The sequence below is a fragment of the Marmota monax genome, unplaced genomic scaffold, assembly GCF_021218885.2.
Source record: "Marmota monax isolate L192 unplaced genomic scaffold, Marmota_monax_Labrador192_F-V1.1 WCK01_AAM20220418_F8-fsc00056, whole genome shotgun sequence".
NCBI classification, from domain to species: Eukaryota; Metazoa; Chordata; class Mammalia; order Rodentia; family Sciuridae; genus Marmota; species Marmota monax.
The window spans coordinates 870,513-942,601 of NW_026695212.1; the positions used below are offsets into that span (position 1 = coordinate 870,513).

The following is a 72,089-nucleotide window of genomic DNA, read 5'->3' on the forward strand; positions in this document are numbered from 1 at the left end:
TTATTTTTTTTGAAGATATTTTGAATGGAGTGGTTGCCCTCATTTCCATTTCAGAGGATTTGTCGCTGATATACAGGAATGCCTTTGATTTATGCGTGTTGATTTTAAATCCTGCCACTTTGCTGAATTCATTTATTAGCTCTAATAGTTTCTTTGTAGAGCCTTTTGGGTCTGCTAGATATAGAATCATATCATCTGCAAATAGTGATAATTTAATTTCTTCTTTTCCTATTTTTATGCCTTTAATTTCTTTCGTCTGTCTAATTGCTCTGGCCAGTGTTTCGAGAACTATGTTGAAGAGAAGTGGAGAGAGAGGGCATCCCTGTCTTGTTCCAGATTTTAGAGGGAATGCCTTCAGTTTTTCTCCATTCAGAATAATGCTAGCCTGAGGCTTAGCATAGATTGCTTTTACAATATTGAGGTATGTTCCTGTTATCCCTAGTTTTTCTAGAGTTTTGAACATAAAGGGATGCTGTACTTTGTCAAATGCTTTTTCCGCATCTATCGAGATGATCATATGGTTCTTATTTTTTAGTCTATTGATGTGGTGAATAACATTTATTGATTTCCGTATATTGAACCAGCCTTGCATCCCAGGGATGAATCCTACTTGATCATGGTGTACAATTTTTTTGATATGTTTTTGTATCCGATTCGCCAGAATTTTATTGAGGATTTTTGCATCTAGGTTCATTAGAGATATTGGTCTGTAGTTTTCTTTCTTTGAAGTGTCTTTGTCTGGTTTAGGTATCAGGGTGATGTTGGCCTCATAGAATGAATTTGGAAGTTCTCCCTCCTTTTCTATTTCCTGAAGTAGCTTGAAAAGTATTGGTATTAGTTCTTCTTTAAAGGTTTTGTAAAATTCTGCTGTATACCCATCGGGACCTGGGCTTTTCTTAGTTGGTAGTCTTTTGATGGTTTCTTCTATCTCCTCAATTGATATTGGTCTGTTTAGGTTTTCTATATCCTCCTGACTCAATCTGGGCAGATCATATGACTTAAGAAATTTATCTATGCCTTCACTATCTTCTAATTTATTGGAGTATAAGGATTCAAAATAGTTTTTGATTATCTTCTGTATTTCTGAAGTGTCTGTTGTGATATTGCCTTTTTCATCCCGTATGCTAGTAATTTGAGTTCTCTCTCTTCTTCTCTTCACTAGCATCGCTAAGGGTCTGTCGATTTTGTTTATTTTTTCAAAGAACCAACTTTTAGTTTTGTCAATTTTTTCAATTGTTTCTTTTGTTTCGATTTCATTAATTTCAGCTCTGATTTTAATTATTTCTTGCCTTCTACTTCTTTTGCTGTTGTTTTGCTCTTCTTTTTCAAGGATTTTGAGATGAAGTATGAGATCATTTATTTGTTGGTTTTTTCTTTTTTTAAGGAATGAACTCCAAGCAATGAATTTTCCTCTTAGAACTGCTTTCAATGTGTCCCATAGATTCCGATATGTTGTGTCTGTGTTTTCATTTATCTCTAAGAATTTTTTAATTTCCTCCTTGATGTCTTCTATAACCCATTGATCATTCAGTAACCTATTGTTCATTCTCCAATTGATGTATGCTTTTTCCTTCCTTCTTTTATCGTTGATTTTCAGTTTCATTCCATTATGATCAGATAAGATGCATGGTAATATCTCTACTCCTTTATATTGTCTAAGAGTTGCCCTGTGACATAATATATGATCTATTTTTGAGAAGGATCCATGTGCTGCTGAGAAAAAAGTGTAACTGCTTGATGTTGGGTGGTATACTCTATATATGTCAATTAGGTCTAGGTTATTAATAGTGTTATTGAGTTCTATAGTTTCCTTATTCAACTTTTGTTTGGAAGATCTGTCCAGTGGCGAGAGAGGTGTGTTGAAGTCTCCCATGATTATGGTGTGGTGGTCTATTAGACTCTTGAACTTGAGAAGAGTTTGTTTGACGAACATAGCTGCACCATTGTTTGGGGCATAAATATTTATGATTGTTATGTCTTGTTGGTGTATGGTTCCCTTAAGCAGTATGTAGTGTCCCTCTTTATCTCTTTTGATTAACTTTGGCTTGAAATCTATTTTATTTGATATGAGTATGGACACGCCTGCTTGTTTCCGAAGTCCATATGAGTGATATGATTTTTCCCAACCTTTCACCTTCAGCCTATGTATGTCTTTTCCTATCAAATGCGTCTCCTGTAGGCAGCATATTGTTGGGTCTTGTTTTGTGATCCATTCTACTAGCCTGTGTCTCTTAATTGGTGAGTTTAAGCCATTAACATTTAGGGTTATTATTGAGATATGGGTTGTTCTTCCAGCCATATTTGTTTATTTCTGTTACTAAACATTGTTTGTTTTCCTCTTTGATTGTTTCCCCCCCCCTTTACTGTCCTACCTCCCACTGTTGGTTTTCATTGTTATTTTCCATTTCCTCTTCCTGTAATACTTTGGCTAGGATGTTTTGAAGAGATGGTTTTCTAGCTGCGAATTCTTTAAACTTTTGTTTATCGTGGAAGGTTTTAATTTCATTCTCCATCCTGAAGCTTAATTTCGCTGGATACACAATTCTTGGTTGGAACCCATTATCTTTCAGTGTTTGAAATATGTTATTCCAGGATCTTCTAGCTTTCAGAGTCTGTGTTGAAAGATCAGCTGTTATCCTGATTGGCTTGCCCCTAAATGTAATCTGCTTCCTTTCTCTTGTAGCTTTTAAAATTCTCTCCTTATTCTGTATGTTGGGCATCTTCATTATAATGTGTCTAGGTGTGGATCTCTTATGATTTTGCACATTCGGCGTCCTGTAGGCTTCTAGGATTTGGGATTCTGTCTCATTCTTCAAGTCTGGGAAGTTTTCTTGTATTATTTCATGGAATAGACTGCTCATTCCTTTGGTTTGGAGCTCTGTACCTTCCTGTATCCCAATGACTCTTAAGTTTGGTCTCTTAATGTTATCCCATATTTCTTGGATGTTCTGCTCATGGTTTCTTAACAGTCTTGCTGAGCTGTCTATGTTCTTTTCCAGTTGAAATACTTTGTCTTCATTGTCTGATGTTCTATCTTCTAAGTGTTCTACTCTGTTGGTAGTATTCTCCACGCCCGGATCAGGCCCTGCCGGTGTGGTGGTCACGTGACCCCAATTGGAGTGGGGGTGGAGCGGAACCGCCACCCGTGCCCGCAGGGTGAGCAGACCAGTGATCAACCTGCAGATCAGGCCCAGGGGTCCGCAGGCGTGGTAGGAGGGGCAGGGCAGATCCGCCGCCCGCGCCTTCAAGGTAGGCAGACCTACAACAGACCTGCGGATCAGGCCCAGGAGCCTGCCGGCGGGGTACAAATACCACCCTAATTGGAGTAGTGACAGAGCAGAGTCGCCTCCCTTGCCAGGAACAGACCCAGCATCCTGCAGGCGGGGTAGTCACGACACCCCAATTGGAGTAGGGGCAAAGCAGAGCCTCCACTCGTGCCCGAAAGGTGGGCAGATCTGCGACCGACCAGCAGGACAGGCCCAGTGGCCTGCTGGTACGACAGACACGTCACCCCAATTGGAGTAGGGGCAGAACAGAGCCGCCACCAGCTCCCAGAACAGGCCCAGTGACCTGCCGGCGTGGTAGCCACGACACCCCAATTGGAATAAGGAGAGAGCAGAGCCGCCGCCCGCACCTGCAGGAAAGATACGCAAGCAGTATGAAAAGACAAGGAAAGAAAGGACCACAAGCAATGCAGGTCAACGCAACTTTAGAAGAGGTAACAGCTGCAGCAGATGGAATGTCAGATAAAGAATTCAGGATATACATGCTTCAGATGATCTGGAGTATCAAGGAAGACATTAAACAGCAAAATCAGACAATGAAAGATCACTTCGACAACGAATTACGCAAACAAATCCAGGAAGCAAAGGATCAACTATACAGGGAGATAGAGGTTATAAAAAACAAGCAATCAGAAATCCTAGAAATGCAGGAAGCAATAAACCAACTTAAAAACTCATTTCAATTTCTTAAATGCACAAGACTTCATGCTGCACATATGCCAGGTTACATATATGGCTCCTAGAGTAATAGCACCAAACTTGTTTCTTTGCTTATAGGTTTATTTAATTCAGATATTAATTAATCAATAAGTGGATCATCTGAAATGAACATTAATTTTGTTCCTAAGCCTATATACTTTTATCATCTGTTGGTGCTCAATGTCCAACGATTAGGACATGGCATGTGATTGTTGAACAATTTCTATGCTAAGTACTGTTGTACTTGTTTTTCTAACATAAAGCTAAATGAGTCATGTAGTAGGTGTTCTGATGTGAAAACTGTATTGTCTCTTTGCACATAACTCACCATAGGGAAGGTGTCTGCATTATTATACTTCCCTTGGTACATCTACAATTATTAAGATATCTAAATCTTCACATGGTTGATATGGACCTACAAAATAAGACTTTACATATAAATGGAATTTTTGCAATAAAAAATTTAAAATACCACCAGTGAAAGATAATAGGAGTGTTTGAAAATGAAACACAAAGCTGGATTGCATAAAGAAACCAGTTAAGTCTAGCCTTCAGGGAAGCAAGGTTGTTCACTGAACTGTTTCCCTTCAGTGAGTTTCAAGATGCCACACTACACCTAATCAGAGTATAAATTAAGACAAATACTTCACCTCGATGTGCCATTTTGCAAAGTCATAGAAATGACTACTTCAATTGTGAAGATTCAAGAAGTCACCATGGGCTGGGGATGTGGCTCAAGCGGTAGCGTGCTGGCCTGGCATGCATGCGGCCCGGGTTCGATCCTCAGCACCACATACAAACAAATGTTGTGTCTGCCAAAAACTAAAAGATAAATATTAAAATTCTCTCTCTCTCTCTCTTAAAAAAAAAAGAAGTCACCATGTGTGTGGCCTTAATGACAGCCATCTCTATACATTCTTCTTCCTTTGCTTTGCTAAGTGAGTATTGGGCATCCAATCTATTAACTCTTGTGTAAAGAAGTACCCCAGACAATGACAGCTTTAGGTTTGAAATTTTTCCTCACTGATTTTGGATGCAATCTACTTTTTATCTATACAGGTTGGAAAGGGGTGTCCATTGGTAGCACCTGCCACCTGAATGTCTTCTGGGCCATCATGATCAGCCTCATGGATTCTAGGTAAGCAGAGCTTAAAGTGAGAGTTCCCAGGTCTACTGGCTTATTCATGGTACATACTTGTAAAATGTTGTTTTTCTATATACATGACTGGACAATGGAGCAACAAAAACATCACATACCAAAATGACTTTGGATACTGTTCTGTTTGTGATGACATAACCACGCAATCACCATACGCACCCTTGTAGTCATTCCCTGATGCTGTGTGGTGAGTTCTTGGCTCGAGGACAGCAGCTCCATGATTTTCATCAGTTTCAGAAGCCTCATTGCATGGTCAGCTGGCTCCAAGGCAAAATCATTGTGGCAAAAGGGTGTGGAGGTAGAAAATTTCTCAGCACACAGCAGCTGGGAAGCAGACAGGGGTTGGAGGTTAGGGGGTTGGAAGAATTAGGGTCTTGCCCACATCTGGCACAGGCAGTGGAATTTGGGTATATTCTGCATGTAACGGGCTGGCTGTGAAGCAAAGTTAGGAAAGAGAAAACAGAGAAGAAACCACAGGACACAGGAAGTAATTTTAGAAAGCAGGGCAGGACAGCTCTCAGATCTTAGGAATCAAGCTTCCACACTGGAAAGAGAGAGAACTCACATTTTCTTTATTTATATGGGGGAAATATCAAAGGTTGACCATAAAATGGTCTTAGCCAATTAAGGTAGGAGGTGGACTGTCCAGTTTCCAACAGGTTACGCCCAACTCCAGAGCTAGGAAAGCGGTCTCCCTAGCCCAGCAAAGACAGAGGTCATGTGCATTGCACAATCCTTTGTGTAGAAGAAGCCACAAAATAGTTTGCAATGCCAAACCTAAATTTCCCTGGCTCAAGGCCAAGTGAAGATGCTCGGCTAAGCTCAAATAATTCACTGGTGCTTTCCCACATGAGTGGGTGGGTAGAGAGTAACATCTTGACTACTGATCTTATCAATATATGAAGCATGGATTTTTTGAGTCTGATAGAATGGCGATGCAGATTTTACACAGTTCCTGTTTTTTCTTAGCTAAGTAATCTTAGATTACTCACTCTCTCTGCTTCCTGATCTGTAAAATGGGAACAATTAAATTGTCTTCATAGGTTTCTTATGAGAGTTTCAAAAACAATATAGGGTTCATCCCAGTGTCTAACAAATAGTAACCCTTTACAGTCAGTCATTATTAAATCTATTAGTGTAAATGGCATCAGTATGAATGCCAAGAACACCCAAAACCATATTAACAGATAAGAGGTTTCCCAGGATGGGAATAACTGTGGAACAGAACCCAGGAAATACACTGTATCTATGGGCCTAGAGATCTTCAGAATGACCCTGTACACATACAAAGCTGGGTTTGTTTTATCTCATGGGATTCAGCACAGCCAGAGAGGTTGCTATGGAAACATATTCACTTTATGATTCTTTCTAATTTGAAGCAGTTTCCATAATGCTTGGATGCATCTTTGTCAGATGTGGTTGTTATTGCATACCTCTGCCTGCCTTCCAGGCCTCCCAGTTCTGTACAGTTCCCTTTGGGTGAAGGGAGACCTGTGGGGCTGATTGAGCTTCCTTTTATAGGAGTCAGGCAGTTCTTCCTCCAGTCCGCCTGGTTGGTAGTGATTGGCATTTGTTGGCAGCTGTTCAGCAAGGTAGGCAGAGGAATGTGAGCAAAGAGAATCATGAGAAGGAAATTTGGGTCCTGACAGGGCCAGACCTGCTTTCTTTTTTTCTAGGGGAACCAGAAGTATCATCAGATGACAAAGAGGAGAATTCTGAAACATCAAAGATTTGAGTGCATGTTTACATGTGAACTTTGGAAGCAATTAAAATGCATGACGTACCAATATGTAATTGAAATGAAATTTCCATTACTTGGTGCCTGGACAATGTCTGTAGTTTCCACTGAGCATTTATTGTAGAGGTTTGGGTCTAATAAAACTCAGCAGAAAACATTCACAAGATATAGACTAAAAACCATAAAGGTATATTTTTTAAAAAAATGTGTCTAGGGCCCAAGAATTAAGGATAAAGAAAGATGGCCAGAATGAATGAATCATTTATCACCTTTATCCTAGTATTTCTCTGTGTGTGTTTTCTCCACTTCTTTCATTATAAACTGATTATATGATATAAGTCATCATGTTTGGGTACATATTTTCTTCCCATGATTTATTTTGAGAAGTGGGAGAAAAAAATAAGCCTATCACATGTGAAAGATGCTTTAATGTTGACCCAATGAATGGAAAGAAGGTAATGATGTAAAGTAGATCCTCATCGGTTTGGGATACTCAAGCACTGAAAGAGGAAAAGCTGCTGTTGCTATTGTTGTGTTTTGTTTTGGCTTGGAGAAGACAAGTCTTCATTTCCCAACGTGATAAGCAGTAGTATCTCTTAGCATTGTCAGATGCAAAAAATGGATCTTGTTTGTTCATGCTTAATTGTAAGCCAACTGGCAGGGGATGGATGTTCCTCGCAAATCTAGTGAAATAATTATAACCAGAAGAAACACAGCTGGCAAACTGTGAGGGCATATCAAATATGTTTAAGAACTAAAGGACTAGAAATAAATTTACAGGGAAGTTCGAACACTGATACATTCCAAGAGAAATTTTAGTGTATGAAAGATTCTAATTTTGGACACAGTTATACTGAGGACTAAGGATTTCCAGATGATAGTATTTAAGATCAATCTCTCGGAAATCATTAAGAAATCAGTTAGTCCCAGTGTAGAGACAATTAGGTTTGCATATTTCCACAAAGAGCAGAATGCTGTATGTCACATATTAACCATCCTAGTTATGGGCAAATTTGTTTTAAAAGTTTCATATTGTTCTATAAAAACAAAACAGCAGGCAGGCATAATGCAGCCCAGGGAACATGTGCTGAGAAACACACAGCCAAACCTCCCGATCATGGAAATAGAAGTGAATTTCCCTTCAAGACCAGACCAAGTATTTGTGATACAGTTGAAGTAAAAAAAAAAAAAATACATTATAAATAATAAAGACATGGGATTTGTTATGTGGAAATAGAAAAATTATATAGATTATACAATAAAATATCAACTGAGGGTTTCTCTGGTGAGTGAGCATGTTGAAAATTATTCTTCTTATTTCTTTATATGTCCTGATTATTTGATAATAAACATGAGTTTCCACATAATTTTAAAGAGATGTTTTTCAAGACAAAAATAACCAAGCTGTTCCACAAACCTAGAAGTAGAAATCTGGACCACATTGTGAAACATTGACATAAATTGATGAACGAGCCAACACATCTGTGTTTAAATATCTCACAAACTCACTGTTTGTCACTCCCGTCTGCAAAGAGGCAAAACTGTTCTGTTTCCTTTCTCATTTTACTTAACACTGAAAATCATACTCACACAATAGACATTTTGATTAAAACACTGTCAGTAGATGAAACAAAACAGTAGATTTTAGAACGGTGTTTTTTTCATCAGTGACTCAGCTAAGAATTTCAATAAAATGAATCTTAATATCTCAAGTGTAGTTTGTCAAATACAAAGACATGGCTTTAGGGATTTTTCAATAAGGAAAACAGTACTATGATTCTCTTTATTAATTCAATAAATATTTATTAGGCAATAGTGTTTCCTACTCTAGTGCTGTGTAACAGGCAGGGAACACCAGTTCTATGGAGTAGTCATTCTAATCACATAATTACAGGTGGAAGTTCTCCAAGTACTGGAACTCTTCAGGGAAGCCTGTACTACTCCAAACTTTCAATGGAGCGGTCCCTGAGAAACATTTAGCCTGGGCTTTAATAATGAGTAGGAATCGGTCTTAATTGATGATGGGAATGGGGAGATGAAGGAGGAGCTTCAGGGGACAGAGAATACTAAGTACAGGATATCCTGGGTATTGAAGAGAGTTAAGAAACAGAAAGAAGGAAAAGGAAGGTGGAGTGTGGTAGGGAGGGGTACAGGGAACAAATGGCCTATTAGATTGCTTTAAGAAATTTATATGTGACCCTAACAGCAATGGAAAGTTCTTTAATCAGCAAGTGAAGCCAACTCAAGTTTTGTTCAAATAGTTACTGTGTACATTGCATATATATTAAAATTAAATCTCTTAAATTGATCAGCTTTAGAAATTGATTAGTTTTAGAAAACATGTTTAGAGGCAAGAAGGAAAACAATTAATAGAGGATTAAAATTTATTTGTGACACAAATTTTATTTAACCCATATAACTCCTTACTGCATTGACACATATTAAATACAGACTCATCTCTGTATCTTTCCAATTTACTTTGGGGCCATCACTGTTTCTTGTTGGCTGGAATATCAGGATGTATTTCTGGAGTATTTTCCTACTCCTTCATTCATCTAAGAATACCAGGGACCTAAGTCAGTCCAAACCTATCAGTCCACCTTCCAGAAGCCCCAAAGGATAAGACCTGCAGCCAGGTGGACTGTGGACTCTCAGATGCTCCCTGGTAAACTGTGGGATGACAGTCCTTTGCAGATGAGCAGGACTTGACCACCTGCTGAGGTAAGCTCCTGATGACTCATGTCTCCCACCCCCACTTCACCTGTGCCCAGGCCCTGTACCATGTTGTGGTGATGGTCATTATTTCTTTTCCTGCTTATCATGGAACATTTCAAACATATGCCAAAATAAAATGTGCCTATAACCCAGCTTCAATAATTTTCAGGTCATAGAGATCTTTTTGATTTATACTTTTTCTCTCTATCCTTAATTTCTTTTTATAACAGACTTTATTTTTTTAGAGCAGTTTTAGATTCATAGCAAAAATCGAACAGAAGGAATAGAAATTTCCAACATATCCCTGACCTTACACGTGCACAGCCTCCCTCATTATCGACTCTTATACCAGAGTGGTCCATTGCTACCTTTGATACTGCCACTGACATATTTTTATCACCCAAATTCCACAGTTTGGGGTTCACTCATAGTGTTGTGCATTCTGTGGGTTTGAACAAATGTGTAATGATGTATATTCTCCATCACAATATAGAAGGAGATCCCAGAAATGTATCATTTAATTTTTAATATTTGTAGATTCAAAGATAACAACTATTTAAAAAACAAATTTAAACACAATGCCATGATCACACTTAAAACAATGATAAGCCCTTCAAATAACCTAAGCATCTGAATTTTCCCAGTTGCCTTCAAAACATTTTTAATAATTTCAAGGACTATATTAAATAAAAGAGATAAAAGTGGGTATCCCTGTCTTGTTTCAGTTCTAAGAGGAAATACTTTCAATTCTTCTCCATATAGAATGATGTTGGCCTTGGGTTTATTGTATATAACTTTTACAATGTTGAGGTATTTTGCTACTATCCCTGGTTTTTCTTCTGTTTTGAACATGAATGGATGCTGTATTTTATCAAATGCCTTTTCTGCATCTATTGAGATATTCGTGTGATTCTTGTTTTTAAGTCTAGTGATACAGTGAATTACATTTTTTGATTTCTGTATGTTGAACCAACCTTGCATTTTGAGAATTAAAAACACTCGATCATGGTGCACTATCTTTTTAATGTGTGTGATTTTCCAGAATTTGACTAAGAATTTTTGCAGAACAATTAGGCAAGAGAAAAATAATTAAAAGGATATACACAGGAAAAGAAGAGCTCAAACTATCCCTATTTGCTGACAAAATGATCCTATATTTAGAGGACCCCAAAAACACTACAGAAAACTAGAATTCATAAACAACTTAAGCAAAAAAGCAGGATATAAAATTAACACCCATAAATTATTTGTGTTCTTATACACCAATGATGAATCAGCCAAAAGAGAAATTAGGAAAACTATCCCATTCACAGTAGCCTTAAAAAAAAAAAAAAAGTACCTGGGAATCACTCTAAAAAAGAGGTAAAAGACCTTTAGAATGAAAACTATAGAACACTAAAGAAAGAAATTGAAGAAGATCTTAGACGATGGAAAGATTTCCCATGTTCTTGGATAGGCAAAATTAATATTGTCAAAATGGCCATACTACCAAAAGCACTATACAGATTCTATGCAATTCCTATTAAAATTCCAATAACATTCTTCATAGAAGTAGAAAATTCAGTCATGAAATTCATTTGGAAAAGTAAGAGGCCCAGAATAGCCAAAGCAATACTCAGCAAGGAAACTGAAGCAGGAGGCCTCACAATACCAGAACTTAAATTATACTACAGAGGTATAGTAACAAAAATGGCATGATATTGACACCAAAACAGAATTGAAGACCAATAGAACAGAATAGAAGCCACAGAGACAAACTCACATAAATATAGTTATCTCACACTAGACAAAGGCCCCATAAACATTAGAGAAAAGAGCCTCTTCAACAAATGGTGCTGGGAAAACGAGCATTCATATGCAACAAATGAAATTGAACCACTCTCTTTCACCCTGCACAAAATTCACCTCAAAATGGATCAAAGGCATGCATTTCACCAGAAACTCTGTGCCTACTAGAAGAAAATGTAGGCCCAACATTCCATCACATCAGCTTAGGATTCCTAAAGTACAAGAAGTAAAATCAAGAATCAATAAATAGGAGGGAATCAAACTAAAAAGCTTCTTCACAGCAAAGGAAACAATCAAGAGTGCAATGAGAGAGCCTACAGAAAGGGAGAAAATCTTTGCCTCCTGCACCTCAGATAGAGCATTAATCTCCCGAATATATAAAGAACTCAAAAACTTAATGCCAAAAAAAAAAAAAAAAAAAAAAACTCAATAAATGGGCAAAGGAACTGAACAGACACTTCACAGAATGCAAATTAAAACTAAACTGAGACTTCATCTAACTCCAGTTAGAATAGCAACAATCAAGAATACAAGTAACAATGGGCTGGGGATGTAGCTCAAGCGGTAGCGGGCTTGCTTGGCATGTGTGCGGCGCTGGGTTCGATCCTCAGCACCACATACAAATAAAGATGTTGTGTCCGCCGAAAACTAAAAAATAAATAATAAAAAAATTCTCTCTCTCTCTCTTTTTAAAAAAAAGAATACAAGTAACAATGATTTTGGTGAGGATGTGGGGGAAAAGGAGCACTCATACATTGCTGATACAACCACTTTGGAAAGCAGTATGGAGATTCCTGAGAAAACTTGGAATAGAGCCACCATTTAACCCAGTTATCTCACTCTTCATTATATACCCAACATACTACAGTGACACAAACACATCAGTGTTTATGGCAGCTCAATTCACAATAGCTAAGCAATGGAACCAACTTAAGTGCCCTTCAACAGATGAATGGATAAAGAAAATGTGGTATATATACATAATGAAATATTACTCAGTCATAAAAATGAGTGACTTAATGACATTTGTCAGAAAAATGGATAGATCTGGAGACTATTATGCTAAGCAAATTAAGCCAATCCCCCCAAAAACCAAAGGTCTAATGTTCTCTCTGATATGTAGTTGCTGACACACAACAAGGGGCAGGTGGGGAGGTTGGGGAAGAATAGAAGTTCACTGGACTACACAAAGGGGAATGAAGGAAATGGAGGGGGAAAAGAATAGGAAAGAAAATGGAATAAATATAATTTAACTTTCCTACATACATACATAAATACACCACAGTGAATCTCCACATAATGCACGACCACAGGGCAGGAACTCTAATTAGAACTAGAAGTATTCCATGTTTATATAAATATGTCACAATATACTATCACATATAACTGAAAAGAACAAAAATAAGAACTTCATATTTATTTTCATAAGCAGTAAATAAGTCTCCTGGGAAGAGTTTCAGAGAAAAATAAAAATCCAAGCCCAATGAATGGGCTCACTTTTAAACTGTAACAAAAAAAAAGTTCTTAATATTTCATTTTTTAAAAAAATTTGTTCAAATCAGAATCTAAATAAAGACTGTACATTAAAACAGGTCTCTTCAGTCTATTTTTCTATGTAGGCTTCTACTCTACCTTTTCTTTTTTGTCTATAATACAAAGATATGGTTTTTCCTGTAATATTTTCTGTTGTCTGGATTTTTCTGATTGCATTTTAATACTGTCACTTAAAATCCTCAATACTGTCACTTAACACCATCAATACTGTCACTTAACACGTCCTTCCTTGTACCACCACCACCACATTGTTGGAAAAGTGGTAGAGACTTAATTGGATTCAGACTGGATTTTTTTTTTTTTTTGGTACGATTCTTTATGGATGGCATTGTGTCCTTCCATCAGGGACATTTACTGATTGTCTTCCCTGTAGGATATTCATATTGTGGATATTTATTGCTTAGACTTTTCATATATGAATTATGGCTTGAAAAATAATTATTTTATTTCTTCTCCAGTCCTTGACTGAAATATGCCTATAAATAAAAATATCTCCTCCTGAAATATTTGGCTACCCTGAGGTCATTTGTAGAAAACAGGATAAACATGAAATTCTATATTTTAATTATTTGACTCATCCAAAAGTGTCCAGTATTTTTTAAAAATATGATTGTGTGTTCATGTATTTCAATAATCTGCTGTATTTCAGCCAGTTGAAGCTAATATTATCTGTACTGATGAACAAATTATCTTATCTTTGGCCAAATTGGTTCCTGATTCTTTGACATTACTCTTTAAAAAAAAATACCTTCCTGGTCCCCACTTTAATAAAATGTCTGTACACATCTCATAAACTTCTTGATCCAGACCTGGAATCAATTATTTCTTCAGGAAGCAATGTTTCCTTGTGTTGAAAACCTGTATTTATAGACCTTAGTCTAGGTATCAGGGTTCTCATTGCCGTGGTGGTTCACTGTTTCTTGGCCTTTCAGTGAACAAAGGTAATTGTTTTTTTAAATTTTAAGATAAATTATAAATTCATAATATTTACAATTCTAATTCAGAGCTGCAGGGCTTTTTTTAAAGCTTTAATCTCATTGAACTTACATCTGTGTCTTATTTCCTCTATGCTAAAATTTCCATTTTTCAATGACATCAATATAGTTACTCATTAGCTTTATTTCCTAATGCACACAAAATTGTTCCAGAATAGCTCCACCAACATCACCATAACATATGGATACCAAAAGAAGTTTAGGAATTTTCTTTTTCAGTTGTTTTTTTAACTTATGAAAAACTGTTAACAATTTCATGAAGAGTTAATTCCATTTTTAATTTGTTTTCAATTCTTAGGAGATATTTTCTGGATTAAATTTTGTTTTATTTTTATGTAAAAGATTTATGTAGCCCTAAAATCAAATCTACCAGCAAAGTATATTTCTGAATTCTAGTTTCTGTTTGTCTTTGCCACTCTAGGCAGCATGACCCACCTTTACACGAACTCTACATAGAAAAATGTTGTTTTGTTTTTTTGTTAGTAATTTTATAGATTATCCTCTTATGGCTTTCATATAGGTAAACAATAACATTATACATATTGTCTAAGTGATAAAATTATTTTTGATTTGCATTCCCAGGTTCAAATTTGTTTACTGTTTTGGTTTGACTGTGTGGTGTGTGATCCAAAAGCTCGTGTGTGGACAATGCAAGCAGGTTCAGAGGTGAAATGATTAGATTACAAGAGCTGTAAACTAATCAGTGGATTAATCCACTGCTATGGATTAACTGGGTGGTAACTGTAGGCAAGAAGGCTATAGTTGGAGAAGATGAATCACTGGGGAAAATGCTTTTGGGGTTTTTATTTTGTTCCTGATGAGTAGAACTAGCTCTCTCTGTTTCCTCATGCTGTGTTATAACTTCTTTCTCTGCCACACCCTTCCACCATGATTTTCTACCTCGCCTTGTGCCCAGAGCTTGCAGCTGGCTATCTATGGACTAAGACCTCTTGAAGGATGTGGAAAATGACAACCCCCAAGACAGTGTGACCCAGGAGGAGAGAAGGAGGAAGAATGCAAAACACTGATCCTTCCCAAATAAATCCTTTCCCAGTTACAAGACAATCTCTGGGAAAGAGGCAAACATCAATCCTAAAATGGCAGTCCCTGGGAAGAGGGCAAACATTGATCCTTTCCTGGTAAATTCTTTCCCAGTAACAATGAAGCCATCATTAATCCTGTCCCAGTGATAATGCAATGACCCTAGGAAGTAAAAGATAAACGCTGGGCACTGAACTTAGGATCCTCCATCCTTTCCCAGTAAAAACAAGTTTCAAATTTTTACAACCTTTATCCTAAATGCCCAAACTGACATGTTCTGTTAAAGTCTCCAGTGATTAAGTCACCTCTCAGTGTAATCTATAAAAATACAAACCTCTCCTGTAACAGGTGGCCATTTTCTACCCAACCCCTCGATGCCTGATTGACTCCACAGCTGAAGAAATGGCATTGCTGATCTGTGAGCTCTGCTACCGTCTCCATCATTTGTGCTTACACCTCTGAAACTGTGAGTCCCAAATAAATTTTCCCTCCTGTATGTTTTTCTTTTCAGGTCTTTTGGTCACAATGATGAAAAAAGCTGACTAAAACATTAACCAAGCTCAATCATTGGGATGGAATGACTGGGATCCAATTTAATCACTAAAACTTGATGACCACCCCACAAACATCAGCAACCTCTCCTTTGTCTATGAAATGGCCTTCAGTTGGAACCAACTGGTTTATTCCAATAGGTCTCCTGAACTTTGAATCTTAGGAAGCAGGTTTGGGGTTCCTGAACACTTGGCTCACATAAAGCCTCTAGCCCCTTAACACAAGTGGATTCATTCCACCTACTCCTTGCCCAGACATCTTCATACCTAAAAGAAAGACAGCTTTTGTTTAATCCTACAAAGCAAAACATCTAGCTTTATATCTGTCTCAGGCCCTAAATTTCTTTCTGCCTTCTATAAGTATAACTAAAAAAGACCAAGCTTTTGTCAGATAAAAGTCTATGGGAATAGATCTGTTCTACCACGGCCTTCTATCTGAACCATTGAGAATACTGGTAGCTGTGTCTCTAGAACATAAGAAAAATCATACCAGATAAGGGTGCCAAAAACATAGTCTGGAGAAAAGATAACCTTTTCAACAAATGGTGCTGGGAAAACTGGAAATCCACATGCAGCAAAATGAAATTAAGTCCCTGTCTCTCACCAAAACTCAACTCAAAGTGGATCAAGGACCTAGGTATTAGACCACATCCTGTGCCTATTAAAAGAAAAAGTAGGCCCAAATCTTCATCATGTCAGATTTGGCCCTAACTTCCTTAACAATACTCTTACAGGGCAAAAAATAAAATAAAACAAAAAATAAATAAATGGAATGGATTAAAACTGAAAAGCTTCTTCTCAGCAAAAAAAAAAAATAATAATAATAATAATCAGTGAGGTGAAGAGAGAGCCTACAGAATGGGAACAAATTTTTATTAAACACACATCAGATAGAGCACTAATCTTAAGGATATATAAGGAACTCAAAAAACTTAACACCAAGAAAATAATAACGCAATCAATAAATGGGCCAAGGAAATGAGCAGATGCTACTCAGAAGATAATATACAATCAATCAACAAATATATGAAAAAATGTTCAACATCTCTAAAAAATGAAATCCCTAGAAATGAAAATCAAAACTACTCTAATATTTCATCTCACTCCAGTCAGAATGGCAGCTATTAAGAATACAAACAACAGTAAGGATTGGCAAGGATGTGGGGGAAAAGATGCACTCATACAATCCTGGAGGGACTGCAAGTTGGTACAGCCAATATGGAAAGCAGTATGGTTTCTTGGAAAACTGGGATTGGAACCACCATTTAACCCAGCTATCCCACTCCTTGATCTATACCCAAAGGACTTAAGAACAGCATACTACAGGGACACAGCCACATCAATGTTTATAGCAACATAATTTACAATAGCGAAACTGTGGAACCAACCTAGATGCCCCTCAGTTGATGAATGGATAAAGAAAATGTGGTATATATACACAATGGAATACCATTCAACATTAAAAGAGAATAAAATCATGGCATTTGCAGGTAAATGGATGGAGTTGAAGAATATAATGCTAAGTAAAGTTAGTCAATCCCCAGAAACCAAAGGTCGAATGTTTTCTCTGAGATTAATGCTCATCCATAATGGGCATCAGAGAGAGCATGGGAGGAATGGAGGAACTTGTAGATAAGGCAAAGGGGAGGGAGGGGAAAGAAGGGGATATGGGAGTAGGAAAGAGGGTAGAATGAGATGGACATCATTACCCTAAGTATATGTATAAAGACATGAATGGTGTGACTCTACTTTGTGTACAACCAGAGAAGTGAAAAAAATGTGCTCTATATGTATTCTATGAATTGAAATGCATTCTTCTGTCAGGTATAATAAATTATAATAAATAAATAAATATAAATTTTTAAAAAGAAAATAAGAGAATCCTTTACTAACAGAAGTATCCTAGTAGGTGAGAAGAAGAATTAAGGAATGACCATTTAGTTCATGAAAAAATTGCTTAACAATTTGGAACATGCTTTCACAAGAACAAGTTATATAATGCTTATGGAAAAATCTGTACTGTACAAAGCACTTTAATATATTTTTTAACAGATAAGGAAATAGTGACTTGCCCTAAACACTGTAGCCAAACTAGTAGATAAAGAAAGTAAAACCCACGTGGTTTATCCCTAATGTTTATGCCCTTTTTACTGCACAAAAACAATGAATCAACAGCTGATTATACAAACCTGTGCTCTTAAAAGAATACCAATAGGTAATTGAGTAGAAAACATTCTCTAGGTACCTACTTTTTATAAAAAAGAAGCAAGAAAACTGTTCATACAAACTGAAAAAAAAAAACCAGTTCAAAGAAATTATATTCCTATAACAACAGAAAACTAATACTAAAACCTGCTAGAATGCATACAATTGTTAGAATAAATGTGTTCCTACCAAAAAGAGAAAAGAGTTCCTGCAATTTAATAATGATTCTCCAGAGATACTACTATGGAGGCCAAATTTGTAAAACAAAGAATCTTCAGTCAAGCAAAGAATTTAAAACCATATTCTAATTGATTTGTTTTATGAATTTTAGTTTGTAGACATTAGGTTTTCCTCCAAAGGAAGTAGTGTTCTATCTTATAGTTAAATAGATTTCTAAAATAATCCAAATCATCTGGACTACCTAATGGCAGTCCAAGTTTCTCCTGTCTCTGCTCTACATATCTGGGGTGGATATTGCTTAGATATCCATGAATTAAGAAAGGCAAAGTCTATGGTTGACCCTGTGTGCTACCTAGTTAAATGAACTATGGTTCCTGAAGGTAACTCACTCCAGGGTTGAACGTACAATAAATGGTTGTTTTTCACAACTATTCAATGAGTATAAAACACCAAATGGTATTTTATAAAAATATGCTATCTAATACACACACACACACACACAGGCTTGCTTTTAATTAAAAATGATAACGAAGAAAACTCCTTTTCCCCAAATGGAATATAAAAGATCTTCAAAATTGAGAATTTTATTAAAATAATATTTGTAATTTCACACATTGTTATAGAGAAAAGTTTTTCTAACTTACCTTGATGGTACTTCCTGCACCCCTGTGAATATTTCTTTTTTCCTTATCCAGATGATCCAAATGGTTTAACTTAGAATTTTTTGCTTTATCGGGTTGCAAAAGCCATGCACATTCAGTAGAAACTATACTTCACATTTTGTATTTGGATCTTCTCCCTGATATACAAACAGAGATACCGAGAAAAACACATAATGTACAAGCCAATCCCTGCCTCCCTTTAGGACTGCATCTCTTAATGCTCTCCTCATTGCTAATGATACTCAAGTCATACTGATCTTTTTTTGTTCCTCAAACAGGTCATATTTGTTCAAAGAACAAAAGTCTAAGACTTTTGTACTTATTCCCTCTTTCTGGAACTCTCCACCTTCACATCTCCTTATGGTTGATTATTTTGATTATGATCATCAAAAGAGGCATATTTTATCCTTAACGGGTCTTCTTACTTAAGTCAATTAACATAACACTACCATCCCCCACATCTTATAATGTCACCTTATTTTATTTGTTTTACGACTCATCCCTCTTTGAAATTCATCTTTGATTTATTTACCCTATGCCTCACCCTGGCAATGTAAGGTCTATAAGAATGGGAGTACATCTGCCTCATTCATCACCGGACTTGATACTTAGTAGGTACTCAATATATTTTCACTGAGTAAAAGAAACAATTAAAGGCATGAGTGCATTATTTTTGTTGCTGTTGCTATGACCACCTCTTGTGGTACATGTTATTAAATCTCACTCTGTTAGTTTCGTTAGGTATGCTCAGGGATAAATTCCTCAAGTATTCTCAGGTACAAGTTCAGATTTGTCCAGTCTACTTCTTCAGGGAGAAGAAGCCACTTAATTACTCAAGACTATGGTCATTTGGTATTAGTAATTATGTTGAAATTCAAAGTCCTTTGAACTGCATCCTGATCCCTCATGGTAAGTGTTCAGGTCCTATGAAAATTTAAGAAGAATGGAATCAGTAATAAGAAAGTTTTATTTCTATGAACATAAATTTATCAAACATTCTGTGACCTTAAAAGTGGTCTTGAAAACACTCTGACACTAGGTTCTTAGCTGGGCATGGTGGCGTAAGCCTGTAATCCCAGAGGCTCAGGAGGCTGAAGCAGGAGGATCACAAGTTCAAAGCCAGCTTTAGCAACTTAGCGTGACCCTAAGCAACTCAGCAAGACCCTGTCTCTAAATAAAATATAAAAATGGGCTGAGGATATTGCTCAGAGGTTAAGTGCCCTGGGTTCAATCCCTAGTACCAATTAATAAATAAATAACAAAGAGATTTCTTTACTTGGAACTTTAAATTTCTAAAAACTACTTGGCAAGAGCTCTTCATGAATGTTTATTTGGGACAATAAAACTGTTACTGTGGCATTTATTATGATCCTAGAAAAATAATACAGATTATATAAATTTAAGACTCGATTTAAGAATCTCTTTTTTAAAAAAAATTGATGAATTTACATTGGTCTTGACAAGAAATGAAAGAATATTTTTATACAGAGAAAATTAGCATCAATGTGGCCCATGGGCTGTGACTCAAGAGCGAGTCTGATCGAAAACTGAGAAAAGCATTTGTGAATATGGAAGGGAATTTGTCATGTTGTGATGCATAGCTAATATTGAGAAATGAGTAGGACTAATACCCAAGATTGCAAAAATAAATGCCTCCAAACTTATCAACAATTGTTGAATCTGTTTCCCAGTATGAGGCATTAGAAGATGGGAGAGAGTACAGAATAAGGGATTCAGTGAGGAGACCTCAGCAAGGAGATAGAAACAAGTGAGGAGGGCCTCATAGTGCTGCTCAGGGAATCCATCACTGGAAGAGACTGACATCTGACTCATACACCAGAGAATGAGAAAGGCTGATGACCTGGTTTGGCAGAGCTGAGATGGTGCTGTTGGGCTGAGACAGGCCAATACTGCCAGTTTCCTTAAGGTTAAAGGATGCAAACATGCTTCCAAAGGATGAAAAGAAAGCTGACTAGGAGACACTGGGAACAGACTATCTCAGACGTGCTAGAGTAAGGTCTCATGGAGAAGAAGACGGACTCAACAGCAAGACGCTGGAGGAGGTTGCTTACAGAATTCAGAGAGGATTCTGTAATGACTCAGAATATGATGCCCCAAATGAGGTTCCTTGACATGCTGAGTATTTTTGAGCTTAAGGAAATGAGGACTTAATAATCACTCTGACCTTCACCCAGCTTCCTGTATCCCACTGGTTTCTCCCTGGAAGTGGGCCATAGAAGCTAGAATCTTTTTCTCCCTGAAGCAAGCCATAAAAATCTAGAAAGATCGCTCATACCTATACTCATGTGATAGGTATTCTCCTTACACGTGAAACCAAACAAATGTCTTAGAGAGTCACGAATAAGAACCTGGGTGGATCTTGCTGAAGTTCCCCCAGTTTATTACAATTAGATCATACCCTTTTTTGTCTAATCATGTTTCTCCACGATTATTCATTTCTTTCATCAGACTTAGCATAAGAATACACAGTTTTCCAAGGGCCTTTGAGTCTTTATTTTTGAAGGCTCCCATGTCATATAAAACTTGGGCAACATAATAAATTTGTTAAGCTTTTCTTTTGTTATTTTTTTTTAAATTTTGGATGTTAGCCATGACCTTTGTGTGAGTAAGGAATGTTACTCTGTCTTCCCTTATACAGTTTGAAGTGACCCCTACAACAGACATGCATGCTTCTAGGGAAAGGGACCTGCAGACAAAGAGGGTTACAACAATTATCTACAGGAGAAAAACATCATCTTTAAACTTCAAATGCAGAACAAAAAAGGACTTAGTGTGCTATCAGTTCAATGGAGTCTGAAATTTCCTGCTGCATTGTCTTCCTGTCCCCACAGGCCAGCTCTGGGGGAGGCACAGAAACAGAGAAGACAACCTTGCCACTCACCTCTTCCCAAGGCAAACTTCCTGCCAGTACAAGAGGGAAACAGAACTAAATTTAAATCAAGGTCACATTTTTATATCTCTCTCAAACAGAACAGTATATGTTCATACTGAGTCTGTGTTTACCACATTATCAGTGTGGGGCTATTACCCAGAAGGATAGAAACATCATCAGCTTGCAAAGTTTTCGTCTAGGGTTGGGGAAGATGTCTTCCATTATTAAAATTTAAAGGAACAGTGAAAAATAAAAGCAATAAAAATGCCACTGCATTTTGATTACACCACAAATCATACTCATCAGCATACTGATTACAGCTATCTGTAGTTTCACCTAATGCCAGTTAAAACTCCAGGCCCATGTCCAGGGAGAACAGTTTGTGTGGCAGTGATGCACCTGTCTGTAGAGCAGATGGCCATGGTTTGTGCCTGCTGCCACCACCAACCAGCTACATTACCTCAGGAAATTTGCTTTTCTTCCTCTTCCACAAAATGGGGATGCTAGTAATAGAACCCCCTTCATATTGTGAGAATGAAGTAAATTAACACATGCAAAGCACTGAAAAATTCTTTGTTTATATTAATTTCTCTCTAAATATTTGCTATCATTGTTAATCTCTTTGCCTTCCAAACACTAGTTCACACTATTTCAGACTTTTATTCTGAGACAAATGATTTCTCTCCTAAGAACAGGAAAAATTATTCTCTCATTCTTTGCTCAGGCATAGTTCCTGAAGTTATTTCCTTCCCAGGATAGTCACAAGGTGCCATCATCACCAGACAGGAAAAGCCCTACCTTTACCCTCAAGGGTAAGTTTTCCTTATCCCCTCCCAATATTCTGACTTTTACCTATTCCCAAAGCCAAGGGTACCCCATCATGATTATTTTGTTCTTTTTTTTAATAATTATTTTGTTCTGAATGTATTTAATGGAATGTGAATTTCACTCAGATGTCCTTGCTTATGGTAAAATGCATAAATGAGCTGTTGTATTTGAATACCTCTTGCATAATCCAAATTTCAAAACCTATTTTCCCTTTTAGATTGTTTTACTAAATAAAAATAACATATACTCACAATGATCTTATTGTAATCTTGTTTCAATAAAAATATTATAGTTTAGAGTCTGCATACCCCCATTCCCAGTGCTATCCACGGCCCTGCAGCCACTGCCACGGAAGGACCAGCTGGATGATTAGGTTGCAGTCTTCAATGAGTGAACATATTCTTCTATTCTGTGATGTTCTTGGTCACACATGGGATTTCTGAAGGCAGTGGCATGCCAGTAGAGATTACTGCATGGCACAGCATGACCTCTATGAAGACAAATTAACTATGGAAATTCATCTCTATTCTACCAAGAAGCCCCCATAAGAGTGGTTAAACTGCACGTAGAAGTGAAATCCACAGAGTGTTTTACAAGAGTTCTGACCTGGGTGGGGTAAACTTCGTGTACTCCCTTCTACATAGTTGCCTCTGTGTTGCTGGATTGAAGAAATGCTGCTTCTTGTTAGGAAGTCCATTTCATCTCCCATCACCGCCAAGTTCATACTCAAAGCACTGAGAAATATCAAGTGCAGCATATAGACTTTAGTTTGCATCATTTCTGTATCCATTTTTAAAAATTCTTTCATATCCCCATGGAGTGTTTTTTAACTAAATTAACATGGCTTAAATGAACCCTGCTTCTGTGGAAGTCACACACAAGAACATGAGATTCCTTATCATACTCAATCTACCCAATGTGACCTTAAACAAATTTATAGAGAAACTTAAGAAGTGGGGTATTACAATAGTAAGAGAGCATGAAGCAAGTTATAACACTCCTCTTGTGGAAAAAGAAGGCATCCATGTTCTCAGGTGGCCTTCTGATGATGGTACACCACTGTCCAACCAGATTGTTGATGACTGGTCAATTCTTGTAAAAATTAAGTTTCCTGAAGAGCCTGGTGGTTGTATTGCTGTTCAATGTGCTGCAGTTTGGGGAGAGCTCCAGGGAAGCTGTGCTGGCTTTAGTTGAAGGTGAGATAAAATATAAAGATATAGAACAATTCATAAGATAAAAGCAGCATGGAGCTTTCAACAGCAGACAACTTTTGTATTTGAAGAGTGTCCCGAAATGTGGCTGTGAAAAGGGGAAAGATGGTGGAAAAGAGAAAGGAAGCAGGCCCAGCGGTGCCTCAGCACTTGATAGAAAGGCTTTCCGCTGAGAGGTAACAAAGGAACCTCATTGAAACAGAATGCCAAACCCTATAAAAAAAAAAAAATTTCATAGAGCTACGTAAAGTCAGTGACAGTATCTTAAAGAGATGCACCAGCAGTTCCCACTACCAGCCTAGCAGAGCAGGAAGTAAGGACAAAAAGAGATGCAAGGCTGGCAGATAAAGAAACTTTAAAAATAAAGAAAAACGAAGTTAGAGAAACCTGTGGTTTATAGAGGAAGGCTGATTTTAATGGGCAAAGAATTGACAGGATAAGTGTCTCAGTGAAAACAAATCCAAAGCCTTCCACTGAGGAGAAAGCTTTCTATGGGGGTGGGGATCCCTCCCTAGGCATGCCCAAGAGTCCCCTACTCCAAAGGCAGCCGTCAGCCACCACAGAACATGCTGGTAGGTAAGGAAAATGTTCCCAGGAGCCAAAAGATGAACACGAACATGGATGGGAGGTGTTATAGATATGAGGTGGCCCCCGAAAAGTTCACATGTGGCAATATGTGAGAGGGTTCAGAGGGGAATGATTAGGTTATGAGAACCTTACACTAATCAGTGAATCGATCCCTGATGGAAGTAACTGAGTGGTAACTGGAGGCAAGTGGAGTGGGCTGGAGGAGGTGTGGCTTTGGGGTATACATTTGTATCAGGCCAGTGGAGTGTCTCTCTCTCTCTCTCTCTCTCTCTCTCTCTCTCTCTCTCTCTCTCCTTCCTGATTGTCATGTGAGCTGTTTCCCTCTGCCACACTCTTCCTCCATGATGTTCTTCCTCACCTCCAGGATTGGAGCCCCAAGGAATGGAGCCAGCCTTCTACAGACTAAGACCTCTGAAACCATGAACTTTCAGATAAACTTTTCTTCCCTAAAATTGTTCTGGTCCCATCTTTTAGTCACAGAAGCAAAACAACTGACTAAAACAGGAGGATTGGGAACTTGAAACAAAAAGTTATCGATAGCTAATGAGAAATTCCCAGAGGGTACTTGCACCAAAGATACCAAGGTAGACAGAAGGAAGAATTTACCTGGACCAATCAGCCCACTGGATTCCAAGAGAAAAATTCTACAATTGCTGGCATCCTGTAAGAGTTGTTGCAAAGATGCTCACTGTGGCCACTCAAGTTTCTCACACTCCAGGATGGATTCCTGGATTCCACAATTCATTAGCGGTCCCTCCGTTTGTCCCAATCCTGGGAACATGGAAGCTGAGGATTACTTCACCAGGCTGGTGGATAGGTGGGGAACACAAGGACAGTGGCCAAAAACATAGAACGAAAAATAAATAAAAAGACTGAAAATCCTAACCTGAGAATAGATTTGACCATCACAGTGGAAGTAGGGCCTCTATCTCTCATTAAGATTTTTTTATTTTTCTCTTTTTTTCTCCACATCCTTTTTTTTTTTTACTTTTTAAATTTTAATGTTTTTTTAAACAATTTTATTTTATTGTATTATTCTATTCACTTTTTTCATTATGCATGATTTTCTGTGTTTGTGAATGTGTATGTATGGTTGTGTATGTTCTTACTGTGCATATAGGTTTAAATATATGTGTGTGTAATATATATTAATATAACTTAACTTTATCTACACATTAATACCTCTCTGCTTATGTTCACTATTTAGCCTATATTAGAATTAGGTGGAGTACAATTATATGAGGATTCAAGGTATTTCAATCTTACATTTGCTGGTTCATTTATACCTAGGTTCTATGGGCCCTCCTATAATCCCTTCTTTACTCTCTTCCTTCACCAGACATAGTCAGATAAGAAGCTAACCAACACATACCATAATCAAAATGGCTAACATAGAAATAAGGAAAGAATATTAAAAACTGCAAGAGAAACATTAGGTCACATTTGGAGCCGAACAAATAAGATTTACTTCTGATTTCTCAATTTCTGAATTGAGAAATCAAGGAGGGCCTGGAATGAGATATTCCAAGCCCTACAAGAAAACAACTGTTGGGCTGGGGATGTGGCTCAAGCGGTAGCGTGATCACCTGGCATGCTTGCGGCCCGGGTTCGAGCCTCAGCACCACATACAAATAAAGATGTTATGTCCACCGGAAACTAAAAAATAAATATTAAAAAATTCTCTCTCTCTCTCTCTCTCTCTCTCTCTCTCTCTCTCAAACAAAAAACAACAACAACAAAAAAAAAAAACAACTGTCAGCCAATGTTACTATACACAGAAAAGCTCAGTTTCAAATTTAAGGGAGAAATTAAAAAAAAAAAAAAAAAAACTTTCCATGGCAAGAATAACTAAAAGAACTCATGACCACCAAGTCAGTACTACAAAGAATATTCAAAGATAAATTATACATAGAAGATATATATATATATATATATATATATATATATATATATATATATATATATATTCCCATGTATCCTATCAGATCATATTGGAATGAAACTAGAAATTAACATCAAGAAAAATAATAAGAAACCATAAACACAGGAAGAATGTACAATATTCTCTTTAATAAAGAATGGATCAAATAAGAAATGAGAGTAGAAATCAAGAAATTGTCAGAAACAAATGAGAACAGAGGTACAACATATCAAAATTTCTAGGACAGTATGAAATTGATTCTAAGAGAAAAATTTATAGTGCTGAGTGCCTAAATTTAAAAAAAGTGTAATAAAGCAATCCCAAATAAATAATCTTACACCTCAAGACCTTAGAAAAAGAAGGACAAACTAATTCCATAATCAGCATAAGACAAGAAATAATTAAGATCAGAGCTGGAATTAATAAAATTGATAATAAAAAATGCATAGGATCAATGCAATGGAAAGTTGGTTCTTTCAAAAAATAAATAAGATTGATAAGCACTTAGCAAAGAAACACTTAACCAAGGAAAAGAAGAAAGAAAGAGATCAAAAGCAATAAAATTCAAATGAAAAATGAGATATCATCAAAGACCCTTTTGTAACCCAGAGGATCATCAGAACCTATTTTGAAAATTTATACTCAATGAACTGGAAAATCTAGAAGACATTGACAAATATCTAGACATATGGCCTGCCCAAATTGAACCAGGAAGATATATAAAACATAAATAGACCAATATCAAGTATTGAAATTGAAACAGCAATTAAAAGCCTTCTGAAAAAAGAAAAGTCCAGGACCAGAAGGATTCTCAGCTGAGTTCTACCAGACCATTACACCAGTTTTTCCCAAATTATTTTATGAAATTGGAAGGAAGGGAACACTCCCAAACACATTCTATGAAGCCAGTATAACTCTGATTCCAAAACCAGACAAGTACACATAAAATAAAGAAAACTACATAACAACATCCTGATGAACATAGATACAAAAATTCTTAGTAAAATGCATTCAAAAACACATCAAGAAGATAATACATCATGATCAAGTGGGATTCATTCCAGGGATGCAAGTTTGGTTTAACATATATAAATCAATAATTGCCAAAGCCGCTTCCAACTTTTCTGTCTGGGCCCAGAGAGCAATTGGCGTGAGTACACAGTGTCTGGAATCCTGATCTGCCTCGGATGCGTGGAGGTGGAGGAAGGGGTTTGGAACAACTGCGGAATTCCGGTCTGGGCTACACTCAGATGTATTCCTAAGGTTCCTTTCTCTTGAGCCCCCTCCCGACAGCCCTCAGGGGTATCTAGGGTGATCAGTAGATGAATGGCACTGAGGGAAAGCCCCAATCACATTTGCCTCCCTATGGGCCATGCAACACTCCCAACCCCGCATCCAATCCCTCCTGGATGCTCCCCTTCCTTCATCGGTCAGAAATGTTAGCAATTCAGGTTGTAGGACTGAGAAAGACATAAGATAATTAGTAAAATCTGCCCAGGTTCCCTAAGGTGCATAGGTAACTTTCACTAGTCTGTTTTACCGCCCCTATGTTTAAAATGAGTTGTGTTCTCTTTAAGCTGCTAGAGAGGCATTTTTAGAATCAACTCCTCCGGTAATCTGCTACCTTACAACCAGTAGATATCCCTTAACCCTTAGGTGATTCCTTTAGTCTACAAAGCAAAGGCAACAAAAGAGTGCATGATTCTCTTTTGCAATGGGTTTTTAGTGGCAGGGAGGATAAGCAGTAATGCCCTTAAGTCTGAATCCTCCCAGGGTCTCTGGCACAGGGCAAACTGAGACCCTAGCACTTTGCTAAAGGGGACCAGAAACCCCTTGGCAAAGCAAGGTGAGAGACGGGTTTTCTGGACCGTTTAGGAAGCTCAAGCTTAGGGAGATGTCCCTAATGAGAACAGTTTTCTCCTCCGGTGCAGCGCAGGCGCCTGAGTCATGTTTTCTTCTCACTCAGATGGGAGCTTCTCTCTCTCCAATACGCCAGGTGCACCACTAGCCTGCGTATTGAAAAATTGGGATAGATTTGACCCTCAGGTACTCAAGAAAAAGCGCCTTATTTTCTTGGCCTGGCCTCAATACAAATTCTCTGGAGAAACCTGGCCACCAGAGGGAAATATCAATTTTAATACAATTTTATAGTTTGATAAAATTTACAAAAAAGGAAATGGTATGAGGTGCTGTATGTTTAGATTTTCTTTGCTCTAAGGCAAAATCCTAAATTATGCCAACAGTGTAAAGTAGACTTACCTATGATGGAAAAGAATCAGGAGGACCCACAAAATCTCCATCTGCAGGCCTCCCTGCGTCTGCCCCAACAGGCAAACCAAATATATTACCTCTACAGGAAAATTTGGGCTGATCAAAGTACATACCCCCTTCCCCCTTCAAGACCTAAGGCAGATAAAAACTGACTCTACTGAAAAGTTAGGAGATATGCCAGATTTCCTGGAATCGGATCTATCCAAAGGAGCTAATCCTGTAAGTAAAAGGGGAGACTGAGGGACTCCCAGCAGCTGCCAAAGCCATTTTCACTTTGGGGAAATTCCTCATTCCTTCCCTGCACTGTAAGGATTGCTCCATCTCTGTCTACTTAAAAAGAAGGGACACTGAATGCAGTAAAGTCATCACACTGAGACCCTTGATTTTACACCTATAGTTGCCCCTATGTGAGAACATCTGGTCCACTCATGGGGAAATCTATGGTGCCACTGATAGGAGTCATAACTAAATGGAAGTTCAAAACCTGGAGAGATATTTTCTTATCTAGTCTGTTTTAAAGGTTATTATAGATTGTTTCTTGGGGATAATCTAGGCTAAATGTGTGTCTAAAAGATGATTTTTTTTTATTGTAACTATCTGGTATCTAAATGAGTTTGAAGCATTGCATAATCTTGCAGTTAAAAGTTGGGGTTTTTGTGATTTCAGATAATTCATGCCAGAAAACTTAAATACTTAGGATAGAAAATTTAAAAACTCTACTTCCAAGTTGGCAAGTAACTCCCAATCATTTAGTTTTATTTTTTTCATCAATTTTTGAACTGGGTAGCCTGAAAAGATTTCACTAGGTGTACCAGTGCATTAAGTTGGGCAAGGATAGTAAATTATGATATGGTATCTGTTCCCCTCAGTGTGTAAGATTCAGAAAAAAAAGGTGTTAAATTAAAACGTTGGCCTGGCTTATTAAAATAACATTGAATAGCAACAGTCTTAAAAATTTTTAAAGCTTAATTTTTGGATATACATGGTAGTGTGTGGTTCTCTTTTGAAAAATGTTTCAGGCAATTTAATGTAACTTAATACAATTTTAGGAACTTCAGAAACAAAGGAAGTGACTTAATGATTCTAAAGAAATTTCTTCTGATGGAAGAGATCCTATTTTCAGTTTTGTGTGAGCAAGTTTTTCTAGTGTAGGAAAATGTAAAGGTATAAAATTTTGTAAATTGTATCTTTAACTTGTATCATAATTTTCAATATCCAAACCTGAAAATTGTGACTTATGGTTAAAAGGCCTTAGGCATGAGGTTTCTGCTCAGAATTCCAATTTTCCCAGTTCCTTCCAGACCTCAGCCAGGACTTAAGTTGATATGCAAATAGAAGAAGCCTGGAGCTCAGTAGGAGATAGATCTGAGGCCCAAGGAAAAAAAAAGAGTAAAAGTGTCTTTTTATGGGAACTCAAACTAGATTAAACCAAAAAGTAAATTGTATGGCATTTATTACTGGCCAATTTTTTTCTAGGACTTTTGCCTTTTCTTAGATTCTATTTTTTTTGAGTTCATGATTTTGATCCAACAGACAAGTTAATTTTTTTCTGATAAGTTCTATTTTTGACCAACTGGAGTTTTTTTTTTTAAACATTGCAATGAGATTTCACCTGAGAAAAGCTACAAGGCCTTTACTATTGTGTTATGTGTTACACTTGTGTTACGTGTTGTATGTCAGTATGTCTGTATGTGTGTATGTCCATATATCATGCAGTGATATGACAATTGATAGATATATGAGGAGCGCTCATGAAAAATTTAAAAAATGGATCCAAATATCTTTGATTCACGTGATTCAAATGGCTCAATTTAAATTGGGTAAACAGATGAAAGTAAAGATGTCTTTAAAATTAAGCTTATAAGTTTTTCTAGGTGTTCAAAAATAAAACCTAATAAAATGTTGATGTCTATAAAATAATCTGCTTAAATTCAAAAATTTACAAGTATTGTTTCTAAATGTGAACAGAAGGAGGTTAACAGATAGAAAAACTAGAAGGTTCTAGATATGGATTTAATAGAGGGAAATATATTTCTGGATAAGAGTCTATGATTAAGTAATTAAGAGGGTTTAAGTAAGTGATATAAAGAAGGTCTGTGTAAGTTGGTTATAAGTGTAAGTTTTTGAGCAAGTAATCTTAAAGAAATTAAACAGCTGGTTAAACAAGTGCTGTTGTTTTAGAGAATTGTGCTATGTTATTTCTTTAAAAGCTAAACTTGATTAATATAAAAACATCAATGTAATTGGTGCTATTAATGTGTTCATATCTTCCAGGTATACAAGTCTGTTAGGTAGAAGCTTTAGAAAGAGCATTATATCAAGCTGTGTTCTAAAGTTGTATGGTAATTTTAGGCTTAAAAGAAAAACATGTTGGAAATTTATTTATCATTTGTGTTCTATAACTGGACTTGTTATCCAAGTATGTAAAGTTCCATGTTACTTTTTACACTGAGATACAATTTAAATGTATTTTTAAGTTAATGAGAGCCTAATCTGTGTAAAGGTTTTATTGCAAAACACAAAAGTACTTTGCTACTTTTCTACAAAAGGTTAAAAGCTTTCAGCTTTTCTTTAATTCATGTTTTAGGTGTGATATTATATTGTGTTAGCTAATATTCATGTGAACTTGAGCAACAATTTATGTAGGCTTTGAAAAATGATGTTTAAAAAAACAAAGATCAGTTTCAAAACTACAATACTTAAGATTTATGAAGAACCCCGCCTTACCTGAGATAAGGCTCTATGTCCCATCTCACTACATGTGAAAGTAACTATGAAAGAAGTAGGCCAGATTTCAGTACATTTAAAGTTGTGTCCAAAAGTTGGTTTTTGTCAAGATTACTAAGATCTCAAACAGGGGATATAATGTATAACTCTGCCAAAATTCAAGGTAGCTATTACATAAACTAAATGTTTTTTCTCTTGATAATTTTATTTTGTAGTTTTCTTAAATGGTTTAAAGATTGCCTGTTAATGTTTTGCAGAGGTACTTATTTAAGAACACACAACCTGGGTTAATTTAAGATAAGGAGTTATCACCTACAGGATAGAGAGATAGACATTAAAGCCCAGTACTCTTAATATAAGGCTGTTTAAACTTATTTGCTGGATGTTTAAGATTAAGTTTTAAAATTAAAGTTAAATTAAAAGGGCCAAGAAAACCAATGTTTGGCTCTTGCCCTCTGAGTCAGTCTGAATCCAGGGAACAGGGGACTTCTCCAAAGAGCTTTGCAACTCTGGGCCACATAACCTCCCGATCAGGGAGATTAATGAGACCGCTGGAGGACAGAAAGCCAATCAGTGCATTTGCTGTGAAGAGGAGGGTCATTAGAAAAGGGAGACATCCCTGATGCTTCCAAGGGAAGCCACATGATCAAGCAAGGCCTGGACCCATCCTAGCGCAAATGGCACTAGCAGAACTGAGAAGCTGCTGTAAGTTCCCCCATGACTCCCAGGGAAACTCAGCTGACTGTTAACAATAGATAGAAACAAAAGTCAGTTTGACTTGCTTCATCTTAAACACTTAGCAAAGACAGTCAAAGCCAAAACACAACTATTCCTGGGCATTTTAAATGATAATAATAGTTAAATGTAACTTCCAAGAATAAGTAAACTGGAGGCTGCAAAAGAGACTCTCAGACAGGAATGCCTGATAACTATCAAAAAGAACTGCCAGAGTAGTTTTTAGTTTAAGGCCTTTATCTCTAACCTACACAGGTAGGCTTGGTGTTTACTAGTATGATTATCCAGCCCTAATAACAGAATTAAAGATTTCTCTATTAGACACAGAGGTCATACTAATAAAAGGATTTTGCAAGACTAGATTACATTAAATTATTAAACTATATCTTAAAGGGAAGGACAACTGTAACCCTAAACGTTAAATGTTGTGTTTACATCCCTGACAAATCTGGCAATGTGACATGTTTACATGCTCAGATAGAAGCCATGTCCTCAGCAACCTTGTCATGGAAACAATATCTTAGCTCCTGGTTCTCTGGTACTTCCTGGTGGAAAACATTGTTAGTCTTTGTCTTTGTCATCATACTCATTGGCATATTCCTGTGCTGTGGCATTTATTGCTGCATCAAAATGGTTCCAGTACTAATAAATTCTTGTTTCTCTTATAGACCACCCATCACTCATGGCCTTCCAGCCTATTACTTCTCAATCGGACTTCTATCATGGACCACTCGATAGACCCGATTTTTAAAGGGGACTCCAAACTGCTTGCCCCACATCGTCCCTTTTGTCAGCCTGAAGAAGCCAGAACGGTCTTCGCCCCCATTCCTTACAGCAGTAAGGAGTTCCCAAATTAGAGGGGGGAATGAAGCCAGGGTAGTTAGGTAAATCGGGTCTAATATCAAGTGAAATCTAAAATGGAGGCCATGCTTAGAATGAGTCCGGGAAACACAGGACAACTCATGGAATGTTAATGAAGTCCAGAAAAGGCCCTAGGCCAAAAATTTCCTAACCTCAAAGAAATGTTAATGGAGCCCAGGAAACAGCCCCCAGCAGATTTGAAGATAGCCCATCCCAGAGAAGTGATAATGAAGTCCTTCCTGCCCAGATTACTTCTTTGGCCCACCTGTGTCCCACCCCTCGGGCCTTCCCACCTACATTCCATCACCAAAACTATAAAAAGGGGAGACAACCACACTTCCACAGATTCCACCTCTTGGGTCCCCTTCTTCCTCTGGGAGAAGTCTTTTTTGCTGTCCTTTAATAAACTTCTAATTTCTACTCTGACCTTGCCTCAGCATGTGCTTTTCTGGTGTTATTCTTCAACATTGGGGAAGCAAGGACTCATCACCGGTCAACAGTGGTAACAAGATTTTCCATATTCCTGGATAGACAGAATTAATATTGTCTAAATGGCCATTCTACACAAAAGCAATATGCAGATTCAGCACATTCCCCATCAAAATTCCAATGACATTCTTCACAGAATTAGGAAAAAAACAACTATTAAATTTATTCGAAAGAATAAGAGACCCAGAGTAGCCAAAACAATACTAACCAAGGAAAGTAAAGCAGAAAGAATCACAGTACGTGATCTGAAATTATTCTATAGAGCTGAGGTAACACAACAGCATGGTATTAGCATTAAAATAGATATGAAGACCAATGGAACAGAATAGAAGACACTGAGACAAAAACCACATACTTACAGTCATCTCATACTTGACAAAGTTGCCAAAATATGTTTTGGAAAAATGTGGTCTTTTTAACAAACAGTGCTGGGAAAATTGGATAGCTATAGGTAGAAAACTGAAACTAGATCCTATCTCTCGCTCTGCCAGAATAATCAAATTAAAATGGATCAAAGACTTAGGAATTAAACCAGAAAACTTGCAACTACTAAAAGAAAACATAGGAAATGATGAAGAGTGTGAAGAGAGAGCAACAGAATGGAAGAAAATCTTGGCCAGCTACTCCCCAGTAGGGGATTAGTATCCAGAACATGCGAAGAACTCAAAAAACTTAATGAAAAAAAAAAATCAACAAATGGGCAAAAGAACCTAATAGAATCTTCACAAAAGAAGAAACACAAATGGCCAACAATCATATAAAAAGAAGTTCAACATCTCTAGCAATCAGGGAAATGAAAATTGAAACTACACTAAGATTTCATCTTATTCCAGTCAGAATGTCAATGATCAAGAATACAAACAATAATAAATTCCAGAGAGGATGTAGGGGGAAAAGGAACACTTATACATTGCTTTATTGGGACTGAAGACTAGTAGAACCGCTCTGGAAAGCAATATGTAGAGTCCTCAAAAAACCAGGGATGGAACCATAAATATGATCCAGCTATCCACCCTTTGGTACCTACCCATAAGAACTAATTCAGCATACTGTAGCAATACAGCCATCTCTTTGTTTATAGCAACACAATTCACAATAACTAAATTATGGAATCAACCCAGGTGCCTGTCAAGAAAATGAATGGATTAAGAAACTGTACCACAAATACACACAAAATGGAGTTCTATTCAGCCATGAAGAAGAAGGAAATTATGGAGTTTGCTGGTAACTGGATAGAAATGGAGAATATTATGCTAAGTGAAATATGCCAGACTCAGAAACACAGAGGTCTTATATTCAGAAAGTAGAGTAAAATAAAGGAAAGGATGATGGAAAGATAGGCTATCATAAGGATATAAGAAAGAACAGTGGTGTAGAGGAAGGAGACTGAGAGGCAGAATAGAGGGATGGGAAAGGGGAAGAAATGCAGAATGTTCCCAGACCAAAAAAAAAAAAAAAAACCACCTTGCATTTAATTCAATGTTTTTACCCTGTGGTGCAACTTAACAGGGAGTGCCTGAACAAAGAATGGCAGGGGGTTATTAAATATTTTTAGTAAAATGTTGCCTTTGTCTTGCGCAGACATAAAGAATATGCTCTTCAATTCAGTAAAGATCTTCTTTTTTAATACTTACTTTTTAGTTGTAGTTGGGCACAATACCTTTATTTTATTTATATATTTTTTATGTGGTGCTGAGGTTCAAACCCAGAGCCCCAAGCATACTAGGCAAGTACTCTACCACTGAGCCACAACCCCAGTCCTAATTTAGTAAAGGTTTTTTTAAAGGTAGAGATGCTTTGTTACTATAGCTAAAACAGTGCTTTATCATAAAATTTCTGAAATTCTTGTAATTTTTTTCATAATTATCAGAAGTTGTTCAACTACTTATTTTTTGTTCAGTGATTTTTTTCCCTTTTCTTCCCAACCTCTTGCAAAAATTTTAAAAAGGTGGATTTCTGCCAATAAATTGAGCATACACATAACATTTTAATAAGCCTTTTGAGCTGTGTAACAATATTTGGATACTGGATAATTGTGTTTTATTTTATAATTGATTGGTGATGTATATTAATGTTAGTCTGACAATATATTTTTACTGTCTGGTAATGTGTTGTTATAGTTCTATGGAAAAAAATAATTTAAGCAGTGTTCATCAACTTATAAAAAGTTTTAGTGCATGAGCTCACTAATCTACATAAGTAATGAATATATTTATCATCACTGAAATGGTTTTGCTTAAAGCTAACTAATTTTGTGGAAAACAAAATGAATTGTACTTCATTCAACGCCATTTGATCTGAGTGTGTCCTTATTTCTTTATAAATGAAGAAGTAAATGAATTCAGTATTTTAGTAAGCTTGCAGATCATCATTTCTGCATCATGAGCCCTGTTAATACTAAATGCATTTCATTACAAACTTTTCTTTTTAAGTGTCTTGATAACTTTGAACCAAATTATTATTGTGTACTGAGGAGGAAAAGTCTAAGGTAGAAGCAGGTCTTGATTTTAAAAGCTCAGTTCTACTAAATATTGGTGGTTTTTTGCAGCTTAACTTCCATGCTTTGATTTTTCTCACCTGCAAAAAACAATTACATATTTATAGATTTTGAAATTAACTCAAACCTAAATGTTTGGCACATGAGGGCTTAATAAGTGTTAGGTTTCTTTCAATGATCTGAAATATTTCCTTGACATAGTTCAATCTAAAGGTACAGAAGTCCTTATCTTTTTTTTTTTTTGAGTATCAGTAATAAATGCAAATACTCAAAATTTGAGTTAAAAAGTAACATTTCACCTTATGTTTTAAAGAACTAACAACTTCCATCTCTTTATGTCAGTCTAGCACTTAATATATTCCATTCTTAAAATTTAGACAGGGAAAATGTTCTTTAAATCTTTGATCTTTCGTGATTGAGGTGAATTATTTAATCAGAGCTCTTTTTATGCTGCCTTTAAAAATATACAGCCTATTCTTGATGAGAAAATGATTTTGTATAATTGATTACTAAATGACATGCCATTACCACACAGCTCCACAGAACAGAATAGCATTTGTATCTGTTGGGAGACAAGAATTGTCATCATGATTAATAAAAATCTTTTTAAGTTTGAAAAGTTGAATTAACTTTTCAAGGTAGGTACATAATTTTTTTGGAAAAGAAGATACTTAGGAATGTGTGTAGACTAAGGGGGAAAATTTAGTAAGGAAAGATAATAAAAAACTGGGGAAAAGAAAACGAATAGATGGTGGGAAGTAAGAAGAGATCGAGAGTTCACCGCACGTGTGCACAAAGACACAATTACCACTGTGTATTTGTGTTTCCTGGTTGAGCAGGAATTCAGCTTTACTCACGTAGCTGAATAAAGAAGAGTACTGAAGAGTAGAAGAGCAGAGGTCTTCTCAGTTCTACGCAATAGATGACATCATTTCCTGCAGAGACAATTTTTAATTATCTGGATACCTAACAAATAACCAAATTACTGGTTCATTCATGTAGGTTCATTCATAAAGTCTTTTATTAAGACTTTTCTTCTATCCCTGTTGTTCCTTCTATAAGATAAATAAGATTTTGCATATAATGAAAGGTTTAAGGTTGTCAATAAAAATTCAAGTGCCATATTTATTGGAACATTATAGCTATATACATTCTGGGCCTATGAAATGTAGGAAGCTGAATGCTGAGACCCAGGCCTTTCAAGTTGATATACGAAACTAAAGTGCTGTCACTTCATGTGCAGATGATACTTTTTTTTTATTTGTTTGTTTGTTTTTGGTGATTTTTCTCTAAGTGAAATACATCAGAATTCAATTTTTTAAAAACTTTACCATATCCAACATAGGCTTTATAATTTTCCAAATTTAGAATTAACAGGGGTAAAGTCTCAAGTCCATTTTGCTCAAGGATATTACCAAATACTTCGAAAAATAAATTGTTAGGTAAGTTACATGGGAGATTTATTGTGAAATATGCTTTCTAGATAAATGTTCTCTCACATATTTGTTTTTGTGTTTCTCTAGGGTTTCAACACAGAAACCATGAAGCTTAAATAAACAAACGAGGTTCAGAACCACAAACTGACAAGAAGTCAATTGAAAACAGAGCTACAATTCACGGTATATAAAAATCATCACATTTTATTAAGAGAACACTCACCATCCGCCTTCATTCTTTTTCTGTATACTTTTTCTTTCTACTTACTTAAACTCTCTGGCCCACATGGGATTCATTAACAGAACTCAAGAGGACATGGGGTGCAAGTGGTTTTCTAACTAAAGGCTGAGAGAGAGAAGCATGCCCTGATTTCCCAAGGATCCCATTCCTGCCAAAAGTTCTGAAAGCCATATGAAGCAGGAGTGTCAGCCATTACTTTGGGATGTAAAGTGGGCAGCTTCAGGAACAAACCAGTGTTTGGACATGGAATTTACTCTCAAAGTACTCCGAGACTTGTTTTAGAAGTTATCTGCTTTTAAATGGGCTATAATCACTGTGATAATTATATATTAAGTAAACGAACAGAGACCTCATTTGGAATTGCTAGCTGACAGCACATCTGGAGAAAGCGGTGCTTTCTGCTCTGCATTTTGAATCATTAAGCTGACAACATGACTGACTGGCTATGCGTGATCAGGACATGCAAATACAGTCACGAGAAAAGTCTACTGAAGACGACCCAGATATTTCTCTTATTAATGCAGAAATTGAAGCACATTATTTTTGCTCCAAATATTCAACATACCACCCTAAATAAGAGTCATAATGTGAGAGGTGTTGGAGAAATTCTACTCTGTGTTCTATCTCACAACTCAAAATATGATTATTATATTTCTGTGCCCTTAGATATAGGAAAAACATTAAACTGTACTGCGGCATAATTTTATTAAATAAACATAATAAGGTGGTTTGTTTATGTAGAAAGCTGTTTACCCACTAAAGTTAAAAGACTTAAATAATTTTACTGTTCTTAACTATGTCTTTGAGGCAAAAGTTAAAACATTAAAATTGTTTGAAAATAATTCAGCAGAATATCCTGTCTGTTGTGAATAACTTCTCCAAGTCAAGAAGATTTCCTATATAAATATTACATTAAAACCACAGTCAAATAAAAATTTCATTGCCCCATCTTTGAAATCTAGCTGAAATGACAGACCAGTAAAGGACAAATGCTTTATCTAAATTTATTCCACAGCAAATATCATTGCCCTCAGGGGAAAAAAAAAACAAAACTGTCACTATATTTGAATTATTTCAAAACAGAATTTCAAAGGCTTATTGACGTTTATAAGCAAAGTATACATATACTCAGAAAACTGAATATATAGGGATCCCATAAGGAGAAGTTTATATGTTTATTACATTTATTAATCACAGCTTGGGAAAATATAACTACCATTTTCCAAAGCAAGTAGAGGTCAGAGCTGTAAATCAAGTTAATTTATACATCTTTGAATAAATAGAGGCTTAAGGCGATAGAAAACCTAGCATGTCCCCTTGTTTCTGTTTCCAACCCTTTCCTCACTCATGTCAAACTGAGCAATCACTTATGCTCTGCAATTTTCCCATCTGCAAAATGAGGGGAAAGATTCTGCTGTCCCAGGGGGATAGCATGCTGCTTCCTCTCCCATTCCTAAAACCTGGACTGAAATCAATGCTGTTCCCTCCTTGCTGTGATTTGTGATCCAAGAGGTTTTTGCAAGGGCAATACACCCTAAAATGTCTCTCCATTATCGTGGGTATCATTCCGAGGGGCTCCAAGCAAAAAAAGTTGTCTGGAAGTTTCTCTCATAGCATCGCCTTTACTGCTGTTATTTTATTGAGAAACAATCCAGGGGGAAAAAAAATGCCGCAGCAGAAGTTCATAATCTCAACCAGAACATGGTAAAGTTTCCCAACACCCAGGGAGTACACAGTGGAAGGAAAAGGAGATGGATTCTGGAAACATATTGTTTTAATTCAACAATTTTGCCCCTGGTTCTTCCTGCTTGAAATTTAAGCCTAGAACTCCAGAATCCTGTATTCCATTAGACTAAACTGTGCAAATGAAATAAACATTTATGAAGTGGTGTGGCACACCACTCGCCATGCCAGGCCCTGAGGATTTAAAAAAGAAAAGAAAAACTTACAACACAAAGGTGAGTAAGATACCGTGTTTATCCATGAAGAGCTCAATATGATAAAACAGTGTGACCTTGTAACATTTAAGAAAGACAATTCTGGAACAGAATGGTAATGCCAAGAGTAATGCCAGGAAGGGAACATAATGGGCAAAACATATACAGTCTTTCAGTTATGATTCCTAAAGGGAATTAATTTCTGGAACCCTGACTACAGCATGGTGATAGTTAATAATAATCAACTAAGAATATATATAGTTTTACAGTGCTGGGAATTCAAACCAGAGGTGCTCCACAAATGAGCTGTACCCCAAGTCCCTTTTATTTTTTAAGACAGGGTTTTGTTAAATTGCCCAGACCAGCCTTAAACACAGGGTCCTCCTTTCTCAGCCTCCAGAGTAGTTTAGATAATAGGCATGAGCCATCACACCCAGCAATAATAAGGTATTGATTATATGCTTGAAATATGTTAAAAGAAATCTCAAGTATTCTCGCACTAAACACACACACACACACACACACACAGCGAATATGAGGTGATGGATATATTAATTTGCTTGAGTGTGATAATCATTTCACAATGTAAAGATGCCTCAAAATATCACATTGTATACCTTAAATGTCTACCCTTTTTCAGCTATGACTTGATAAAACTTGAATATGAAGATATGAAGATGCATTCCCCACCTCAACTAAGATTTGGAAGACTGTTTGTTTAGGAAATTTTGGGAGCATTCTTTTCTTCCTATTTCTTCCCTTAGAAGTGCTATAGTTTCAAAGTGTGTAATTGTGCTACAAGATATGAAAATGTAGCTGGGTGTGGTGGTGCATGCTTATAATCCCAGCAGCTCAGGAAGCTGAGGCAGGAGGATTGAGAGTTAAAAGCCAGTCTCAGCAACAGTGAGGCACCAAGGAACTCAGTGAGACCCTGTCTGTAAATAAAATACAAAATAGGGGGCTGGGGTTGAGTGAGGTAGAGTGCTTGCCTGGCATGCATGAGGCACTGGGTTCAATCCTCAGCACCACATAAAATCAAATAAAGATTATTGTGTCCACCTAAAACTAAAAAATAAATATTAAAAAAATACAAAATAGGGCTGGGGATGTGGTTCAGTGGTTGAGTGCCCCTGAGTTCAATTCCTGGTATCAAAAAAATAAAAGAGAGATAAAAATGTGGGGGGTCTATTGATAGTTAATATTCAATAGATAGCACAATATAGGAATAAGCAAAATGCACAGTATACACCTGCCACACCCCCTTTACCTAAGCACAAAGCCAGATTCCCAATCTATTGCATTACACTTAACAGCTGGGGAAGGAGAACTCTTGCTATTTCTCTTGATATCTGGGTCTATGCTGCAGGGACTCATCACACCTGCCAGGTAGAAGCAAAGACTTAATTGTCCAATGCCCAAACCCATTTTCTTTGCTTCTATCACTCACCTTGCTAAGGCCAACACACTTTTAAGATATTATTGGCTATAGTGTGCAATACATGGGTTGGCAGAACCTAGAAGTCTAATCTGGGTTACATAAAATCAGTGTGTAATTTTGACTTATATATGCCAGACTTCATTTTAACAGTTTTTTTTTTCATGCAGAAACAAATACCTAAGACTTGCTTTTGGAAAGAAACTAAAAGAATAGAATGAGGGGACTTCTTTTTCTAAAAAATTTCACTTGTGAGAAATTAAGAGGAAGAAAAAGAACTAGAAAAGATGGCAGTCCCCAGCAACACCAAAACTGCTAGGAAGAAGGATTTCTTGAACAATTCAAGAAATGATAAATTTGCTTTATCATCAGTACCTTTGGGTTATCAAAAAGATATAAGGCTGATAATATACCTTGCAAAATGTCTTTTATATACAGATCCTTATCTGCCCAGAGACTGACTTAGGATGAGGCAGAAGTAAAGATAAAAATAATAAATAAGGCAGTCTTCTGGGATTTGCAGTTTCTCCTCATTCTTGCTTGATCAGAAACTTCACAGGGTCCCCTTTCCCAATGTTATTTCAGTGTAAGTATTTCCATGTTGAGTTCCAGCTGGAAGCAGGCACTGTGGAGCCATGTGAAAACTCAAGAGCACACAAGATCAGCCTGTGGTTTCTAACCTTCAGACAGCTTGGGTCAGGGCTGAATTTGCTCAGAATTATTTACAAGTCCCTAAAGATCGAAAATGTCACTCTCCACCAGGGCTTCCTTAGCATCAAACTACTTTTCACATTTACCCATAGTTTCATTCTGTCTTCTTTCTGCCCTGTACATTATCCAGAACAAAATTAGTTTAGGGACTTAGACATATTTTAGGTACAAATTAAGAAAAATAAAGATTAGATAAACTATTCTATGGAAATATCTGATGTTGGAGCCCCTTAGTACCTTGGATAATTTCAGGGAGGGAGAGAGTTAAATAGAAAGTCTAAGAACACTTTAAAATCAATTTTACAGAGAGTAAAATTGGGTTGAGGATTTACTGAAATTTTCAGAAAGTCATATTTTATTTAGGATGATTCATCACTACGAGATATATTTGTATCCCTCAACGTCTCAATAGGCTGGCTTCCAAAAGTTTGTTTTAAGTTGTTTTTCTGGATCTGAAAAGTTATTTCCCTTATAAACAATATTCTAAATTAGTAGTTCTTAAACTTTTTGTGTCACGAATCCCTTTGAGAATCTACTAAAGCCTGTGGTCACTCTCCCTAGAAAAATTCTCACATGTACATATGCTCCACTTTTTTATACAACCATTGAAACCCTTTCTGGTTAAAAAACTTCTGTTCCCAGATGTTGAAATCCACAGCCATAGCATGAATCGTGTGGATCTTCTCACTCTAGTGTGGAAATGAAGCCACAATTGAGAACAGTACATTAAATACACTTGGAATTACATGTTGAGACACAGCACCATATCACCTCCACATTAATGTCCCTGGCAGCAGCCACAGTTAAGCTAGTGTGACAGTGTGCAGTATTCCTACCTCATTAGGGTGCAAGCCATAATCTTTGGTTTCATGAGGTCGGGGAAGAGGGGTGTATATTTTGTAAGTGGTACAGATCCTTATCTCATTTCTCTTGGTTGCTCTTTGAAAAGTGATCTCTGAATCCATAAAAAGTGCTAGAGCTAAAGACATTTGTTCAGCATTTGATTAGTTATAAATCAGGGATGCCCATTGTATGGATCAAGCCATATACAATGTAGTGCGTCAACTACAGAAATTTTTTCCTTAGCTTTTTCCTTTCTTGGGAACCTGTGGGCCAGAAAAGATTTCTACTGGAAGAGCAAATGATCTTCCAAGGTTTTCTGAAACTTTACAAAACATCTTCACAGGTGACACAATCATTCCCCTTCCCCACTTTAGTATTTATTGTAATATTTAAAAATAAAATGAACAATCTACCATCTTCTTTTTTCTTATTCCAGAAAAGCTTTTATTTCTATGGCTATTGTGTGGTTTTATTTTTAATTTATTGTTTTATTATTATTATTTATTCTAATTTGTTATATATGACAGCAGAATGAATTATGATTCATATTACACATATAGAGCACAATTTTTCATATTGTGCTGGTTGTACACAAAGTGGAGTCACACCATTCGTGTCTTCATACATATATTTAGGGTAATAATGTCCATCTCATTCTACTGTCTTTCCTATCCCCATGCCCCTCCCTTCCCTTTTGCCCTATCTAGAGTTCATCTAATCCTCCCATGCTCCCCCCACAACCCCATAATGAATCAGCACCCTTATATCATTTATATTCGGCATTCGTATTTTTGGGATTGGCTAACTTAGCATTATATTCTCTAACTCCATCCATTTACCTGCAAATGCCATGATTTTATTATCTTTTAACACTGAATAGTATTCCATTGTGTATATATACTACATTTTCTTTATCCATTCATCAACTGAAGGGCATCTAGGTTGGTTTCACAGTTTAGCTATTGTGAATTGTGCTGCTATAAATATTGATGTGGCTGTGTCACTCTAGTACACTGTTTTTAAGTCCTTTAGATACAGACTGAGGAGAGATATCTGGGTCAAATGGTGGTTCCATTCCAAGTTTTCCAAGGAATCTCTGTACTGTTTTCCATATTGGGTTGCACCAATTTGCAGTCCCACCAGCAATGTATGAGTGTGCCTTTTCCCCCACATCCTCACCGACACTTTTTGTTGTTTGTATTCTTAATAGCTGCCATCTGACTGGAATGAGAAGAAATCTTAGAATAGTTTTGATTTGCATTTCTTTAATTGTTAAAGATGTTGAACTACCATCTTTCTAGAGTACTTTAAAAGAAGACTAATATATCATCATTACTTTATGGTGATCTTAGCCTATAGTACCTGAAGCAAAGGTAAGAAACTTTTCTTAGCACCATGCCTATCAACCTTGTGTCTGTGGTCTTTACTGGCTATCAGTGGCAAGATCTGACTCTCAGCACTCTGAATCTGTTACTCTTCTAAAGGGACCAATTTTAAGGTTCCATTAGGCCGCTAATGGCAGCTGTCAAGGCCTAGCACCCAAGGACAGCACAATGCCATCCTCACTAACCTCTTAGGATCCCTTTTGCTGTATCTTTTGAAGAGATCAGAGAGTGATTTTTTCAGCTCTCCAAAGAGGTCCCCCAGTGTTTTACAATGTAGACTCACAAACACACATTCTCCTAATGGAGTCCAGATTCAGAAAACTTGGTAACAACTTCAAATTCATCTCTCTCATAACTCCACATAGAATACAGAGTCAGAAAAATTAGCAAAGTGGTTCCAAAGAATAGTACCATGATAGATTAGAGTACAACTCATGCCCCTGAGTTTAGGACATGAGACGGTGCAATGCTGTGCATGAGGAGAAGTTTTCTGCATGCCATGAGTTTTGCCTGTGTTCCTATCATCTGCCACGAGGAGAACATGTTCCAGGAATTGCTTGCTTTAATAGAAGGTGAATAAATGTGGAGCACAGCCAAGCCTAGCTGACCTGCACCTGGTAAAAGGTCCACCAATATATCCACAGACCTGTAAGCAAGAGAAAATGCTTACTACTAGAAGCCACTGAATTTGGAGTTGTACAATAATGTTCTGACAATTGCTGACAGATTCACATATTAATTCACTTAATGCCCAAAACAGCTTATGAAGTAGGCTATGTTACTAATTTCACTTTTCAGAGCAATGCTTCCCAAAATGTGTACAATGGGTTCAGGCCAGCTTTATGGGTGTGAGAAATATGTAGACACACAAGCCACTGCACCAGAAAGACCCTGAACTCAGTTTTATTCTCTAGTATTGCCGCCGCCTCCTCCTCCTCCTCCTCCTCCTCCTCCTTCTCCTCCTCCTTTTCCTCTTCTTCTTTTAATAAATGAATAACTTTTTTTTATTAGTAGCAAAAGAGTCAACAATGCTTTCAAGAAAGAGACTATTTCATTTCCTCCCAACTTGGATTCACCATAAACACAATCCACAAATATATTGGAACCTCACCAATAGTATAATTCATCTGTCTTGTAGGAACAATCATCTCCATCTGGAAGACATAGTCCTTAAAAACACATTTTTCTATTAATTTCTTTAGAACTTCCTTTTGGTATAATCTGAAACTTCCTGTTAAATCAGGTGCCCCTGGTCTCAACAAAACCTGAGTTATAAAATTGGCCCCACAACTGATTATTTTTCCTTTCAAATCCCAGCCATATACACGACCATTTCCTTTGTAGTGAGTTCCAGAGACAATATCAAAATTACCCTCTTTTTGCTTCATGGTGTGAGGAGAGATCAGCATCCATAATAACTATATAGTTTCCTGTGGCATGTTCCATTCCATGAATATATGCAGTTCCTAGTCCCAGTTTATTCTCCCGTGGTCTTAGAAGAATTTTGTCTGGTCCATAGATCTTTTCCAATCGTTCAGCGACAGCCTTTGTTCCATCTGGGCTTCCATTATCTGTGATTATAATTTCATAGTTGATTCCAGTCTCTGAGAAGCTCTTCACCAGCAGCCACACGATGAGTGGCAGGTTCTCATGCTCATTGTACTTACACGTGGGTAAGAGCACAGAGTACTTGTCCTGTAGTCGGAGTGCCCCTCTGGCTCCTACTGAGAGCTGGCAGGACTCTGACACCTCTAGTATTGCCTCTTGAAATGCTTAACAACTATATCTTTAAACCTGTAAAGGTGAACTTCAAGGGGACATGGAGTATGCACATGAGCAGAAAAGACAAAGATGAGGTAGGCATCCACCCCATTCTTACCACTTCACTCGCACATGGTGTTCATGAATACTATGAATACATGAATACAGAATTCTGGTAGATGCACAATGCACAGAAGGTGAGCAAAATACAGAACCAGGGCAGCAGTTCCCCACTTGTCCACCGGGGATACATTCCAAGTACACTCCAGTGGAAGCCTGGGACCAGGGATAATACTGAACCCTGTATACGTTATGTTTTCTTTTTTTACATATATACCTATGATGAAGCTTTATTTATCAGTTAGACTAAGAGATTACTATAGCAATAATTAATAATAAAGAACAATTAGCACTATGCAGTAATTAAATTATGTACATGCTGTCTTTCTAAAACTATTTTATTGTACTTATCCTTCCCTTTGTGGTTATGTGAGACAATACAATGCCCTTGTAATGAGATGAAGGCAATGAGGACATAGCACTGGGGCATAGCATTAGACTGCTATTGACCTTCTGATGACAAATCAGATGATGCTCCTCTACTTTGAGTGATGCTGGATCATACAGTCATGATGATGCGGGATGGTAGTGTATACAGCATGGATACGTTGAACAAATGGATGATTACACCTCAGATAGGAAGGATGGGACAGTATTAAATATCATTCTACTCAGAATTGTGTATAATTTAAAACTCGAGTTTTTATTTTTATTTATGGAATTTTCTATTTAACATTTTTACATCACAACTGACTGCAGGCAACAAACTGTGGAAAGTGAGACCACTTGTACAAAGAGGGACTATTGCATGAGATAATCATGGTATGTCTATAACTGAGCAAGTAAGGGCACTGGCAGCCTGAAAGACCTTGCTTTTTATTAAAACTAGAATTTGTTTTGAACACAAGAAGAATGTCCTAAGAAACATAAGGAGTTAAGGAACACTCTTGCATTGTGATTCATCTTATTTTCCTGAGTCAGCCAACTATTTATGCTGAAAATGTTGGCATAGAAAAAAAGGGGGTAGACCAGAAAACCCTCACTTCCTTGCTCTTTCACCTCTTCTGAACTCAAGGTATAAAGCATTGATAGAATGAGCATGTATCCAAAGGGAAATAAAAAGTCAAGTAAGTTTTGTGAGCATTTCCAGAGTTTGGAAAGAATGACACACATATGCAGAAGCTACAAACTATGAATTGTACACTTTGGGGTATTGCATATATAAGTTAAATGCCCTAATATTTGTATTTTAAACTGACTCTGCACAAGGTAAAGATGAATGGTGAACTACAAGCTAATAATTTACCATTTTATTATTTTTTTCTACTTAGAACAACATTAAGAAGCAAATAAACCTTCATGATTAATCAAAAGAGAGACCACAGAAGAAAGGAAGAAGAAATCTATACTTTATACCTTTCTTAAGCACTTTTTTCTGTCTTCTGAACAAAGTAAGGCCCACGTTTTTACTTTGCCTTGGGTTTGCATGCTATGTTGCCAGTTCTTCATAGGGTAATATTTCAACAGGATATAAAAAGAAGTGTTGTATAGGGAAAATTTTTAAAGACTCTACAATTGCACTATCCAATACAAATCCACTAGTTACATATGACTATGCAAATTAAATAAAATTAAAAATTAAGTTCCTCAGTTATAGTCCAAGTGTTTAATAACCTCATATGACCAAAGGCTATTCTATTGGACACCACAAGTATAATTTCTACCATTACAGAACATTCCGTTGCATGCTGTTCTTTAGTTTAACCTAGAAAATGTAGGGATGTTAATTGGATTTCTTTAATCCAGGATTTTTATGAAATTTAGATATGCTAATGTGAATCTCTGGAGGGGTTTATAGCCTGAAACATCTCCAAAGTTATTTAATCAAAACATGCTTTTCTGCAAAGCACTGAACCAGAAGTCTAGCTTAAGACTTTGTACACACTGAACCAGAAGTTCAGTGCTTTCGTTAAAAAAAAAAAAAAGACAAATCTTTGTTGAGGCTTTGAGATAGAAAAAAATGATACACATGTTACTAATGGATTAGAAAATGGTTTGAAACAGTAGGCATCTAATTTTATAGAATTGATGCTCTCTGAAACTAGCTCAGAAAATCCTCTTCTAGAGAGCAATTGAGATTATGTTGCCTATTAACTTCTTTGAGTTAATTTTTCATACTTAAAAGTATTAGTGCCAGGAGCTACTGATTCAATACCAGCATGGATGAATTTCAAAAGCATTATGCTAGGTGATAGAAACCAGACAAAAAATGCTACATAATGCATGCTGTCATTTATATAAATCAAGAAAAGACAAAACTAGGCCATCAGACATCAGACCAGGGGTGGGGGAAGGGGGAAGGGACTGAATATAAAAGAGCATGAGGGAACTTTTGAAGTGATAGGACTATTTCATATCTGATATTTGTACTGACTACATGACTTTATATATTGATTAAAATGTATCAAAGTGTACCCCCAAAAGTGGTTACACTAATATAAATTACATATCAGTGAACCTGATCAATACATAAATAAGTTTCTGGAGTAATTGCTGCCTCCTTCTGCTGAATGCCACCTTGGAAGTGCAGGAGTTGGTGGGTCTTTCAATAATTATTTTTAAATTTCTGAGGACAACAAAATATAATTAGGTGCCAGTGTGAAGAAAGGGATTGGGGTGGGAAAAATAGTGTTTGCAAATGTCAGAAAGCATAATGGAGGTGAAATCGGGGAGAAAGAGGATTTTGTTTTGTGAGTGCTGTCTTTTCTCCCTACAGTGCACTGACTTGTGCCACCCTGAGCTTTCCCTTTTTAAACATGTGGACAAATCAGAACATACTGGGAGAGTTCTGGATAAAAACCACATGGTACTAGACTCTGCCTGGGATGGAGAATGGGTAACAACAGGTACAGATGGATTGTCCAAGCTTTGCACGTGTTCTTCTCTCTCCACCTGCTAAACTTCAAGCTAGAGGAGTTTGTAAAAGAGCAGCCAGGATAAAGAGACAGCTGAGCTTGAGACTCTGCATTCTCCACCCCAATACCCTCATCCCTGCACACACCAATAGGAAGAACTCTTCAGCATTTCTGTTAGAAATATGCATTTCTTTTAGAAATATGAAAGTATACACAATGCTTTGTGGAAAGTTATAGTAGTTTCTTGTGAAATTAAACATACCTAACCTATAATCCAGCATGTCTACTTCTAGGTATTCATCTAAGAAAAATGAAAGCATAGTCCACAAAACTGTTTGTACACAAATTTTCATAGCAGTTTTGTTCATAATCGCCTAAAACTAGGAATACTCTGAGAACGGATAAACAAAATGTGGTACATTTGTATAATGAAGTGCTGATCTGCAATCAAAAGAAATGAACAATTGCTAAATGCAATGATTTGGATTACTCTCAAAGTAAAATGACATTATACTGCAAAAAAGTACCTTTAGGGAAAAATGTACTTACTGATATCTATTATATAATATTCTAGGGAAGATAAAATAAAATTAATTTAAAAAAGGGGTTGTCTCTGCAGTGGTGGTGAGGAATTGACAGGCAGTGAACACAAGAGAAGCTTCTGGGTTAGACAGAAATATTCCCAGCCCCCATTAGTAATGGTTCTACATTCAGGTCAACCTTTTTTAGCTCCCATATATGAGACAGAATATTAACGTGTCTGGTTTATTTCACTAATAAATACACATAATGCCTTTCCCTATATCTTACCTTCTACAAAAATCAACTCAAAATTGAACAAAGACCTGAAACTAAGGCCTGAAACTGTGAAAATACTTGAAGAAAACATATGGGAAATATTTTAACATCTCAGTATACGTAATATTTTTTATAAGACCTCAAGCAACAAATGTAAAAACAGAGAAATGGAATTATTTCAAGTATTAACTTTTTTTGAAAATTATCTTTAACCATAAACTACCTTTAAAGCCTTCCTTTAGCACTCTCTTTAAAGACTCTTTCTATGCATGGTTGTTTTGTTGTAATAAGATTATTTGAACCCCAGCCTTCTCTACTACCTTGTATTTTGATGGAGATAAATACTCTTTGCATAGAATATGGTACTTTTCTTATGGGTATAACTGTCCTAGTCCATTGTGTGTTGCTATAAGAAAATACTGGAGGTTGGGTACTTTATAAAGAAAAATGTTTATATGGCTCATAATTCTGGTGGCTGGAAGATCCAAACAGTATAGCACTATCATTCTGGCTAGTCTCTGCTCTCTGAAGCAAAGAAATAGAAAAAGGACTGACCACATACAGAAAAGGCCAAGCTCATTCTTTTTTTAACAACCTGCTCTTGAGAGAACTAGCAAGGTCACATGAAAGCTACATTAATCCTTTCTGAGAGCAGCACTTACACTGACCTAGTTACCTCCCACTTGGCCTCACCAACTTAGAGGTTCTACCACCTCTCCACATTGCCACTCTAGGGACCAAGATTCCAGCACATGAAAATCTGGGGTACACACTCAAACTCTATCCAGTCCGTAGCAGTTGCTGTGGTATACATGAACATATTTTGCTTCTGAGTGCAACATCCAGAAGTTCTGGTTCTGCAGAAGTGATATGGTGGGATTATGTATAAGAAGTCAGGATTACAGATTGGAGAGTACTGAAAGTCTGTCTTGATCTAAAAATAAGACTCTCAGCCAAAAAGTGAGCCCTGATTTGTGTTAATTGTTTCATGATAGCTGGAGGGAATTCGGGTGAACACGTTACCTATAGTATCTCATGAGAAAGGACATGCTAACAGTTGACTTGCTGGCTTTCTTCCTATTGTCACTCATTAATCAATAACAATGAGGCTTTCAAAGTCCTTTTCCCTGGAATATTAGCAAAATTCTTGTTCAGATATTGATTCGCCTCTTTTTTTTTTAATCACTGAATTTATGTTATCTCTGGGATCAGAAAACTGGGATTTTAATATTTACTGCATCAATAACTACAGATAAACTATCCCTTCTTTGACTCTTTTAACAATCATGATAACTGAGTTCTGTCACCTCTATTGGGATCAATTCTCCAAACTTTGAGTTTAAGATTGTAATATTCATAATTACTGTTTTTTCTTAACATTCGCTTTAATATTTGTGGTTTTGAGGTTTTGAGATTTTTTTTTACAGTATTCAGAAAATTGCAATTTAACTAGGGACACTTGACAATAACTAAATTCGGTAAACTAAATTTGGAACCCTGAGCACGTTTTGCTGATAACATCTGGTTCACTTAATTTCTCCTGCATATGTTCTTTTTATTTAATAGTTCAGGAGTTCCTGTGCTCCCTAGAGAAGTCAGACTAAATATAATGACTTTTATTAATATAGTCCCACAAAGTCTAAAATTGTATTTTTGACCCATAGTGGCTATAAATGAAAGCCTAAAATGTATTGTAGTTTCCTAAAATGTATGTATCTTTTAGTCCAAAGGAGGGTAACTGTACTTGTGATATGAGAATTGCTTAGGGAAGTTCTTAGCAGGGTCACTGGAATTACTTCTTAGATAAAACATTTAATCTATTTTCTTCCAGTTCAGCCAAATAACTAATAAGCTTCCTTATGTGAAGTATAATGTCAGAAAACATAGACAATGCCAATATTTCAATTGCAAATAAAACTGAATTTAGTCAATTTATTAAATATCTTTGGAATAGCAATTGTTCTGTGAATGATGCCCTGAAATGATGAATTAGAAGTTTTCATGCTACCTCAGCCTTATAAGGAAACCTCATGAAATGATTAATAAGGAAATTCCTCATGTACATTTCTACAGTTCATATGGGAAGAACACACTATTCATATGCAGGACCTGTGTTCAAATTCTGTTGTTAAGCTTTCTGATGTTAGGCAGTTTGCTGGAATTTTCTAAGCTCTTTATTTCTTCATCTAGTAAAATATTAACAACCTCTCTTAAGGAGTTTTGTTGTTCTTTATATGTTTTGTTGTTTGAGATCGGAAATATCAGAGATATTACATATAAAACTATAAAACAAAGTCAGAAAAAAAGTTATAATTATTATAGAAATTTAATTTTCATATGATCCCATGGTATTTGAGACCTTTATGGTTTTTCCATGTTGTAAGGTTTAAAGCAGAGGCAATCATCTTTTTAATATCTGTGCTTCCCTTGAAGGAAAACAAGATCAATAAAACACAGATTGAGAATAATAAGTAAATCTATGTCATAACTAAATTATCATGGGAAAGATCTCAGGTTAGATCCAAGTTCTTAGTAAAAAAAAAAAAAGAAAGTTAACCCTCTCAGAGCACTCAAGAATTCACAAAGTCCTTCCTAATCTCTACGACAGTGCTTAAACAAGCACTTGTGAGGGTTAACCCTTTTAAAAACGGCATCTGTTTGTGGGCATGAGGTGGGCAGAATAGAGAGCACATGAAATACAGGCATTCTCTCACCCACCCTTCCAACCCTTTTTCCTGGGACAAGAAACACCTCCCTGGTTGCAGTTCTGAAAGTGGGTTGCTGTCCCTAATAGAGAGAGGACCGTGTTTGGGGAATGAGCAATTACCCAATTCAGATAGTTTTTAGCCATCTGGTTGTGCTGGGCTTCAACATGATAGGTTCATAGGAAGCACCAAAACAGAAAGGTCCAACTTCTTTTAGAATCCTGAGACAATTAAGGATTCAAACTGCGACCGTCCCACCAGCTGGTTTGGGCACGTTGTTTCATTCATGCTTTCAGTTTGGACCATTCCTGGATCTTGATGGATGTGGAAAGGGGTAACTAGAGCCTTGGGAATTTTAGACTTCACACTTTTTTGCTTTCTTGTAGTTATTTCAGATTTTCAAAGACATTATTACATGTTCACCAGGCACAAGCACTTTAGACCTGTGTTATATTATTATCATCTAGTAAAATAAATGTTAACTTTGTCCAAAGTGGCAGCCACAAAGACTGCACTTGCTCAAGAAGGCTTCAGCCCCTGTGCACTTCTCCCTTGTTACATTTTTTTCTCTTCCATCCAGTCCCCCAGTCTCTTGGATGGTGCTTCTCACATTCAGGACAAGTCTTCCCCACTCATTTTAATGACCCACGTGCCTATCTTTTCTGAAAAACACACTCACAGATACACCTAGAATATGTTTTGCTAACTTTCTAGGTATACCTTGATATAGTCCAGGAACTCATGTGTGAGACAATGCAAGAAGGTTTGGGGAAGAAATGATTGGGTTGTGAGAGCCTTAACCCAATCAGTGAGTTAATCACCTGATGGGATTGGGTGGTAATTGAAAGTGGATAGGGTGTGGCTGGAGGAGGTGGGGCATTGGGGGCATGGTTTTGGGGTATATGTTTGTATTTTGCAAGTGAAGATATCTCTCTCTCTCTCTCTCTCTCTCTCTCTCTCTCTCTCTCTCTCTCTCTCTCTCTCCTTCCTGATCATCATGTGAGCCTCTTCCTTCAACACACTCTACCATCATGTTGTTCTGACTTATCTAAGGAATGGAGCCTGCTGTCCATGGACTGAGACCTCTGAAACCATGAGCCCTCAAATGAACTTCTCCTCCTAGAATTGTTCTAGTGGGATATTTTGGGTAACAGTAGGAAAAAAAAAACTGAAACAAAGGATTGGAAAGAGATTGGATAATGGGTACCAAAATGTAATCATATAGAAGAAATAAGTTGTAGTGTTCTATAACACAGTAGGGTGACTATTGTTTTTGGTAATCTATTATATGTTTTATGAAGAACCAAAAGAGAGAAGACTCAAAACATGAATAAATGCTAAATATCTAAGGAGATTTTTATTAGATATTGTATTCATATAATATCACACTGTACCTCATATGTATGTTCAACTATATTAACAATTAAATATCTTTCTACAGAAGCTTACATTCTGGGCCAGTTCAGTGATGCATCTATGGGTCTTCATCTACATTAGACAGATATTTAATAGGGCAAAGGGGGTGGTAGATATGGTGTTTACTTTGAATTGTATGTCATTGCAACTCATTATGGGACAATGTCATAGGTCTGGAAGACTAATTCATCACCCAGGGTGATGAGGGAGTATGTGCTAGGCTCCCAACAGAAAACCGAAAAATTACTGTCTACCAAAAAAAGAAATAGGGTACTTGCAGAAATCAACAAAGAAGTCTGTTGGACATTTTTTTCTAACATGGCAGTTTCAGAACAGTGGCTAGAAAGAGAGAATTATGAGATCTGGAGACCTCCAGAACCTGGATACAATCCTGGACATATAAAATATAGGTTATGGGAGAAAGGTGGATTCTGGACCTACAGTGACAGTTTGATTCAGCTGCAAAAGACTCCATTATGGTAAATCAGAACTCTGGAGGTCCAGCTCCAGCCTCAACTTACAGGGAAGACCTCCAGAGAAGAGTCAGGAGAGTCAGGAGCCTAATATGGCAGACATTCAGAATGGTTTTTTTTTTTTTTTTTGTTAAGCCCATGCAGTGTCTGGCAGTTAAGTATCAATTTTATTTTGCTTTCAATCAACTGTGACAACATGCCTACCAGCCTTCAAGAAGTCCTTAATTTGTGAACTCTTCATTATTCTTAGGAATAATAAGTACCGTTGCTGCAGGAAACCGGCTAACACCAGTGTTTAAAAAAATACTCTTAGCAACCAATCCCCATATGCCTTCTCCTCCTTCTTTCTCTTAGAAATAAAAATCTTTCTAATAAGTTCTGATTCAGAAGCCATCTGGCAGAGATCCCAAGTTTTTGTTTTTTAATTGCTACTTTTGCTTCGAGGTTAAGTGTTTTGTTAGAATTCACAAATTCTTGCCACACAGAAATATGTTTTATAGAGACAAAAATCATAGTTTTAAAAATAACTAGGTAAAAACATTTTAACTATAAAAATCTTGGTTGGCTTCACCTTCACCCGAGACCCTTCTAGCTAATCAAGTAACTCATGCTTTGAATATCCGAAAGCTAAGAGGATATACATATTTCTTGAAGCAGATATATGAAGGGAATTTTCCTGAGATGGGACATTCTAAGAAAGCAGGAATTATACAGAAATATATCAAGTAGGGTATCATGATGTTTCATTTTACATTTGGATAGATATGTAGATATGACAGTGTGAACTACCGTATGATGTAGTATTCACTCCCCTTCCACTATGACAGAATATACTTCCAGCTGCTTTGACATGGGCTTAGCTATGAACTTTTGCCAACAGAACGCCAGCAGAAGTAACAGAGCATAAGCTCTGAGACTAAAGCTTAAGAGAGAGAATAAAAGGCATTGTGTGTTTTCATGCATTCATTTCACATTTGGTTTGTTTTTTGTTTTTGTTTTTTTATTTGTCTCATGTAGCTACTGGATGAGAGACATATAGAGCAAACTTGGACCCTTGCCATGGACTAAAACAAAGTCCCCAAAATTTTAGCCTCCATCAGCTACAGAAACTCAGGTGAATCTCAACCAACCATGTTCTTAAAAATAAGAGAATACTGTGGGTTTATTTTGTTGTTGTTGCTGTATTGCTTTGTTTGGTTCTTTGTTTTTGTTTACGATTATTTATTTTATTGTTTTTGCTTTGTCTCATGAAGAGTTTAACAGCATTATTGTGGCAATAACTGACACACATAACATACATATTCATGTAATTGGTAAAATAAAAAATGTATTTTCATAATATAAAGAACTCATGTTCTAAAATTTTCAGTTTGGTGGACTTTACTAATAATTGGCAAATATTGTTAAAAAGTGGTTGCTTATACTTAGATAACAGAAAACTTGCTCAGAATAAATTTCTGGGCTGAAAGTATAACATCAGAAAAAGATAAAATTCCAAGATCTGAAAAAAATACTGCTAGGGAATTAGGAAGATAGAAAATTTTTATAGGTCTCTATAGGAAATGAGTCATCAGTTTGTGCTTAAGATATATTACAAAGTCCATTGTCCAAAAGCAAAAATTCAACCTTAGCCACTTGATTTCCAAAATTTTCTACTCATTTATAAAGTCAAACAATTTGAAGATTAAAAAGGATCCTAGAAAACATTTATATCCAATCTTTTATTTTATAAATAATGAAACTGAAATTGAAATAAGAATCAAATCATTCCATACCAGCTAATTTACTAATAGATCCATAAATATATCTCCTAATCACAGTTTGATCTTCTATTATATCATATTATCTCATTATTTATCAATTTATAAGGAAATACTTTGTTAACAATGCTTTTCGTATTTTATTTATGTGGATTTTTTTGCTTTGATGTATTCTGTATATAATTAAGACAAAATAGCTGTAAGATAGGTTTTACATGGGTTTGGATGAAATAAGTTATGTTATAATGATCTGCAAACCATCAGTGGTCCTTAAATTTGGCCACACATGAAGATCAACAAGAGAGTTTTACAATATGCTGATACTTAGTTCAATGTCTAGAGGTTCTAAATTAAATATATTGGTAAATGAGATTATTAAAAGCTTCTGTAAAAGCACTATAAATTAGGAGTCTTGTTCTTTGTCTATTTTAGCCTTTATTCTTATTGAATACAGACCTTTATGCTATTTTTATCAACTGGATATATTACATGCTATAAAATGCCCTCTATATCACTTTACAATAACCCACGGTTAGGATATATGCTGTGTTCATTTAATATTTTTTAACTAAGTAACTATGTATTAAGGAGAAAAAAATCACTTTTCACTTATATATAGCTGAAGTAAATACAGATCTAGTCAAACCAAAATTACCATTGCATTTTAAATGTCTCTTTTTTGCTACACTGTAGATATTAAACAAAATACAATATATAAGGTATAGAGATACAAATAAAATATAATAATTTGTTTATATAATTTATCTAAAAATAACATTACAAAATATTATACTGAACTATGCTCCATCCAGCTTTATTTTGAGCACAAGTTTGTTTCCTCAAGTACCATCAGTTCTTAAAATAATGAATGAGATTAAAATTCCCTTTGAAGAGAGACAATTTTTTAAAAAGTTCCAAATTTCTTGATGCATTTCTGAATGTCCAATCGTTGGCTCATTTGAAGTTTGAATTAACCTTGAAAAACACTCAGATCCAATTTCAGAATGTGATGGTGGACAAATGAACTCCAGGGCATGAAGAGTGAAGAGGACTCTTAAGTTCTTCCCAGAAGCACAGACAACTGATGAACAGACATGGTAGCACAAAGTTCTAAGTGGAGGAAAATGCAGAGATCTTCTTTTAGACTTTTGGTGAGGTACAGAAGGTCCCAGGCTCCCAGCCACTGCGGTGTTTGGGAAACCTTGTGATTGGGTGACTCCTAAGTTATCTTCTGGTGACTGATCAGAAGATCTCCACTTGCATTGAGTGTCTTCATCTCTCTAGATTTTCTTCTTTTACTAGAGAAGTTCTTTCTTCCTTTAGGATTAAGTTGGTCCTCTCCAACTTTTCCTGTGTGTTCATCAGGCTCTGTATTTTTGATGACTCTTTCTTTAAGACTGGTATCTTCTTAAGATGACTCAATATCAAAATTACTTTGGATCAGAGCTAAATGTCAAAAAATTGATGCTTCGTTAGAATTATTGCAATGAATGTGTGTACAACCTGCATTTGCTTTCCTCAAAAAGCGAGCTTCTAAACTAGTGCACAAGTCTGAACAAATATAAGAGACTCACCAAAAATCCAATGAAAGAAACCCACATCACTGACTCCTTTTGGAGGCTACTATAGACAAGGCTAGGCCTCGTGTCATCTGGAAGTAGCTCTGCTACCACTTCTAGTGAATTCCCCATCATCAACTGAAAGCCAAGGTCTATGATTGTTCACATTACCTCGGTGGCACTGATGTCCCCCACAGAGTTCCACTGGGTAGCTATAGCTACAACAGACTACAACACATTGCTGAGAACCCCATAGTGTTCCACCCAGAACCTACCTGCACACATATGGCAAATTAAACAGGACATCAATGAAGCTGATTCAAGTGAAGAATGAATAATTTTTTTAATGTACTTTTTGCCTTAGTGGCTTTACTTTTCTCTATTTTTAGTTTTATTTTTTCAATTATGAAACACTTTAAAGTCCAATATACACATTGGTATTCACATATCTTAAGTATATTATTTGTCAACTTGTGGCAGGTTACACCCATGAAACCAACACCCTAGTCTAGATCACTACTTGTTTTCATGATAGAAATTTCCCTTGTGATTACATCTTTCATATCCTCAATCCCCAACCCTAGAGGCTGCCACCATCCTAATCACTGTCAGTAATTCTAATTGTTCTTGGACTTTCCATAGACGAAATCACACAGAAGGTGATCTTTTGTGTCTGACTTCTTTCACTCATGCAGTATTGTTTGAGTTTCACCCATGTTGACGAATGGAATAGTATTTCACTGCTTAATATTCTATTTTGTCATTTTATCAACTTTCTATGATTTGTATATCCATTCTCCCACTGATGGAATTTTAATCTCCAACTGTCTTAAATAGACATAGGAATGAGGATTTTAGCTATGCAAGAAATTGCCAAATACATATATATATATATATATATATATATATATATATATATATATATATATATGTAGTTGGACCACTTTTTGTTCCAGTCTTTATAAAAATGTTACCCATTTCTAATACAAGTGAATTAGTTCCAGTGTTTTTAATTTGTCTTTTCATGTGACTGTTCACCATTGTGTAAGCTTTTTTCTATTATTTATTTATTCTTTTTTATTTTAATTTGTTATTCATGACAGCAGAATACATTACATTTCATATTACACTTATAGAGAACAATTTTTCATTTCTCTGGTTGTACACAAAGTAGATTCACACCATTCATGTCTTCATACATGTACTTAAGGTAATGATATCCATCTCATTCCACTGTCTTTCCTACCCCTATGCCCCCTCCCTTCCCTTTCCTCCCCTTTTTCCTTATCTAGAGTTCATCTAATCCTCCCATGCTCTTCCCCAACCTCATTATAAATCAGAATCCTTAAATCAAAGAAAACATTTGGCATTTGGTTTTTTTGTGGATTGACCAATTTCACTTAGCATTATATTCTCCAGCTCCATCCATTTACCTGAAAAATGCCATGATTTTGTTCTCCTTTAATGCTGATAATATTTCATTGTGTGTATACACCATATTTTCTTTGTTCATTCATTAACTGAAGGGCATCTAAGTTGGTTCTACAGTTTAGCTATTGTGAATTGTGCTGCTATAAATATTGATGTGTCTGTGTCTCTGTAGTATGTTGTTTTTAAGTCCTTTGGGCATAAAGTGAGGAGTGGGGTAGCTGGGTCAAATGGTGATTCCATTCCAAGTTTTCCAAGGAATCTCCATACTGCTTTCCATATTGGCTACACCAATTTGCAGTCCCACCAGCAGTGTATGAGTGTGCCTTTTTCCCCAAATTCTCGCCAACACTTATTGTTTGTATTCTTAATAGCTGGCATTCTGACTGGAATGAGATGAAATCTTAGAGTAGTTTTGATTTGCATTTCTCTAATTGCTGGAGATGTTGAACTTTTTTTTATAATTGTTGATTGATTGTATATCATCTTCTGAGAAGTGTCTGTCCAGTTCCTTGGCCCATTTATTGATTGGATAATTTGTTTCTTTGGTGTTAAGAGTTTTGAGTTCTTTATATATCCTAGAGATCTTTATATATCCTAGTGTTCTATCTGATGTGCATGTGGTAAAAATTTGTTCCCAAAATTTGGGCTCTCTATTTACCTCACTGATTGTTCCTGTTGCTGAGAAGAAGCTTTTTAGTTTGACTTATTGACTTATTGATTCTTTATTTTAATTCTTACGCTGTAGAAGTCTTATTAAGGACATCAGGGCCTAATCTGACTTGATGAAGATTTGGGCCTACTTTTTCTTCTATTAGACGCAGCATCTCTGCTTTAATTCCTAAGTTCTTGATCCACTTTGAGTAGAAGTAGAGTTTTGTGCATGGTGAGAGGTAAGTGTTGAATTTCATTTCGTTGCAATGGATTTCCAGTTTTCCTGGCACCATTTGTTGAAGAGGCTATATTTTCTCCATTGTATGTTTTTGGTGCCTAAGATAACTGTAGCTATGTGGTTTGTCTCTGTGTCCTCTACTCTTTACCATTGAGCTACCAGTCTATTTTGGTGCCAATACTATTGGCACCAATTATATTGCTCTGTATTATAGTTTAAGGCCTGCTATAGTGATGCCACTTGCTTCACTCTTCTTGCTAAGGGTTGATTTAGCTATTCTGGATCTCTTATTTTTTCAGATGAATTTCATAATTGCTTTTTCTATTTCTATGAGGAATGTCATTGGGATTTTGATTGGAATTGCATTGCACCTGTATAGTGCTTTTGGTATAGTCATTTCACAATATTAATTCTGCCTATCCAAGAACAAGGTAGAGCTTTCCATCTTCTGAGGTCTTCTTTAATTTCTTTCTTTAGCGTTCTGTAGTTTTTGTTGTAGAGGTTTTTCATGTCTTTCATTAAGGTGATTCCCAAGTAGTGTTTTTTTTTTTTTTAGGCTATTTTAAATGGCGTAGTTTTCCTTGTTTCTCTTTCATAAGATTTGTCACTCATACAGAAATGCCTTTGATTTATGTGTTTGATTTTATATCCTACTACTTTGCTGAATTCATTTATTAGTTCTAGAAGTTTTCTAGTGGAACTTTTTGGGTCTTCCAGGTATAGAATCATATCATCAGCAAATAGTGCCAATTTGAGTTCTTTTCCTATGTGTATCCTTTTAATTTTTTTCATCTGTCTAATTGCTTTGGCCAGTGTTTCAAGAACCACATTAAATAGAAGTGGTGAAGGAGGGCATCCCTGTCTTGTTCCAGTTTTTAGAGGGAATGCTTTCAAATTTTTCCATGTAGAATGATGTTTGCCTAGGACTTAGCATAGATAGTGTTTACAATGTTGAGAAATGTTCCTTTTATTCCTAGTTTTTCTAGAGTTTTGAACATAAAGGGGTGCTGTATTTTGTTCAATACTTTCTCTGCATATATTGAGGTGATCATATGATTCTTATCTGTAAGTATATTGATGTGATGAATTACATATATTGTTTTATGTATGTTGAACCAACCTTGCATCCCCAGCATGAACCCCGTTTGATCATGGTTCACTATCTTTTTGATACGTTTTTGTATTTGATTTGCCAAAGTTTTATTGAGAATTTTTGCATCTAGGTTCATTAGAGATATTGGTCTGAAGTTTTCTTTCTTTGATGTGTCTTTGTCTGGTTTTGGAATCAAGGTGATATTGGCCTCATAGAATGAGTTTGGAAGTGCTCTCTCTTTTTCTATTTCATGAAATAATTTGAGAAATATTGGTATTAGTTCTTTGTTAAAGTTTTGTAGAACTTGACTGTGTATCCATCTGGTTCTGAGCTTTTCTTCATTGGTAAGCAACTGATGGTGTCTTCTATTTCCTTGTTTGAAATTGATCTGTTTAAATTGTGTATATCATCCTGATTCAATTTGGGCAAATGCATATGATTCTAAAAATTTGCCAATGCATTCAATATTTTCTATTTTATCGGAGCACAAGTTTTCAAAATAATTTCTAATTATATTCTGTATTTCTGTAGTGTCTGTTGTGATATTTCCTTTTTAATCATGTATGTTAGCAAGTTGAGTTTTCTCTCTCCTTCTCCTCATTAGCATGGCCAAGGGTGTGTCAATTTTATTTACTTTTTCAAAGAACCAACTTTTTGTTTCATCAATTTTTTCAATTGTTTCTTTTTGTCAATTTCATTGATTTCAGCTCTGATTTTAATTATTTCCTGTCATCTACTGCTTTCGGTGTTGATTTGTTCTTCTTTTTCTAGGGCTTTGAGATGTAATGTTAGGTCATTTATTTGTTGACTTTTCTTCTTTTAAGGAATGAACTCCATGCAATGAACTTTCCTCTTAGAACTGCCTACATAGTTTCCCAGCAATTTTGATATATTGTATCAGTGTTCTCATTTACCTCTTAAGAATTTTTAAATCTCCTCTTTGATGTCTTCTGCAACCCATTGTTCATTCAGTAGCATGTTATTTAGTCTCCAAGTGTTGAAGTAGCTTTTATTTTTTATTTTATCATTGATTTCTAATTCCATTCCATTATGATCCGATAGAATGCATGGTAGTATCTCTACTTTTTTGTATTTGCTAAGAGTTGTTTTGTAGCATCATATATGGTCTATTTTAAAGAAGGATCCATGTGCTGCTGAGAATAAAGTGTATTCGCTTATTGAAAGATGAAATATTCTATATACGTCCATTAACTCTGTTATTGATTGTATTATTGAGTTCTATAGTTTCTTTGTTCAGCTTTTGTTTGGAAGATCTATCCAGTGATAAAGGGATATGTTAAAGTTACCCCAAATTATTGTGTTGTTCTCTATTGGATTCTTAAAATTCAGAAGAGTTTGTTTGATGAATGTAACTGCTCCATTGTTTGAGGTACATATATTTATAATCATTGTGTCTTGTTGTGTATGTTTCCCTTGAGCAGTATAAATTATCCTTCTTTATCCATTTTGATTAACTTTAACTTGAATTCTACTGTATTTGCTATGAGGATGGAAACCCCTGTTTGCTTCCACAGTCCATGTGAGTGTTATGATTGTACCCCACCTTTCACCTTCAGTCTGTGGATGTCTTCTCCTATGAGATGAGTCTCTTGGAGGAAGCATATTGTTGGGTCTTTTTTTTCTAAATCCAGTGTATGTCTTTTGATTGGTGAGTTTAAGCATTAACATTCAGGGTTATTATTGAGACATGATCTATTATTGAGCTATTTTTGTTTATTTTTGGTATTTAGCTTGACTTGGTTTCTCCTTTGATTAGTTTTTCCTTAGTGTTATACCTCTCTCTGCTGATTTTCATTGTTGTTTTCCATTTCCCCTCCATGGAATATTTTGCTGAGGATGTTCTGTAGTGGAGGCTTTCTAGTTGTAAATTCTTTTAAGATTTGTTTATCATGGAAGGTTTTTATTTCATCATCAAATCTAAAGCTTAGTTTTTCTTTCAGAGCTTGGTGTATATTGTTCCAGGATCTCCTGGCTTTGAAGGTCTGGATTGAAAAATCTGCTGAGATATGAATTGGTCTCCCCTATATGTGGTATCCTCTTTCTTGCAGCCTTTAAGATTCTATTCTTATTCTGTATGCTAGGCATTTTCATTATAATGTAACTTGGTGAAGATCTGTTGTAATTTTGTACATTTAGTGTACTGTAAGCCCCTTGTATTTGATTTTCCAATTCATTCTTTTTTTTTTACAACTTTTTAGATAAAATTTTATTTGATTATTCTTTTTTTTTAAATTTTTTATTGTTGGCTGTTCAAAACATTACATAGTTCTTGATATATCATATTTCACACTTTGATTCAAGTGGGTTATGAACTCCCATTTTTACCCCATATACAGATTGCAGAATCACATCAGTTACACATCCATTGATTTACATATTGCCATACTAGTGTCTGTTGTGTTCTGCTGCCTTTCCTATCCTCTACTATCCCCCCTCCCCTCCCCTCCCCTCCCCTCTTCTCTCTCTGCCCCCTCTACTGACATTCATTTGTCCCCCTTGTATTATTTTTCCCTTTCCCCTCACTTCCTCTTGTATGTACTTTTGTATAACTCTGAGGGTCTCCTTCCATTTCCATGCAATTTCCCTTCTCTCTCCCTTTCCCTCCCACCTCTCATCCCTGTTTAATGTTAATCTTCTTCTCCGGCTCTTCGACCCTACTCTGTTCTTAGTTACTCTCCTTATATCAAAGAAGACATTTGGCATTTGTTTTTTAGGGATTGGCTAGCTTCACTTAGCATAATCTGCTCTAATGCCATCCATTTCCCTGCAAATTCTATGATTTTGTCAATTTTTAATGCAGAGTAATACTCCATTGTGTATAAATGCCACATTTTTTTATCCATTCATCTATTGAAGGGCATCTAGGTTGGTTCCACAGTCTTGCTATTGTAAATTGTGCTGCTATGAACATCGATGTAGCAGTGTCCCTGTAGCATGCTCTTTTTAGGTCTTTAGGGAATAGACCAAGAAGGGGAATATCTGGGTCAAATGGTGGCTCCATTCCCAGCTTTCCAAGAAATCTCCATACTGCTTTCCAAATTGGCTGCACCAATTTGCAGTCCCACCAGCAATGTACACGTGTACCCTTTTCCCCACATCCTCGCCAGCACTTGTTGTTGTTTGACTTCATAATGGCTGCCAATCTTACTGGAGTGAGATGGTATCTTAGGGTGGTTTTGATTTGCATTTCTCTGACTGCTAGAGATGGTGAGCATTTTTTCATGTACTTGTTGATTGATTGTATGTCCTCCTCTGAGAAGTGTCTGTTCAGGTCCTTGGCCCATTTGTTGATTGGGTTGTTTGTTCTCTTATTGTCTAATTTTTTGAGTTCTTTGTATTCTCTGGATATTAGGGCTCTATCTGAAGTGTGAGGAGTAAAGATTTGTTCCCAGGGTGTAGGCTCTCTATTTACCTCTCTTATTGTTTCTTTAGCTGAGAAAAAACTTTTTAGTTTGAGTAAGTCCCATTTGTTGATTCTAGTTATTAACTTTTGTGCTATGGGTGTCCTATTGAGGAATTTGGAGCCCGACCCCACCGAATGTAGATCATAGCCAACTTTTTCTTCTATCAGACGGCGTATCTCTGATTTGATATCAAGCTTCTTGATCCATTTTGAATTAACTTTTGTGCATGGCAAGAGAAAGGGATTCAGTTTCATTTTGTTGCGTATGGATTTCCAGTTTTCCTAGCACCATTTGTTGAAGATGCTATCCTTCCTCCATGGCATGCTTTTAGCCCCTTTATCAAATATAAGATAGTTGTAGTTTTGTGGATTGGTTTCTGTGTCCTCTATTCTGTACCATTGGTCCACCCGCCTGTTTTGGTACCAGTACCATGCTGTTTTTGTTACTATTGCTCTGTAGTATAGTTTGAAGTCTAGTATCGCTATACCGCCTGATTCACACTTCCTGCTTAACATTGTTTTTGCTATTCTGGGTCTTTTATTTTTCCATATGAATTTCATGATTGCTTTCTCTATTTCTACAAGAAATGCCGTTGGGATTTTGATTGGCATTGCATTAAACCTATAGAGAACTTTTGGTAATATCGCCATTTTGATGATGTTAGTTCTGCCTATCCATGAACAGGGTATATTTTTCCATCTTCTAAGATCTTCTTCTATTTCTCTCTTTAGGGTTCTGTAGTTTTCATTGTATAAGTCTTTCACCTCTTTTGTTAGGTTGATTCCCAAGTATTTTATTTTTTTTGAAGATATTGTGAATGGAGTGGTTGTCCTCATTTCCATTTCAGAGGATTTGTCGCTGATATACAGGAATGCCTTTGATTTATGCGTGTTGATTTTATATCCTGCCACTTTGCTGAATTCATTTATTAGCTCTAATAGTTTCTTTGTAGAGCCTTTTGGGTCTGCTAGGTATAGAATCATGTCACCTGCAAATAGTGATAATTTAAGTTCTTCTTTTCCTATTTTTATGCCTTTAATTTCTTTCGTCTGTCTAATTGCTCTGGCCAGTGTTTCAAGAACTATGTTGAACAGAAGTGGAGAGAGAAGGCATCCCTGTCTTGTTCCAGATTTTAGAGGGAATGCCTTCAGTTTCTCTCCATTCAGAATGATGCTAGCCTGAGGCTTAGCATAGATTGCTTTTACAATATTGAGGTATGTTCCTGTTATCCCTAGTTTTTCTAGAGTTTTGAACATAAAGGGATGCTGTACTTTGTCGAATGCTTTTTCCACATCTATCGAGATGATCATATGGTTCTTATTTTTAAGTCTATTGATGTGGTGAATAACATTTATTGATTTCCATATATTGAACCAGCCTTGCATCCCAGGGATGAATCCTACTTGATCATGGTGCACAATTTTTTTGATAAGTTTTTGTATCCGAGTGGCCAGAATTTTATTGAGGATTTTTGCATCTAGGTTCATTAGAGATATTGGTCTGTAGTTTTCTTTCTTTGAAGTGTCTTTGTCTGGTTTAGGTATCAGGGTGATGTTGGCCTCATAGAATGAATTTGGAAGTTCTCCCTCTTTTTCTATTTCCTGAAGTAGCTTGAAAAGTATTGGTATTAGTTCTTCTTTAAAGGTTTTGTAAAACTCTGCTGTATACCCATCCGGTCCTGGGCTTTTCTTAGTTGGTAGTCTTTTGATGGTTTCTTCTATTTCCTCAATTGATATCGGTCTGTTTAGGTTGTCTATATCCTCCTGACTCAATCTGGGCAGATCATATGACTTAAGAAATTTATCTATGCCTTCACTATCTTCTAATTTATTGGAGTATAAGGATTCAAAATAGTTTTTGATTATCTTCTGTATTTCTGAAGTGTCTGTTGTGATATTGCCTTTTTCATCCCGTATGCTAGTAATTTGAGTTCTCTCTCTTCTTCTCTTCACTAGCATGGCTAAGGGTCTGTCGATTTTGTTTATTTTTTCAAAGAACCAACTTTTAGTTTTGTCAGTTTTTTCAATTGTTTCTTTTGTTTCGATTTCATTAATTTCAGCTCTGATTTTAATTATTTCTTGCCTTCTACTTCTTTTGCTGTTGTTTTGCTCTTCTTTTTCTAGGATTTTGAGATGAAGTATGAGATCATTTATTTGTTGGTTTTTTCTTTTTTTAAGGAATGAACTCCAAGCAATGAATTTTCCTCTTAGAACTGCTTTCAGTGTGTCCCATAGATTCCAATATGTTGTGTCTGTGTTTTCATTTATCTCTAAGAATTTTTTAATTTCCTCCTTGATGTCTTCTATAACCCATTGATCATTCAGTAACCTATTGTTCATTCTCCAAGTGATGTATGCTTTTTCCTTCCTTCTTTTATCGTTGATTTTCAGTTTCATTCCATTATGATCAGATAAGATGCATGGTATTATCTCTACTCCTTTATATTGTCTAAGAGTTGCCCTGTGACATAATATATGATCTATTTTTGAGAAGGATCCATGTGCTGCTGAGAAAAAAGTGTAACTGCTTGATGTTGGGTGGTATATTCTATATATGTCAATTAAGTCTAGGTTATTAATTGTGTTATTGCGTTCTATAGTTTCCTTATTCAACTTTTGTTTTGAAGATCTGTCCAGTGGCGAGAGAGGTGTGTTGAAGTCTCCCATGATTATTGTATGGTGGTCTATTAGACTCTTGAACTTGAGAAGAGTTTGTTTGATGAACATAGCTGCACCATTGTTTGGGGCATAAATATTTATGATTGTTATGTCTTGTTGGTGTATGTTTCCCTTAAGCAGTATGTAGTGTCCCTCTTTATCCCTTTTGATTAACTTTGGCTTGAAATCTATTTTATTTGATATGAGTATGGACACTCCTGCTTGTTTCCGAAGTCCATATGAGTGATATGATTTTTCCCAACCTTTCACCTTCAGCCTATGTATGTCTTTTCCTATCAAATGCATCTCCTGTAGGCAGCATATTGTTGGGTCTGAATAAAGCAATTAGCTAAAGATCTCACAAAGCCTTAATTTCTGTTTTAAAATGCTAACCTGCAGACATATCCAGCCACTTGGTTATTCCAACACAGATCCTGATATTTCATCTTATGATCTGTGAGACATTAATATAGAACATTCCCAGATGTAATAGTTGTTTTTCTAATGGGCTTGGAAGAGGATGTATAGCAATTTTTAATATCTTTTCACATTTATATAAAGCTGATTAACTTGGACTCATATACTATCCTACTAATTCTTCAAAAGATAATATTTAGAACTTCTTTACCACAAAAATCTCCTTCATTTGTTTCTGTTCTTTGATTTCATTGGGTTCAATCATTTTCTTTACTATTTTAAAGTTAATTTACTGACTCTAAATTATCCACAGAAGTACTGCTAGGCAAAAAATTTACCTGAATTGATATTATGGTCACAATGTGTTTTTTTCTAGAAAATGAATCTTCATCTACTACCTGTGGTACATAGGGTGCTAGTAATCTCTAGTTAGTATATTTCTACTTACAAAATGCACAGTCTGTTAAACAGATAGTATAGATTGTTTTCACACTTTAGGCTCAAGACTTTTTGGAAGTCTTTATGAAAATATGTTCTTGTAGGAAATAAAGGTCTCCATCATTCAAATTTAGATGACCTTGCTAGAGTCCTGGCAAAAAGAAGGAATATTCATCTTCTAACTTACATGGTGGAGGCCTAATGGCATGATTTCACACTGATGAAACAATGACAAATTGTACCCTTTAATCACATTGTCTTGTATAGCAAGGGCTGAGTGAGATCAACAAGCCCTTCTTCATCAGATCAATAGTTAGACCACGATTTTGAATTGTTTCCCTTTTTACTTCCTTCAAGTATAACCATTACTGTGGTTATTTCATACTGTGGTTATTGCTTAGCTTTTCTCATGAAGTTCATGTCTTGTATGCCAATTCTTCTTTTGCTTTTTCTCTCAGGTCAGCTACATTGGATATTTTATTATGGTTCTCCAGAGGAACATTACCAATAGAATATAAAAAATGATATACATTATTGTATTTTTATAATATTTATTATTATACTAATTAATAATAAAATTTATTTATTGTAATATTATAAATTTTCATTTTATACAATATATATATATATATATATATATATATATGTATGTATGTATATCAACAGGGGATTTATTACATTGTTTTACACAATCAGAGGCTAGAGCTAGGGAAACAACTAGCTGCTTAGTCCAAGAAGCTGTAAGTCTCAGAGCAAATAGCAACCCATTATGCAGCCCCAGTCTGAGGCTAAAGGCCTGGAAACCCCCAAGACAATCACTGGTTCAAGTCTGAGTTCAAAAGCTGAAAAATCTGATGCATATAATGACAGCAAAAGCAAAAACAAAAAAAAAACCCACACCCATTCCAGGATAATTTAGCTTGTGTGCATGTTTGAGCTCCCCATTCTGATTTTTATTCCCCCTTCCAGTTTATTGATCATGCTGCCCATGTTCAAGAAGTGTCTTCCTTGCCAATCTCCTCTGCAAACACCCTCACAGGTACACCCATATGTGTGTATTACCATGTAATGTACACCTATGTGTGCATTACCAATTCCCTAGGCATTTCTAATTCAGTTACCAACCAAGATTAACCATCACAGGTATGATTTTTGATTCATCAAGGCTTCCATAGTGTTGTGTCAATCTGTAAGATTAAACCTTCAAGAAAGACATGAAAAAATAATAAAGGAAGAAGAAATATCTGTTCAGTACAGTTAACAATGGTCAATTTTCTGTGTCCAGACTTTACCTTAAATAAAGGCATTAGGAACATTAACTGGAATCACCTTGTTCCTAAAAACTGTTGTTAAAGATATCCAGCTTATGGATAACTTTCCCCTAAAGTTTACATCAGGATTTCTGATCACTGATAAGCTAGTAGATTGCATCAAAATAAATCTTACAGTTTGGAAGCTGACATCCTGCAGTATAAGCTTGTCATTCTCCTTGAAACTTCTGCTGACTCTGGCATTGCTTGAAAAATGCTGCAATTGATTTGCTTCAACGTCTCAAGTTGGGAGCAATATGACAGCCTCAAATACAACTTCAGGAATTCCTGCTCACATTTGTGATTAATTATTTTTGCAAACAAGAAGGTGTTCTAGAATTTCCTGGACCATGTGGTGAGAAAACCGAGCCAGTATGTTATATATGATCATTCAAAAGCAATAAAGTTCAGATCCATTGGGTCTTCATGGCTTTCTGTGAAGTTTTTAGCCATCATCACAGAATTCTGTTATTTGGCCCTGTAGAAGGATGGATAATTTGACTCTCCATTCTGTCTTTAATACTTGAAAGGAATTTGCAGGGTATTTATCTGAGTATGGCAATTTTGGTAGTTTGAATCTCAGCATTAGCCATTTTGCAAGCCATGGCTTGAGTACCCTTTATTCTAGCATTTTGAATTGCTGTTTGTATTCCTGGCTTACTCTGACAGAAATAACATGGAACTGTTTTAAAAAGTTACAGATGCTCTAAGTCACAGTATTTGTCTTCATCAATGTTTACCAGACCTTGAGGTTCTTTGACTCTAGTAGTTGTGTACTACATGAATAAAGCTTTCTAAAATGGCTGGGTGTCTTGAGAAGCTGTTCCAAAGCCTGGCAGTAACTAAAACTGACCAACAATGATTTCTGACAATATCCCTGCTGAGTACTTCTGGTTTAGTTTCTCTGAGGCATATGATGCATAAATTGCCTCCATGCTGGTTTTAACATGGCCATCTTTCAGGCCTTCAGAAATGGTCATCCATCAAGCATATGTAATGAGGACATAAAGTATAACTGATCAGCAAATGTCAGGCCTGGGAGTCCGAACCACACTGGCTGCTGGCCAGAAGGCTCAATGGGATTGTTTCACCACGATGGGAAAATTCCAGGTCAACATAGATCCAGATAAGATAAGGGTCTTGGGGGTTGATATGGTCTTCTCCCTGAACCAAAGAAACCAAGTCAAGGGGCAGGTATAGACCCAGCAGGATGCTGTATGATATGTGGAATGTTCCTGCATTTGTGAGCCTCAGCAGGCTGCCAGGTTCCATAGTCCTGTACACCTTGTTTATTTTTATATTGATGATGATGATGATGATAATTATTATTATTATTTTAGATTTGTTATGTTCTTTCACATCTAGTAGGTAGTAATTAATTATATTTAATTTGTTTCCTGTTTTTTTTAAAGAGTTTCTTCATATTCCATTTTGATATGTTGTTGTCATTTTGTACTTGGAATGGAAGATTCCTTTTCTTTCTCATGGTTTTGTTTTGGATTTTCCTGGTCATCAAGGGCCAGCAATCTTACATGGGCAAGTGAAGGGGTCAAGAGAACTCTGTTCTATTGTATCAATAAAAGAATTTCCTTAATAAATGGTGTCTAAGTTTTTCTTTGGGGAGGGTGAGTGCGTCTCTCTTCTCTTGGTTCTTTGAAACTATCTTGTTTCAGTAAGTCTTACCTTCAGTTGCTTTCTTGGTTTTCACATAAGCTTCCAGGGACCACCTTCCCACAGAAAATTTCTCCTTTCCCCTAAATGTGACACCTTCACAATAGCACTCCTATGGACCTACTCATTTCTTAACACCATTCGTTTGACACTTCCCCTCTCCGATAGCCAATTATTTTTGCTCCACTAGGTCTCATATCAGTATTTGGTAACTCTCTTGGGGGAGATAATTCTCCTGAATGTATCCTCATTGATGTTATCAGCATTCTTATAAAATGCTTTCTGAATTTGCTTCTAGACTTTGCAATCACTGCTGAATCTTAGCTCAAATAGGGGCTCCAGTACACATTCTGCTGGAAACACAATTTCCCACTTATGTGTAAATTGAAGAATTTTGTTATATCTTCTGTCTTTCAATTGTGTGAGAAGCCTAAGAATTATGAATGATTTCACTAGTAATCCTATTGATCTGTATGGCTTTTTGAAAGTTGTATAAGAGAGTGTGTTAGCTTTGCATGACTCTGACAAAATACTGAGATAATTAACTTTTAAGGAGGAAATTCTTATTTTGACTCATGTTTGCAGAGATTTCAGCTGATGGTTGCTTGGCCCCATTATCTTCGGGCCTATGGTAGAATAGTGGGAATGTGTGGCAGAGACGCTGCACACTACATAGCAGCTGGGAAGAAAAGGAAAAGAAGAAGGACCAGAATCTCTATATCCTCTTTTAGGATATTCCCCCAAGACCAGACTTCTTTTCATGGGGTCCCACCTCTTAAGGGTTCCATCACCTCCCAAAAGTCCCACAGGATGGGGACCAAACCTTCAACATATGGCTCTTTGGGAAAGATTCAAGATCCATACTTCAGCAGAGAGATTAAGATGCACGTGATTGCCATTATCACATGGAAACTCAAAAGCCTTAATTGTCTTTGAGAAGAAAAATAGCCTATTGTTCTAGAACAAAAATATTTTAAAAACATGTTGTCTCAAATAATTTTTCACACTTTTATATCAATATTGCTCTTTGAAAGTATTCAGAGAAAAAGAGTTGTTTCAATATGAGAGGATCAGAATAGACAGTTGTGTGGTTGTTTTGAAATGTTATTTTTCTCTGTGTTTTATTTGGAAATATTATATAAAATGATACAAACCACCTGGTGTTAATTTGTTGTGATGCAGTAATGAATTTGGGGATTGTATGTTTGGAGAGTACCTCAGAATTAGAATTCGTAGAGCTTTGTTAATTACTCCACTTGCTATGAGTCAATTTTTTTGTTTATTACTGTTCTGGCATAAAGAAAAGAGGAAGGGAAGATTGCAACCATTAGGAAGGCTGAGGCAGGAGGAGCCCAAGTTCAAGGTCAGCCTGAACAACTTGGTGAAATTCTGCCTCAAAGTAAAACAAAAAGGGCTGGGAATTAACTCAGTGGAAGAGCATCCCTAAATTCAATCCCTAGTACCACAAGAAAAGAGGTAGAGATTTAAAGGCTGCTTGCTTCCTGCTAGTCTAAGAGATGAAAGTGCTATCATAAGCCATAAAATTTTATGAATTCACATATTTAGATTATTTCAGAGTAATTTTTTAGTTCCAATTCAATCCTGGGACCAATGTATTTGTTTTCTTAGTGCAAATTTAAAGCTATCACGATAATAAGGCATTATGTTTTTCATATCCAATCCATACTCAATGTATGCCGACATCAAAGATCCATTGACATCAAAAGAACT

General features: G+C 36.3%; 1 pseudogene; it reads right to left on the reverse strand.

Annotated features, from left to right (window-relative positions):
* Positions 1-21,359: 21,359 nt before the first annotated feature.
* On the reverse strand, positions 21,360-48,684 carry LOC124083897 (dolichol-phosphate mannosyltransferase subunit 1-like; annotated as a pseudogene).
* Between the last annotated feature and the right edge of the window lie 23,405 nt (positions 48,685-72,089).